The sequence below is a fragment of the Lepidochelys olivacea genome, assembly GCF_965140295.1.
Source record: "Lepidochelys olivacea isolate rLepOli2 genome assembly, chromosome: 2".
Classification (NCBI taxonomy): domain Eukaryota; kingdom Metazoa; phylum Chordata; order Testudines; family Cheloniidae; genus Lepidochelys; species Lepidochelys olivacea.
Window position 1 is genome coordinate 186,141,581 of NC_140412.1, and position 72,089 is coordinate 186,213,669.

The window sequence follows — 72,089 nt, forward strand, 5'->3', positions numbered from 1 at the left end:
GCACCTTATCCCAGTAACGACTGCAGCCCAAAACAGGGGCAACACAGACCAGAGAAGGGTATGAATAGGGTGGCATGGGGACGCTCTAATTCAGTTATACTCAGACTGAGGCGCAAGAGCACAAAGTGGCTCTTTAATGTGTCTCCTGGGGCTCTTTGCAGCACATAATAATTTAATCACACAGCGTTTTAATCAGCTGATCTAAGTTATTAGCCAATCAAGATGATTTTACTATGTTGTTAACCAATTGTAGTTAAAAATAATAATTGGTCAGTCATTTTTGTTGTGAGATTATATTGTGCATGTGTGTGTATATACACACGCACACACTAAATATTTCCCATCATACTGTTTAAATATGAATATGTATTACTATAGTAAATGAAACTATTAATTCACACTACCATGGCTCTTTTGGCTAATGATGATTGCTGATTTGGCTCCTGAACCACTGAGGTCTGAGTATTGGGGCTCCAATTCCTAGCTTTTGCTTGGGAACTTCCACCAGTGGAGCTCCTATGGAGCCTAGTATTTCCAACCCAAGCATTAATCAGGAGTCAGGCACGCCAAGGAATCATGAGGTTGGCTTAAAAATCATGACATTTTTAAAAAACCAATACATTTGGGGAAAATGTTCCCTTCAGATTTTTGAGCCTTCAGCATTCATGTTTACAAGCCTTTGTCTGAAGCCAGGAGGTTAGAAACTTAGCTTTAAAAAAAAAAGATTCTTACACAGCTCTAAGAGATGAGTCTTTAAAAATAAACTGTAAATATCGTGAAAATTTTCAAAGAATTGAGAGAGCTGGTAAAGGAACCCCTGGTGGGAATTAAATTCTGCCTGCCCTCTATCAGGGTGGATGGCCTCTGGGGTTCAAGATCAACTGGCTGAGGGAGGTATCAGTTACACCTCACTGCACCAGTATGGGTTAATCTGACTCCACACTTAGCTTTTTGAGGTTCATCCATTACTCCCCATTCTTGTGTAGATTATGTTACTGGGTAGTTCATAAACAGGGTCTGTGATACCACAAGCTGCCATTCAAGCAGAGCACTTGTGCTATCAAACTGTGTATGAAATTTGCAACATTGTTCACATTACCCTGTTCTGTTAATTGCTCTGGTTGTTTTTTTTAAAATCAACAGCTCCTGGTATTTCAACTGTTGCTGCTAGCACCAGGTGGCTGGTGATATTCAAAGGTGCAACTTATACATTTAACATTCAGATATTTTATTTTGACAATCTTACAAAATTGCAGGCATCCAAAATACCTGGTAAGAACTACTCCTGACCTACAAGAAATTGAAAATATAATGTACCCATTCCCAACAAATAAGCTACAATCGAGACAGCTGAAAAGTGCAGGACCTGTGGGAGACATGTATTGTAATTTGTCATGCAGATTTTCCTGGATTCGCTGCAGGATTTCACAGATCCTATAAATCCCTGACTAAAAGCACTGTAGGAATATTGTACCTTTAACATTTCTACAGTGTACATGCTGAAACAGTCTTGCTTTGGAATATATATCTTTGGAATATTCCACTTGATACAGTAACTTTATTTTATTAGCTATGTATGCTGCTCATGCAGCATCTAGATTTTACCAGATATTCATACCCTAGTATATCTTACATTTCATAAAACAATTACAAAATGTCTGAGTCAGACCATAGCTTAACAATAAAAATCAGTGCCTCACCATATGCCCAGGGACTCTCAGCCTTGGTTGGCAACCAACAAATAAAACAAAATACATTGGGTTATAGGCTTGAACAAACGAACCAGAAGCTTTTATGCTAATACACTGAACATCCATCACCACACTTGGACTCTGGCTACCTTTGCCAGTCCACAAGTCCCACAGACAAGGCCCTGTACTGAAGAAACCTTGGCAATGAACATGGAAAGCAGAGCTCTGAGCACCAACAATAAACCACGAGAGGACCTCTAAGGCCACAGAGGGGAGAAGCTCTCTCAAATAACTGCCTGCCAGTAGCCTGCACACATTTGGGGCACACACCCCTGAGCATCACATAGCCCTGCTCCACAACAGCTACTGATACAACCTCCCACAATGACTCCAGGCCACCACTACCTAACCTACGGTCAAGTGTTGAGGTATTCAGCCCACAGAGTTCCCCAGCATCTGGCTGAATTACTTGAGCTAGTCACTGGAAAAGAGGATTTGGGCCAAATTGCAGATAGTGGATCAACCCTAATTTTGGGCTCTGGCTACACAACGCCATCTTAAACTACCATCTATCAAACTCCTTTTAAAATATATATGCTGAAACAGAGAAGTCCATAAGGCTGGGGGAAGAGCAGCACTGCTCACGTATAGCTCCCATTCACATTAAAAAGTTATACAGATTGGGAAAAGTGAATAGCTACATATTAGATCTTTAGCCAAGGTTGTATAGCAGTAGCTCAGCATGAATCAGAGCAACCCCCACTTCCTGGCCTTTTCCCCACAGATGAGGCATGAGAAGTATTCATGGTTAACAAACACAGTACACATTTTTACACAGGCTCAGCATAAAATTGTTTGGCACAGGTGTGTTTTAACGATGATACATTTGGAAAGTTCACATTGATTAATTATTCTCACTTTCACCTGTCTAACATCAAGAGAAGCTGGATCAAGCAGTTGGAGATATTTTTTGCCCTCTATATTCAGTCCTGCTTTTTTAAAACATATGGTTTTCGGTATCTGTTTTAAAATTTAGCACCCTCTTTCCAAATGGATTTGAAACATGTTAATGATATGGTTATGAAGACAAAACAGAACATGGGAAATGGGGAACAAGTCATTATGAAACAGTCAAACGAACTAATGGAGGGCAAATTCACTCTATCTGTGGGTATTGTGTTGCCTGCCTGTAACTATAGGATATGAGCACGGTGAATGTCAAATAGATTGTCATTGTCAAAGACCCTGTGAACTTCAGTGGAATCACTACCTCTTCTCCCATACCAGGTTCTGTTCTAGGCTAGGGATTATGGGTGAAGTAGGTGGTTGATGTTGTGATGGAAAGGCTTTGTCAAACAGAAAAAAGTTTTGCAGTGTTTCTTAAAGATGGCTGTGACGGGGCAGCAACTCACCCCTGCAGCGCCTCCTGCTGGTTGTCCAGGAAATTAGCCTTCCAGCCTCCAGAGCACTCTCTGCAGGCCAGTGTCCCGCTTGCCACTGGGCCCCGAGTCCCTCCTGGACCCCGGTGCCCCCATTCATGCCAGGGTGCTGAAACCTGCAATACCCCACAGAGATCTGGGTCTCCCCTCCCCAGGGAACTCCCAACCCTCTACCCCCACCTCACCTCAGTCTATGGCCACTGCTAGTCATCACCTAGGCCCCATTCCTTGGGGCCAAGTGCAGTGTAAGCTCCATCATCATAGGCAAGGTGGGGTTTGGACCTGCTGCCTCTGCCTCCCCCTTGGGCTGCCCTCTGCAACCCCAGTACCTATTTAGCTTTCCACTAGGCCTGCAGCTGGGGGGTTTCCAGGCTGGAGCTCCCTAACTCCTCTAGCCTTCCCCCAGCCCTGCTCTACCTCAGTATGCTCGCAGCAGCCAGATCCCTCCCTCTCAACAGGCTAGAGAGAGAGTCCTTCTGCGCCTAGCTTCACTGGCTTTTATGGGGCCAGCTGCGTCTGTTTGGGGTGTGGCCACAGCTGAGGCTGTTTCCCAATCAGCCCAGCTTTTCCCCTGCCCCAACCCTCTCCTAGGGCTGTTTTAAGCCCTTCCAGGCAGGAGCAGGTGACCACACCGCTACAAGGGCCAGATTCTATATTCAGCTAATCTCCTCTGCATGTTTGTTCTTTATCCCCTGCTGACATATACTTCATCCTGACCTTAACTGCTGGTATAAATGGGCACAAATCTTTGAGATAAACAGAGTTGCTCCTGATTACACTGGCAATGATCCTACCTGGAGAAGTCTTTCCTAGGGACTGCTGAAACTCCACCTTAAATCTGAAGGATGCGGATGTGGAAGGAAGGATATAAAATCAAGAAGCTTTCCTATCCCAAGGAAAAAACAATCCTTTTCCTAAAGAGAGACAGAGATCTTGATTGAGGGATTTCAAACAAACACAGGTCAATATATTTTTATATTTCACATATTAACATTTTGAACACAATGTCACTTTAAAAGTTGAGGGCAACATTTTCAGATGTGGGTGTCTAATGTTAGCCACCATTCCACAGGAACAGCTAACCCAAAAGTTTGGTCCTAACAGCCCTGAACTTTAGGATATTCAAAGTCAAGATCTGAACTTTGCAGCTCAGGCCTATTTCTTCTACATGATGAAGCAGCAATCGCCTCATGTATGGAACTATACATGACAAGAATGGTCCCTCAATGGTTCCTCTCTCAAGTCACGGGAAACACAGAATCCACGATTGTGAGACAAACAGGACTTAAAAAAAAATACAAACCGACAGAAAATAAACTCAATTCGTCAGCATTACAGATCCCAGCTAGGTAATTCAATTTCCTTATATAAATGAATTTTCAATGTTCTTCGAATCATCTCAGAGTCAGCCAATAGCCATTAATCCACCCATAGAGGGGGACCTTGAATCTGATGGTACTTACCCTGCACATTACGCTACCAGCAGTATCAGACCTGCCGGATTGCTGTGGTGCATGAGTTTCCATTTTCAGGCAAGCTTTTCTTTTACAAAGGGGAAAAGGAGATAGACTGAAGTAAATGATTTCACAAGATTGCAGGAAGGAAATGCGTAGCGTAATTGAGAATACAAGAGATGGTGGCGGGCCAGCCTGACATTTTGTAGTCTTTACTCTAATTAGCTACAGTAGAGCAGATTGCTTTCAATAAGCTCAAGAAAATTGAGCTTTGTTCACTGGAGACAATCTGGGTTCAGTTGTTAACCTTCGGCCTTTAACAAGGAACCTTCTTAAGGACATACAACAGTAACAAGTACACTTGTCAATAGAAATCAGTGACAGTGCCAAGGGCTGAATTTGTTATTGTGTGTTTTTGTTTTGCTTTTTTTTTTTAACACCAAGACAACTCCACAGAGAAAAATAACTAACTATTGGGCACTGATTAATGAAGTCAGCGAGAATTTGCCTGAGAACACAGGGAGGAAAAACCTGAAGTCCCAGTCTATAGCTGGTGGTTAGGGCTCTCACCTGGGAGGTGGGAGACCCCAGGCTTTAGCCTCCCTGTTTCAATAACTAGTTATTTATCCAAAGTGGAACAGCTTCAATGAGAGAGATGGAGGGAGCCCCACACCAGAATATCCCATAGCTCAGTGATTAAGGCACTCTCTAGAGATGTGGTTGACCCTTGTTCAAATCCTTGCTCACATCAGACAGAGGAGAGAACTGAACCTGGGTGTCCCACATCTGGGGTGAGTGCGCTAACCACTGGACTAAAAGTTATAAGGGAGACAACACCAGCACCAACACCTCTGGCATTTCTTGGAAAAAACAAAAACAGCTTAGGTGCCTAGCTCCAGGAGAGGATTCATGGCTGTGGACCCCAACCAGAGGAAGGCACCTTCTTCCAGCCCAGGCTTAGATAGCCAAGTCCCAGAGAGGGGCAGGGCTTAGGTAACCCTCTTGTCAGCATCTGCTATTGGCTAGCATGCCGGCTTTTGTGCATCCCATTCCTAGTTGCCTCTCTCTCCCCATGCATTGTACAGGGAGCCTGAACACCTAACTCAGACTTTGAGGATTCCAGTGATTTTTTAGGCACCTAACAATTAGGTATTGCAAAGCTGAGCACTTCAACGCCTCATGTCCCGTTGTGGATCCAGGTCTTTGTCATTGATCTCCATGGGTGCCTTGAGCAAAGATTTCTGGATTTGGCCCACGAAAACTTCTACATAGTAACTACACAACGTGTAGAGTATCATTCCCTTTTACTTTTTCTAAATCTGCTTCTAGTATCCATAGTCAATATGTGCCAAAGGTTGCAGCCGTCAGCTGCTATAGCTCGGAAACTGCAGATGCTCAGCAACTCTCAAGATTTGGCCCATAAATAGAGCTGACTGGAGAAACTTTGACAGAGCATATTTTGTCAGAATATACAGTTCCATTGAAATGCTTCATGCAACTGAGTTGATTTTACCAGAATTTTGTTCTGAAAGAAAACCACGGAAAAATGCTGTCAAAGCATACTGGTTTGACTTTTTCAGAACATTTTGATTTTTTTTATTTTGAAATGACTTAATTTTGATTTTCTTAAAATTTGCATTATAATAGAATGCAGCAAAGTCAAATTTTAAAGGAAACATTTTGGCAGACTCCAAAATGATTTTTTTTTTTAATTTTTCCTTTGCTGAGAATTTTGAAAGTTTCAGTATTCATTCCTGTTTGTAACAAAGACAACTTTCAACAGCCCTCGCAAAATGAAACTTCCATCCTCTGCACAGCTCTATCCGTAGGGGTTTTTATTTTTATTGCATCTTACCAGAAAGGCGAAAGGTAGCAACTGTTCAGTTTCATTCTATTCTTTATAGCATTTAAGAGCTTCAATTAAATCCTCTCAACATTTCTCCTTTCTAGACTAAATAATCTTAGCCTTTGCATTCTCCAGGGGTCCACTTCAAATATAATGGACGATTAAAAATCAGTGCTGTGGTCATTTACTAGTCAGATAAGAATAAGCCCAGACAGTTAATTGCCAAAGGTGAGAGACAGAGCACCTAACAATCAGTTCTTATCTGACTCAAAGGACCATGATGGAGTTCCTGGCTGCACTTGACTATATGGTATGAAGCTGAAGAAAATATGATTTTATAGAACTCTCTCTCCTACATATATCCATGTTCAGCTGCTGCGAAAAGAGTTTTGTTAGAAAAAGCAACTGTACTGCTAATTGGCATTGTCTCCTGGGATAGCAGCCAGTAGTCCCACTACTTCTTGGGTGACCAGACGTCCCAATATTCGGGGGCGGCAGGTTTGTATAATTTTTGGTGGTGCCCAGAACAGGTCCAAGTCCCGCCCCACCCCCCCACGCACATCTGCCTTGTAAGCCAATATATATATATTTTTAAATAATGTAAAAATGTGAGGGCTCCAGAGTGGGGCTGGTGATGAGGGGTTTGGGGTGTGGTAGAGGCTCAAGTAGAGGGTTGGGGTGTAGGGGTGAGGGCTGTGGGGTGGAGGCAGGGATGAGGGGTTCAAGATGCAGGAGGGGGCTCAGGGCTGGGGCAGAGGGTTCGGGTGCATGGAGATGAGCGCTCTGGCTGGGGGTGCAGGATCTGGGGTGGGGCGCGGCTGGAGATGAGGAGTTTGGGGTGCAGGCAGGCTGCCCCAGGGCTGGAGCAGGACTCCGCCCCAGCTCTCTCCCCGCTGGCAGCAGTGAGCTCCAGGGGGAGGGCCCCCCCGGGGGAGGGCCCCCCCCTCCCAGCAGTACACTCACCTCGCACCACTGTCACTGCACGTGCTCCTACGGCCCCTCTCAGATCCAGGAAGCCCCATCACCTCCACTGTGGTAGGTGCTGGAGGGGGCTGCCATCACATGTGCGCCTCCTCCCCTGCTGCTCCTGCCTCTCATTATAGCCTCACTGGGAGTGGGGCTGCCCCTTGCTCAGAGTGGGGCAGAAGTGGTGACTGCGGACAGGGGCGCCCTCTGTGTTGGTGGAGGGTGCTGCTGGAAAAGTGAAGGGTCCGAGGCAGAAGGGCAGGGGCAGGCTCAGCCTGCCCTGGCACTAGTGGAGGGAGGCGGGTGGGGGAGGTGGGTGGGGCCGGGGGAGAGACCCGGCCCCAAACATTGGGGGAGCTGGGCCCCCAGACCCTGAATACAGCTGGAATCCGGGCACCATAAGCCCATATAAAACTCGCCACCCCTGCCGATATTAGGGGCTTTGTCTTATATACACAACTATCCCTCTCCCCCGGCAAAAGTGTCCCAATTTTTCACACTTGCTTTCTGGTCACCCTAACTACTTGACCCTTTACAGACAAAGGGTAGAGCTGAGCAAAATTCAAAATTTTCCTATTGTAGAGTATTTACTGCCTCAAGAGAGCTGTAGTTCAAGAGCCTGATGCTCTCATTATCCCCTTTGGGCCAAGCTCCCTAACCAGACTCATCATCATTGGCGATCCCTCGATTTGAGGATGATCTCTACCATGGATTTACACATGGGTCCTGACATGACTTAGGAGTCCAATCCTGGAACCACAGATCCTCCCGCAGTAGGTAGAGACATTTCCTCGTGGGTCAGCTGCCTGCTGGGAGAAAGTTCTTTATTTTTCCTTCCTTCTCTCTCTCTTCACAGCTTCAGTGGCAAGGTACTTCTCCTCAAAGTGGGCCACTGCCTGATGGAGAACGTGGTGCCATTGGGGTTGGTTGGTGGCTTGCTCATCCCAGCTTGTGATGTCCACATCAATTTTCTTGAGATATGCTTTCAATATGTCTATGTAGCATTTCCTTTGACCACTCTGGGACCTCTGACCATGGGCGAGCTGAGAGTAGAGGACTTGTTTTGGGAGACATGAGTCTGGCATCTGCACACAATGTCCAGCCCAGTGGAGCTGGTGCATAAGGATCATTCCTTCAATGCTGGTGACATTGGCTTCGGTGAGGATGCTGGTGGTAGTGCAGTGATCATCCCACTTGATGCGAAGACATGGGGGAGAGGGGGTATTTCACCCTTTCACAGTTAATTCAGTACACAGGTCCATATTTGGATTTACCAGAAGCTACTGCATGATTTCTATCCCGTCACCCCAAAGGCCTGCAGAAACCAAGGGGCTTTGCTGCTGAATTTAGGTCAATCTTGCTGGAGTGTACCTAGGTCCTATGGAGATTTAATTTCTCTGTTTTGGTGGGACTCCCCAGACAGCATGGCTACACAGTTGTACACATTCTTTTTCTTAGCTTGTGAGCACTTTTCAGTCTTTGAAGAAATGCTGCGCTCATTTTCTGATGTATTGTTTCTTTAATGGAAGCTGTTGCAAGCAGCTGGACAGTGTTCTCTTTGAATTAATCTCTGTAACTAGAGTCAATATGGGGGGAAAGAATTGCTCCCTAGCAACGAGACATTGGTGTCTTAGCTGAGATTTCTGGGAGAGGGGATTCCCTGCATGCTCTTTGGCCACTGGGCTCAATGACTGGGGTATATAATGTAAATTAAACAAGTTACGGCAAAGGGGCAATACCCCAACAGTCCGATGACAGCAAAATCCCATAAAGATTTTGCTCCTTGGCAGTCTTTATTTTGCTGCTCATCTCAAATCCTAAATGCAAACTAGTGAAAACACTGCAAGACTGACCTGATGGCCAAGCATCAGTGAACAGGCTGGCAGCCATACAGAAGACATAGTTTTGATCCTGGGAAGGGACTGCTGTTCCCCACACCTGCTGGCATTAGGAATATTGCATTGGTGATGCTCCCAGTTCTTTGAGAGCAATTCAGTGGTCAGCAGAGCATCACATGTCTGCACCTTTGCTGCCCAATCTTCTACGGAACCACAGAAAAAGACATTAAAGATTCCAATCCCAATTTCTGACCCTTAACGACCTAGCATGGAAGTAAGTGATTGTAGATAAGTGGCACTAAAGCAGAGGCAACAAATTGAGATGAGAGAAAAACTCAAGCCTTGCGTTAGGTTTCCTGCTAGGGCACTGAAGAATGTAATCTCAAGGCAGCATCAGAGAAGAACCAGGGGTTTGGAAAACCCTGAGTTTAAATGGATTTTAAAACAAAATAAAACAAAAAACAAAATCAACAAACCATAAAAAAATCTTAAAATACAAAAATTACAAAGTAATGTCTCCTCCTGATTACAGTGGGAACATCTTCCTTCTCCCCTTCACGGTAAATAGATACTGTCTATATTATTGTAGGCCTGGATAAAATAGGACAATATCCACTTTGGATTTGTGGAAGCTACCTCTAGTTTTGCCCTCTTAGCAATAATTGGTGGGCGATATGTTCTGTTACTTGGCAATCTAAGCCTGCTACAGACTGGTAACACCATGACATAACAATATGTTTCCATCAGTATTATTCTCCCTTACTTTTGCCTTGTAACTGTGAAATTCAAAAGAAGATACTGAAAGATGCAAAGAGGAACTAGGATTTCCTCTGATCCATGTGTGGGGTTTTCTTGCATCTATTTTTAGAAGAATTCTTCCCCCCCCCCCTCGTCCCCAATATTGATTCCCTAAAATAATTACATTCAAGCAATCATTCAAATGCAGTTAACAAGGATTAGAAAGATTTCACATACAAAGCTATACAAATCTAAATAAATCCTTTAAAGTCTAAAGACATCCCCATAAGGAGAGTGACCTCAGGAAAAATATATTGCTTAGCAAAACAAGAAATATTTATGAAAATATATTCGAGTGAGCACAGAAAGTTTACCAATTTAATCAGAGAACAAAAAATTACTGAGGCTTAAGAAGCAGAGGTGTACAATACAGACCCTTAAAAACGTGTACACTCTCTTGTATGATTTAACCATTTTAATGGATTCAGCACTGTAAAAATAAGAAATATCACTGGAAACAGTAATTTTTTTCAAAACAGTGTAACATTTTAAGTGAGCTTGTCTCTGGTTTATTGATATCTTTGTTGAAACCCATCTCAGAAAATTGACTTTTAAAAATTATTTAACCAGGACAACAAAAATTGTTTGGGCAACAGCCAATTAAATATATCTACTGTTTTTTTTTTATTAATCCAAGGTTAGCTGGGATCAATAGTGAGCATGTGGTTCAGTAACATACAGGACATTCTGACAGCGAAAGAATGCTCAAAAGGATTTAAAAAACTATTATCTTGTATCTCATTACAATCAGTAGGTCTACATTCAGAGTTGCACTGGTTGAACTAAGGATGTTATCTTAAGCTGAGTTAGTACACTAGTGGAAAAGATATTCAGTTCTTATTTCCGTTTAAATGAGGGTTGCTTTTGGTTTAGCTTAAATTGATTGGGAACAGATTTAAGCTAAATCAAAATAAGCCACCCAAACTGAAATAAGAATATCCATGAAGGAGGTTGTGTGGTTTAATTAAACCAATGCAAATGTGTGTGCAGATAATACCTGTTTATTATTGGTATTACAATAGCTGCTGGGGACCCCAATTTAAGATTAGACATCCACCATTGTTAGGCACTATGCAGACAAATAGTAAGAAACAGCCCCTGACCTGAAAAGTTTACAAATCTAAGAACCTGAATTAGGGAAGTACTTATAACACAAGCTTAACTTCAGTGCTTTTCTGAATCAAGATCTACGGGCCAGTTTATGTTACGCTTACTCATGTTGAATAGCACTTTTGACCTAACTAGTACAGAAGTCAAAGGGAATAATTCTGGAGTAAGGTACTTCTCAGAATGAATAAGGGTATCATAATCTGTTCCTAAATAGTTTAGACATACATACTGCCACAATTGCAGTCAGTAAGGATGAATGAGTTGGATCCCCCTCACTATAAAAGAGAGGGGGAAGCTGAGAGAGCATTCTCTGAGGGGTCTATGGGACTTTTCCCTGCATTGCACTTCTATTTTGCTTCCAAAAAAGGCCAAATCTGTTGCTTACAAGCATGCTGCAAAATACATCCATTTGGTAGGAAAAGGCTGATTCCCAGAATGATAAACGGGGTGGGAAGGAGTTTCTGTAGGTGTCCAGCAGGCTGAGTTCCTGTGCAGTAATTATGTTAGTGCTGCTGGGATTTCATTAACTAAATTAATAAAAGAATTTCCTAACTCAAAGTTTCAGAATAGCAGACGTGTTAGTCTGTATTCGCAAAAAGAAAAGGAGTACTTGTGGCACCTTAGAGACTAACCAATTTATTTGAGCATAAGCTTTCGTGAGCTACAGCTCACTTCAGCTGTAGTTCACGAAAGCTTATGCTCAAATAAATTGGTTAGTCTCTAAGGTGCCACAAGTACTCCTTTTCTTCTAACTCAAAGTGTTGCACCTTACACAGGGAAATTCTATATTAGACCTGATCTTGACAGATAAAGAAGAATTGATCACAGAACTAAAAATTAGTAGTTTTTTAGATTCAAATGATCGCAACTTCATTACACTTATGTGTAAGCAAAGTAAAATCCAAACAAATAATATATATACTTGGTGCTTTAAAAGACTCTGTTTCACAAAGCAGAAAACAATTATGAACCAAATCAGCTATAAGAAAGAATTTAAACAGAAAAATATGAATGATAATTGGGAACGGTTTAGGAAGATTTATACCCAAAAGCCAAAATCCCACAATGGAGAAAGGTCACACTGGCTTAAAAACCAACCTGCCTTAGCGGTGAAGTGAAAGCAACTATAATTAAAATTGATATAGATATATAGATACGTATAGCTATCAAATGGAAAAAAGGGGAAGTGGATAGCAATTAATATAAATTAGAATCTATAAACTGTAGAAAATTGATGGGGGAAACAAAAGGACAAAAATCTATGGCAAGCAGAGCCAGGGACAACAAGGAGATTTTAAAAAGTGTATTAGGAACAAAAGGAATCCTAACAGTGGTATTGGTACATTACTTGATGGAAATGGTAAATTGTCAAAAACAGGAAGTGCAGTGGGAAAGGGACTGATGGGAGTTTTAGTCCCCTGCTTAGGAGATCCATCAGGGGAACATGGACTAGGAGTAGAGAGGTTATATTACATCTTTATTTGGCATTGATGCAATGAATGATGGAATACTGTATCCAGGTCTGGTGTCCACAATTCAAGAAGGATGTTGAAAAATTGGAGAGGGTTCAGAAAAGAGCAACAAGAATGATTAATGGACTGGAAAACATGCCTTACCATTAAAGACTCACAGAGCTCAATCTATTAAGCTTAACAACAGAAGGTCTGTTTGATCACAGTCTGTAAGTATCTATATGGGGAACAGAAATCTGTTAAAAGGGGATTCTTCAGTCTAGCAGACAAAGAAATAATGTCCAACAGCTAGAAATTGAATCTAAACTAATTCATACTAGACATAACGTGCAAATATTCAAGGGAGGGTAATTAACCATTGGAACAATTTATCAAGACTTGTGATAGATTCTCCATCACTGGAAATTTTTAAATCTAGATTGGCTGTTTTTCTAAAGGATATGCTCTGGTTCAACTACAGCTATTGGACTGGAAGTAGTAATTCATTCAGGGAAGTCCTATGGCCTGTGTAATGCAGGAGGTCAAACTAGATAATCTGGCCTTAAACATGTATGAATTACATACATACTTCTGGCCTTAAATTTGTATGAATGACACTGCATCATTAATGAAGGTGCACCTAGAACCTTGGATAGGCTGCTTTTTATCATTTTAAATCAAAATAAATAAATACAATGAAAATAAATAATATAAGGATATCACAAACTGGCCCTGTATAGATGAGACAAAGTGCGAGTGGAGAAACAGAGGCACAGAAGGGTATAGTGACTTGCCCAAGGCCTCATACTAGATCAGCAAGAGAGCTGTGAGTAAAGTCTCCTGAATCCCAGTCCAGTGCCCGTGTCACTGGACTACCTGCCCCCTGGAGATAGCTTATTAATTTTACCAAGTCTAACATATGCACCTCAAAACCAGGAAGTCTTTAATCCCTATATAAAATTTGTGATGTTCCCTCAAATCTGGCAAGCTGATTCTCGTGGGCATTCACTTTGGAGTAAACAGGGCTCTGCACAGGCACAGGGAGTTGCCCCCACAGTTCAGATTGCAGTATTGTTTTTGTTTATGATATGTCTATACTACAAATGCTGGCAGCTATGTTGCAGCACTGTAGTGGAGACACTAGCTACAGCGACAGAAGAGGTTTCTCCATCCCTGTAGTAAATCCACCCCTTCAAGAGGCAGTAGCTAATTCTTCCGTCAATCTAGTGGTGTCTACACCAGGGCTTAGGTCGACTTAACTACATCTCGAGTCGGGGTATGCAATTTTCATACCCAAGGGTTGTTTGGCTAGGTCGATCTAAGGGTATGTCTACACTGGCAGAGTTACATCGCCGGCAGTTACAGCACCACTCAGAGAGCACTGTAGGGAAACCGCTGTTGTGTGTTCACGCTGTCAGCTGCCTGCGCAAGAGCATGTTTGCACTTGCAGTGGTATTCAGAGCAGTGCACTCTGGATAGAGAATGAGCATCTATCCCACAGAGCATCTCTTCCTCTTCTGCGGCTAAGGGTTGTGGGAAGGCAGAGGGGGTCACTGGGCATCCTGGATCCTGTCCCAATGCCCCATGGTGCCTTGCTTCGCATCCCAGCAATCCCTGTGCTTCCACATGCATTTGGCGCCATCTTTCAATGGTTTGTGTACTGTGTGCTCTGCCTCTTTGGTCTGCAGGAATGGATCCCGCACTGTTGACCAATATGCAGCTCACTAACACATCATGAGTGGAAGTGGAGTTATTCCTTAAACTACAAAAGCAAGAGGAGTGCGACATAGATCTCGCCACACATAGTAGCTATGACACGAGATTGCTTGTGGCTTTCATGGAGGTGCTGACCACAGTGGAACGCCACTTCTGGGCTCGGGAAATAAGCACTGAGTGGTGGGATCCCATCGTCATGCACATCTGGGATGGCGAGCAGTGGCTGCAGAACTTTCGGATGAGGAAAGCCACATTCATGGGACTGTGTGATGAGCTCGCCCCAGCCCTGCGGTGCAAGGACATGAGAATTAGAGCTGCCCTGTTGTTGGAGAAGTGCGTGGCGATTGTACTGTGGAAGCTGGCTACTCCAGAGTGCTACCGATAGGTCACTAACCAGTTTGAAGTGGGAAAGTTGATGGAAGTATGCAGAGCCATTAATCACATCCTGCTCCAAAAGACCGGAACTCTGGGCAACGTGCATGACATTGTGGATGGCTTTGCACAGATGGGCTTCCTTAACTGTGGAGGGGCGATAGATGGCACGCAAATTCCAGTTCTGGCACCAGACCACCTAGCCACCAACTACATTAATCTGAAGGGGTATTTCTCTATGGTTCTCCAGGTGTTTGTGGATCACCATGGGCATTTCACGGACATTAACAAAGGCTGGTCCGGAAAGACGCATGCATCTTTTGGAACACTGGCCTGTTCAGGAAGCTGCAAGCAGGGACTTTCTTCCCGGACCCAAAGATCACCACAGAGGAAGTCAAAATGCCAATTGTGATCCTGGGAGACCCTGCCTACCCCTTAATGCCGTGGCTTATGAAGCCATACATGGAGCAACTTGACAGCAGCAAGGAGCGGTTCAACAACAGGCTAAGCAAGTGCAGAATGACTCTTGAGTTTGCTTTTGGCTGTTTAAAGGCCCGCTGGTGCTGCCTATATGGGAGGCTGGACCTGGCCAATGACAACATTCCTATGCTTATAGCTGTGTGCTGTACGCTCCATAATATTTGTGAAGGGAAGGGTGAAAGTTTCACTCAGAGCTGTACTGCTGAGGATCAGTGCCTGGAGGCTGAATTTGAACAGCCAGAGACCAGGGCTATTAGAGGGGGCGCAGTGTGAGGCCATAAGGATCAGGGATGCTTTGAGGCAGCAATTTGAAGCTGAAAGCCACTAATATTTGTTGCTATGGAATAAAGATTGCTTTCAAACCAAAACAATTCTTTTATTAAAAAAACAACAACCAGAGGGGAGAGAGAAACAAAAACACACATCAGCACTGTGGGGGATGGAGGAATGGAGGGTCCCAGGATGGTTAAATATTTGTGTATGTCCAGGTATCATATGCAACCTTGTCCTTTGGAGTATAGTGCAATGGGTACTGTACTTCAGCAGGCCTAAACTGCAGAGGGACGGGTGCTGAGTGCAGTGGGTACTGGGAGTCTGCAGGGCTGGACTGTGACAGGGCAGGAGTGGAATTTACGGGTACAGATTGGAACCAAGAGGTTGATAAGAGTGTGTTGGCGGTGTCTGAGGGGTGCATGGGAAAGAGTTTTGCGACAGAGGCTGGAGAGGAGGGCGGGCGTGGAGCTGCTCGGTTTGCAGTGCTGGTAGCACCTGGAGCATGTCCGCTTGGCGCCCCATAACATTTAAGAGCCGCTCTGTGGCTTCATTCTGGTGCATCATGTTCTCCTTTTAGTCCCTCTTCTTGCTGTCCCGCCACTCCTTCAAATCTTGTTTTTCGGCCGTGGAGTGCATCATGACTTCACACACAAACGTCCTCTTTAGTTCTTCGTGGCCACTTTCTAATTCTGTGCAGCCATTCAGCCAGCAATAACAAAGGGGAGTCTGGGCTCCCAAGGTCATATCTGTGAAGCCAAAATGCAACATTTTCAGAAGCAGTATTGTTTGCAACCCACAGACCACTGATTCAGTGATTTAAAACGCAGCCACTATTCACATACCTGTCACTAACTGGCTGACCCGAGGCAAGCACACATGAGCCACAAGACCCCCAAATGGTGAGTAGCTGCATGGACAGGGGAAATCAGTGTTCCAGGACCATACTGTACACTGGGCACGTGGCTCTTTGGGAGAGCCAGCATGGCGGTGCAGGCCTTCTCATTGTTCCTGTCCCCACATTTTCCACAGGCTGTGTTCGTTATGGAAGATATCTCGCTGCTGAGGGTGAACAGGGAAGGGTCATCTCCAAGACCGCAGCTTCCGCCCTGGCCCTTATGCAGCTCGTCTGTGTTCAGCAATGGTCCTCCCCTCCCCCAGTGACAGCAGAGTGGCACGGGAAAGTTATCCTTAATGGGGCAAGAAAGAAAGCAGCTCTGCCAAAGAACTTGTGGCAGTGGATTGCCCAATATCTCCATGAGAGTTTAGTGGAGATCTCTGAGGCAGATTCCCATGAAGTGACAGTCAATCAACACCCAATTCCACTGCTCAGACTAGACATGTGGTGGTACGCGCATCATACAGACACAAGCCTGTTTTCTGCAACCATCCTGCTCCCAACAACTCGCTTCAGCAATTCCCAAAATCAAAGCCACTTACCGGGGGCCTCCTCTCTTGTTTGCGCTTCGCCAAGCTCCGACAGCTGAGACTGGCTAGGCTCCTCCGGGGTAGAGAAGAGCTCCTGGCTGCATGCATCTCTGACCTCTGAGTTGTCCTGTGCCTCTGGGACCCCTCCCACTCCACCTCCTCATACAAGATTCCCTTCTCCTGGCTCGGTCCACTCTTGACTGGCACGTGAGCCACCAAAGTATCCACTGGGGCCTTCACAGTGGAGGTGGGGTCACCACAGAGTATAGTGTCCAACTCTTTGTAGAACCAGCAGCTTGTGGGTGCAGCACCAGAGTGGTGGTTTGCCTCTCCTGCCTTGTGGTAGGCATTCTGCAGCTCCTTCACTTTGACCCTGCACTGCAGTGTGTCCCGGTCATGCCCCTTTCTGTCACGCATTGTGAAATCTGTCTGTAGGTATCATAATTCCTATGGCTAGAGCGCAGCTGGGACTGGACAGCCTCCTCTCCCCAAATGCTTGCCATTGCTCCAAGCGGGGGATCACCTGGTGCATGGAGCAGGCCTGGTCACCTGGAAAGATGCGTTGAGACCACTGTATGCGTCACCAAGCAAACAGGAAGGGGACTTTCAAAATTCCCAAGGAATTTAAGGGTTGGGGCTCATGGTTGGTTATCTGAGGGCAGAGCAATAGAGTTCAAACTGATGACCAGAGAGGTGAGAACAGGCATTGTGGGACACCTCCTGGAGGCCAATCGCAGCGCTGTAATCAACCAGGGTGTTTACACTGGCACCGTGGCACTGTACCCCTGGCGCAGAAAGCCGTACGCCTCTCATCGGGGTGGTTTTTTTTACAGTGCTGCAACTGCACAGTTTCTGTGCACTAAGTGGCTTGGCAGTGTGTGCACCTCAGGAGTTACACCACCGATAGCTGCTTCACTGCGCAGAAACTTGCCAGTATAGACAACAGTGTAGCCTAAGTTATAAGTGTAGACTCGGCTTACATGTGAACATTGATTGTAAACCATTTTCCTCATGCTTCTGTTTTATTTTAAATATTCATGTTTCTTAAGACTCGTCTCTGTTTGCTACCCTCCCCCACTCATTTTTTTTTAATGTTAGGAAAATAGAAATTCTTAAACTGAGAAACTGCAAAATTCTCATCTTCCAAATGACCTTCATTCCATTTTCTCTGTCACATTGTGATGCCAAAGGAACTAGAGCAGTTCTGGTAAATACAGAAGTTAAGGACTTTTTCCACAGCTGCTCTTTTTTGTTGTTCTTGTTGTTTAAATTTTCACCTCAAGCAGTGCACTGACATTTGCATTTAGCATCCAGCTCTGGCAATTAACCTGAATGAAAATATCTTCCCTCTGGTAGCAGTCAGAAAAGGCAGAAATCACTTCATGTCAAAGGAACTAAACATTTGGAGAACAGCTTTTAATCAAGATTGATGTCTGTAATGAGAAAAGAGCTTAAAAACCAGCAAAGCAATAATGCACATATTAGCTTTTTGATTGAACATGCTGATAACCTCAGAAAAAAACAATTACACCAGTCAACCTGTAACAAACAGAATGGGTCTGCCATGGTCACAAGGGGTTTGATTCAATCAGTCCCAAACCTTCATGCAGGCAGATACCAAACACTCACTCATCCCCAACTCCCTCATTGCTCTTTTATCCTGACACATTTCAATAAGGGCTAAATCTCAGAGCCCTTACTACAATTTTGCCCATTCACTTTTTTATTTTAAGCCTAATTGACTTCTCCAAACAATATATTATCAGGCTGATGATTTGTTCTTGGAGTCTGGAGAGTCAACTACTGTGTTCTTTTTTAAAATGTATAAATGTAGTCCAATAATCCTACTGGGAAGATTTTTAATAAGACGTGACATTTCAGATGAAACTAAAGCAATTCAGAGGGTGTGTAATTCCTGCTACTCGTAAAGTGTGGCATTCTTGGGGCTGAAGGTAGGAGATATCGAATGCCTGCTGCTGATTTCTTCCTGCAATATTTTATTTTTATAGTAGGTTTTTAATATGGGTCAGGGAACGTTAATAGGGTCTGGCTGGATATGGTACTCTAGAACAGTTTTAAAAGTGAGGTCTGAGAGAAAACTTGCTTCACCTAAATGTGAACTTATTAAAAGAGTGGGTTCAAGAACTATGCTCCCATCAGAAGCTTTCCCAGGTCCTAGCTCTTGTTATGCAGTGGAACACAAGATGCTTTTTAAGTGGTAACTTGGTGAAATGTACTAAGAATTGTGTTTGAGCAGTATCTTTTACGGCCTAGCCCAGAAAGGATAAAAGGACCTGTTATTACTAGGAGATGAAGGAGTCCTCCTTTATTACTTAGCTCGAGTGATAAAGGTATGGCGTTCCTTTACATTACAGCAGTATCTACAGGCCCCAAATAGGTCAAGCTCCATTGTACAAACATGTAGAGCAATAGCGTCCAGTTTTTGCAGTCTGAGGACCAAAAACTGAGGACTAAAAAGATAAAGATGGCAAGATCTAAACTTTGATACATATTCTCTGCCTTATTCTGCTCCCTTTGCATCACTCCTGGAGATTTCCCCAGTATGGGTAAGTTGAAAGGGAGCATAGAATTGGCACAGCCAGCTCCTATACATCCCTCCCCACAGCTCCTGGTGCACGGCTGTGTTGGGATAGAGAGGGGTGGGGTGGAAGAGTTGCTGAAACATACTGGAAATAACTCACCTGAGGCATCCTAGGATTACATTATCCTTTTTCATGGTTGCCTCACATTGGCGGCTCATAATCATCCTGTGATCAGCTAATACACCCAGGTCTTTCTCCTCCTCTGTTGCCTCCAATTGATATGTCCTCAGTTTATAGCAAAAATTCTTGTTGTTAGTCCAAAAGTGCATGACCTTGCACTTTGCACTATTAATTTCATCCAATTTCTATTACTCCAGTTTTCAAGGTCATCCAAATCTTGTATGATATTCTGATCCTCCTTCATATTGGCAATACCTCCCAATTTTGTGTCAACCACAAATTTTATTAACACACAGTCACTTTTTGTGCCAAGGTCATTAATAAAAATGTTAAATAAGATTCGTCCGAAGAACAGTCCCTGAGGAACTCCACTAGTAACCTCCCTCCAGTCTGACAGTTCACTTTTCAGTATGACCCATTGTAGTCTCCCCTTTAACCAGTTCCTTATCCACCTTTCAGTTCTCATATTAATCCCCATCATCTCCAGTTTCACTAATAATTTCCCCATGCGGAACTGTATCAAAATGCTTTACTGAAATCCAGGTAGATTAGATCTGCTGCATTTCCGTTGTCTAAAAAAATCAGTTATCTTCTCAAAGAAAGAGATCAGGTTGGTCTGATACAATCTATCTTTTGTAAAACCATGTTTATTTTATCCCAATTACCGCTTACATCTACATTCTTAACTACTTCCTCTTTCAAAATTTGTTCCAAGACCTTGCATACAGTTGAGGTCAAACTAGCAGGCCTGTAGTTTCCCAAACCACTGAATTGACTCAGCAGCTACACAGGATCCTTCCCCTTTCTGAGGTTGCTACAAGGCCCATCTGTTGGATCAGTCAGATTAAGTCAAGTCAAAATCCTCATAAGGCATCTGAAACATGAAATCCTTCTTACAAAAAGAGACATTCTGATGAGTTAAATGTGCATAACCAGCTATAGTGGTGATAGACTCGTGATCTGGCTCAGAAAATGACTGACTGGTTGCTGAATGATGAGTGGCTACAAGAAATGCTCAAACTGACAGGTTATTTTCTTGACACTCTCATGACTCCTAGGCTCCACACCTTGCACAGGACCCACAGACAGTGTCTTCTGCTGGAAGTACAGTTGGGAAGTTTAGGGATGCAGAAAGAACAAAAGATCGACTCCCAGGGAAGATCAACTCAGATTAAGTACAGGCACAGGCAGCTAAATCTAGAGAGGGCTCCGCCCCCAGTTATCTGAGCTGCACCATGACCCACAGCACCAGGGCCAGCTTGGAGCTGAGCCACCCGGCCGCCCAGCCACAGGATGAGCCCTGGGAGTCCCTGGAGCCCAGCTGTGTCGTGGTGAGTCCACAGGGTGCTGCAGGCAGAGTCCATCCCGAGCACAGCCACAATTCCAGAATGGATGTGCTCTACCTTGATTAGCAAGCAACCTGTCCATTAAAATACAGTAAAGAAAAAAATATCCTTGTTTGCTTTCGCCAGTTCATCTCACAAATTTCCAAATTGCCGCCAAACAACTGGAGATTATCACAGCTGTAAGTGTCACAACAGATCAGGGATCCGGACAGATATAGAAAATGCAGAGGGTCTAGCATTTTGAAGGTGAAGCTGTCATGATTTAACAGTAGACACGTCTGCTGGAGACACTCCATCCCTGTCTAATGAACTGCTCAATGTCTGAAATACACCACATTGTGTTAGCTCTGTGGTCAGCTAATTCACCCTCCATCTTTGTCCCATGTAATGCCTGGGCACACATGCCACTCTGCCAGCACTTTGGGGTGGATTGCTTAGTTCACTGATTCAATGTCCTCTCACCACTACAACAGGTTCTATAAGAAACTTGTCTTCAGAGCCATAATTGATGATCATTTTACTATACCCCATTTGAACATAGTTCAACAAATTCTCCAATATTAAAAGGATAGAAGAGTCCTAATTAATGTATGGGATAGGACCTCCCTTAAAAGGAAAATGGGCCTTTTCACATGTGGAATCACACACTGTAAAGGAACCTTGGATCAAGTAAAGAAGCATTACATTGGCCTAGCACATCCTGTCAGGGCCATAGAAGGTATTAAGTGCTGCTTCCTCTACTTGGAGATAATCATTCCAGAAGTTATTGCTAGCTACGCAAGTTTACATCTCCTGGTATGAAAATTCAAACATGTCAAACACACACCTCTCTCAAATGAATGAATCTCCCAAGGGAATCTTCAAGAAGGCTCCTTGAACTTGGCTTTATCCAGGACCCTTTTGCTCTGGGCTCCAAAGTCCCACTGTCCCTATTTCTCCTCCTCTGCTTTCAAGACTCCATTCTACTTTCTTTGTGGACCCCACGCACTATTATCTCTATCCCCATTGCCCCTTCATTTTGTCCTAAGTCATTCTATCTTTTACACAGGCTCCTAGGTCTTCTTTTCCACTACTAGATACCTTCTCCAAGGTTTTACTGTTTCTTGTTTTCACTGCTTACCCACCTCAAATGCATAACTCTTTTTTTCTTTTTAAAGCATAGTTATCTGGTCCATTGTGGCACCTCTTATACACCTGTATACCGATTTGGAACAGGATATCAAGTCACAGCAAGAGGACTGAAAGAGCTTATCAGCCTTATTATCATTAATACTTAGCATTTCAACAGCAACTTTCCTTTCCCCCCCACCCCCAAAGCTTGGTACAAACTTCACTGAAATAGAGAACAAAATGGCAGAGGTATGACTATAAAGATGACATTGGATTGCATTGAGCTTTCAATATTTATTGAATGAAAAAGCAAATATGAACAGAGATTAAGTAAGATTAAAGAGAGTTGAACAGGTCAATATTTACCATGAAGGAAAATAAAGCTTGATATTTATTAATGGGCTAAATCATCAACATAGTGGAGGAAAGGGAGGAGATGCACTGCCCTGCTGATAAAGTCAGGAGGCACGGGGACATCATAAGGTATCATGCTTCTTGCACACAGGGCAAGCTAAGGGGAGACAGCTGATAAGTAGTGGCTTATGAGCCAACCTTAAGATGGTATACGTGCCTCTTACTCTCTCCCTGTAACACCTCAATTGCCTCCTACCAGTGTTTTCCAGTGTAGAGTGGAATTCAGATTTTCAGCCTACAAGGCCTATTCAGTGTCTGTAACCTCCTGCATGGATGAGCTGAGGGAATGATGGAGAAGGGCTCTTAAAAGGTCCTGATCGGGATCAGAACCCAACAGTCCAGCTGCAGTACAGAATGGAAGATGGTCCCTGGCACAAAGAGCTGTATTTCCCAGGCGTCTACATTTTATTCACAAATGCCTGACTTGGGTAAACAAATTTGTTATTTATGAACGCACCTGGCGCATTTGGAGCTGACCAGGCAGTAGTGCCAGTACACTGTTTTTTTCCTCACATCAGATCTCTGTGGATGTTACTTAGGCACGCAACATGGGTACACATGAAACAGCGCACACTTCCCTGTGAAAATCAGTTGTACTTCCAAAAGACCAGGTCAGTCCTCATTGTGGTGGGAACTATCCAGACGCCGAGAAATTTCAATCAATAAAAATGTGAGTACTCAGTGCTCTCAAGTTGCATCCGAGAGTGCTGAAGGAATTGGCGGCTGTGATTGCAGAGCCATTGGCCATTATCTTTGAAAACTCGTGGCGAACCGGGGAAGTCCCGGATGACTGGAAAAAGGCTAATGTAGTGCCAATCTTTAAAAAAGGGAAGAAGGAGGATCCTGGGAACTACAGGCCAGTCAGCCTCACCTCAGTCCCTGGAAAAATCATGGAGCAGGTCCTCAAAGAATCAATCCTGAAGCACTTGCATGAGAGGAAAGTGATCAGGAACAGCCAGCATGGATTCACCAAGGGAAGGTCATGCCTGACTAATCTAATCGCCTTTTATGATGAGATTACTGGTTCTGTGGATGAAGGGAAAGCAGTGGATGTATTGTTTCTAGACTTTAGCAAAGCTTTTGACACGATCTCCCACAGTATTCTTGTCAGCAAGTTAAGGAAGTATGGGCTGGATGAATGCACTATAAGGTGGGTAGAAAGCTGGCTAGATTGTCGGGCTCAACGGGTAGTGATCAATGGCTCCATGTCTAGTTGGCAGCCGGTGTCAAGTGGAGTGCCCCAGGGGTCGGTCCTGGGGCCGGTTTTGTTCAATATCTTCATAAATGATCTGGAGGATGGTGTGGATTGCACTCTCAGCAAATTTGCGGATGATACTAAACTGGGAGGAGTGGTGGATACGCTGGAGGGGACGGATAGGATACAGAAGGACCTAGACAAATTGGAGGATTGGGCCAAAAGAAATCTGATGAGGTTCAATAAGGATAAGTGCAGGGTCCTGCACTTAGGACGAAAGAACCCAATGCACAGCTACAGACTAGGGACCGAATGGCTAGGCAGCAGTTCTGCGGAAAAGGACCTAGGGGTGACAGTGGACGAGAAGCTGGATATGAGTCAGCAGTGTGCCCTTGTTGCCAAGAAGGCCAATGGCATTTTGGGATGTATAAGTAGGGGCATAGCGAGCAGATCGAGGGACGTGATCGTTCCCCTCTATTCGACATTGGTGAGGCCTCATCTGGAGTACTGTGTCCAGTTTTGGGCCCCACACTTCAAGAAGGATGTGGATAAATTGGAGAGAGTCCAGCGAAGGGCAACAAAAATGATTAGGGGACTGGAACACATGAGTTATGAGGAGAGGCTGAGGGAGCTGGGATTGTTTAGCCTGCAGAAGAGAAGAATGAGGGGGGATTTGATAGCTGCTTTCAACTACCTGAAAGGGGGTTCCAAAGAGGATGGCTCTAGACTGTTCTCAATGGTAGCAGATGACAGAACGAGGAGTAATGGTCTCAAGTTGCAGTGGGGGAGGTTTAGATTGGATATTAGGGAAAACTTTTTCACTAAGAGGGTGGTGAAACACTGGAATGCGTTACCTAGGGAGGTGGTAGAATCTCCTTCCTTAGAGGTTTTTAAGGTCAGGCTTGACAAAGCCCTGGCTGGGATCATTTAACTGGGAATTGGTCCTGCTTCGAGCAGGGGGTTGGACTAGATGAGCTTCTGGGGTCCCTTCCAACCCTGATATTCTATGATTCTATGATTCATTGTGCTGACTGTATCTAACAAAAACAACAACTTACAGCGCAATGACAATTACTGCCCTTTATTGAATAGGTATTTGGGTAGGTATACTGTACGTAGAGCTATGCAACAACAAATGTTTTGGTTTGCTAGTTCAACTGAAAAACTGGAGGAGGGGAAATCGTTTCATATCAACCTGAAATGCCAAAATGAATTTTAGGGAGACAAGGTGGGTGAGGTAATATATTTTATTGAACCAATTTGTGTTGGTGAGAGAGACAAGCTTTTGACAAGTTGGTCCAATAAAAGATATTTCCTCACCCACTATGTCTCTCTAATATCCTGGGACCAACACAGCAAAACCACCGCATACCAAACTGAATTTTGTTTGTTTGCTTATTTGTTTTCTCAGAGAGACAAAGAACTGAAAAAAATTCATTTCAGGTCAAACAAAAAACTTTCAAGTTCATTTCAATTTGGGGCATTTTTACCTTCTTTTGTTAACATCAAAGGAAATGTTTGGAACCACAATTTACAGAAGACATGATGCCACCTTATAGCCCTGTGGCCAGAGCACTAGTCTAGGATGTAAGAGACCCAGCTTCAATTTCCACTCTGCCTGATTTGGGGAAGAGATTTGAAGGTGGGTCTCCCACATGGCAGGTATATGCTCAAGCCATAGAATCATAGAATATCAGGGTTGGAAGGGACCTCAGGTCATCTAGTCCAACCCCCTGCTCAAAGCAGGACCAATCCCCAACTAAATCATCCGAGCCAGGGCTTTGTCAAGCCTGACCTTAAAAATCTCTAAGGAAGGAGATTCCACACCTCCCTAGGTAACCCATTCCAGTGCCACTCACAGGCCCTCCTGTTAAAGATGTTCCACTTCGTATAAATAATAAAATGTTAATTGAAGCAGGGAGCGGAATGTTTGTGTGCTCTAACCACCAGGCTATAGAGTCATTATCTCTCTGGCCCACCTCCTTCTCCTGTTTAATAAATGGTGCCATGACCCCTTGTGAAGCTAGCCCAAAAAATAATTTTCACTGATACTATTTGGTGAATTTGTGTCAAATGTGCAAATAGTTTCAGTGGACACAAAACTGCATTTTTCAGACAATAAATTATTCATTCCAAAAATATTGCCCATGTCTAACTAAATATCTTCTTGAGGGCTGAGTTCATTGTCTTTTCCTATAGTCCCTCAGGAGAGATCAACAGAGATGGTGGACTCACTGCCCTTTGTGGAAGTGATTGGCAAAATGTCAAGAAAGTTACCAATGTTACATAATTCCTGTCTCTGAAGAACAGGTATCATCACTCCAAACATCTCCAAAGGGTGGATGAATTCTTGACTGATCCAACATAATATTTTACACTAAAAGAAATGAAACTTCATCTTTATATCAAATAGAGATGAGCAAGAGTGAGGGAAATTTTGGAGAGGTAGAGGGGGTCAGGCACAACACCTCACTCAGTACCTTCATAACTTTCTTTTACTCCTACTGCTAGTTTGGGGGGGTTCAAAGAAGAAGCTTCCAGCAGCATCCACAGGGAGCAGCATAGAGACGAAGACTAATAGTCACTGAGACAGCCTGCATGCCTGTGGGCATATGTGCCGACTCTGTGGGTGTTCTGGGGCTGAAACACCCAAGGGAAAAAAATAGTGGGTGCTCCACACCCACCAGCCACCTGCTAATCAGTTGTTTAGTGGGCCCTGCCAATCAGCTTTTTCCTCTCCCCTCCCCAGCGCTTCCCACCCACCATCAATCAGCTGTTCGGCAGTGGGCAGGGGGAAAAGTGGGGGCAGGAAGAGGCAGAGCGAGGGTGGAGCACACTCAGGGAAGGGGGTGAAGTGGGAGCAGAGTCTCAAGGGAGGGGTGGAGCATCCCCAGGGAAAGCTGAAAGTCAGTGCCTGTGCAACTCTCCAAGGAGCTAGATTGGCATCTTAGGGTGACCAGTTGCAGGCCCTAAGGAGTCCATATTGGGATGGCACCTGAGAGGCTCCATCTTAGGGATCATAGAATCATAGAATATCAAGGTTAGAAGGGACCTCAGGAGGTCATCTAGTCCAACCCCCTGCTCAAAGCAGGGCCAATCCCCAATTTTTGCCCCAGATCCCTAAGTGGCCCCCTCAAGGATTGAACTCACAACCCTGGGTTTAGCAGGCCAAGGCTCAAACCACTGAGCTATCCCTCCCCCCATATGACCAGGGAGAGAGAAAGACAGAAGGGAAGAAGGCTGGTTGATACTCTCCACAAATGCAACAGGCAACCATTTTGACTCTTCCAACCAGAGGTCGTGAGGCCAACCCAGAGCCCCCTCCTCCCTCTTCCTGAGCCTCACTCCACAATGGAAAGTCCAAGCCACAAAAAGCTGCAGCTCCCTGGGAGCTACAACACTGAAGTCCACAAAATGGCTGAGCTACAGTTTTGAAAACTCAAAACCAGAGATGGTTAGCATCAGCGTGCACTATGGGAGGGTTACAATAAATGGTTTTGGTTTGGGCCTATCTTTCATACAAGCCACACCCATGTAGATAGGATTCTGGGATGAGTTGGTGAGATACACAAGCAATAAATTAAAGATTTTATATTTTGAAAGAATGCAGAAATAACCACAATAAATAAAGATTTTGATTGGCTGGTTACTGTTTCCTTATTAGTATCTCAATTATGTGCTAGACATATGGATATTACAAAATCTGGGACCACAGACCAGACCAGCCAATGCACCCTAACCACCTTCTCACCACACATACACAATTACACCCAGAAATACAGCCTTCAAAAGCCTATTGCTCCAGGAATAGTGCTTGAGTACAAACACGAAAAACCACCCACGCATCTGTACAGCACTCTGATCTCATTCCTGAAATTCCTTTTTCCTCCTCCCCCAAGATATAAATCTTTAGTGGATGACATCTGAAAACAAGCATTTAAACATTCAGGTGTCAAAATAAATGCTTTAGCTGCAGATGGACAGTTGTCCTGGTTCAGAACTACAGTAGCTGAGTTTTCACAAGTGGTATCTGTGATATTTTCAGAACTTGTACTAGATACAGGGTGAGATTATGGAAGCAGGGTCTGAATGAATTCGCCCCTGACAGTTAGCTGGGAGGGGGAGAGACTTCAGGAGCAAACTATACTTAACTAAATACACCTTCTCTGCTAAGATATCCAGCAGATAGAAGTGTGTTGCTCAAAGTGATCAACTTTGGCTGCTGCTGGGTTACAAATCACTTTAGTACAGAATGCAGGGGTAGTAAAATGCTGTTATCAATGTTGTTGTCTTCATTTTGTGAATAAAGGGGAGCAGAAATGTGCTTAACCAGATCCAAACAAGGGGGTCACCCTCAGCTAAAAGGACCTCGTTAAGCCAGGGGCTCAAATGCCAGATCCCTGTGAAAGTGAGAGGGGTGGGGACAGGTGTCCCAGCCAGGAGGTGTGGTGTCTCCCTAAGGGATGGCTCATTTAACCTGTTCCTCCCCACTCTTCAAAGATAGAGCTAAATAGGCTCCATTAGTAGCCTTTGTTATTTTAAGTGCTTAAATGACAGCTGAAATCACTTGTGGTGGGATGGGATTTCTGCCCAGCCTGCGAAAAACTGAAAATCCCTAAGAGCTGACAATCACTAAGAGACTGACCTGCAGAGGTCACAGCAGAAGGTAACTGATGGTTGGCCAGCAGGAGCAGCCGGAGGGAGTGGCGAGCAGGCAGCTGGTGGAAACAGAACAAACAGCTGACAGGGTGGCTAGCAGAGAGGAACCATGGCTGGCGGGGCTGCCAGCGGAGAGGAACGAGTGGCTGGAGGTTTGGCCAGCCAGAGCAAGTGCTCAGATCGCAGAGCAAGCAAGGTGCTTTCTTCCCTAGGTGGGAGGTGAACTGACACAGATGCTGACCAAGGACAACCTCACTGACTCCTCACTGACCAAGGACAACCACTGTGAGTGGGGTATAGTGAGGGGCACAGAGAGGGGCCCAGAAAAGGAACTTTTGGTGTAGAACCCAAGAACATGAGCCAGAAGGCACTGCCCCCCGCACTCTGGGGTGGGTGTCCTGCTCACAGTTTTATGATTATGAATCCTGCTTGTGGCATTTTCCCTAATTAATGTCAGGTGACTTCCCTCCTTTCATTAAAAGTTTTTTTTCTACTCTCAGACTCTGTGCTTGTGAGAGGGGAAGTATTGCCTCTCAGAGGCACCCAGGGAAGGTGTGTAATTTTCCCAGATTACTGGGTGGAGGCTCAAGCCGCTTCTGTGTTGTATTGTTGAAAAGGAACCCCTAGATATTAAACCCAGCCCTGGTTGCTGCTGGCTCCACCTGGCAGAAGGGTTACAGTTAGTAATGGGAAAATAACTGTTGTTATGCACCCAAGGTACCTGTCATTCTGATGATTAGCTAGCCACTTTGTATCCATTTGTAATGTTTCTTTTAACCTGTATTAAATCATAATAAGAGTGTCACATTGAATCAAGTTACATCAGGTTACACTGTATTATGTTATTTGATATGCTGTAATCCAGTGGTTCTCAAACTTTTGTACTGGTGACCCCTTTCACATACCAAGCCTCTGAGCGTGACCCACCCTTACAAATGAAAAACACTTTTAATGTATTTAACACCATTATAAATGCTGGAGGCAAAGCGGGGCTTGGGGTGGAGGCTGACGGCTCACGACCCCCCACGTAATAACCTTGCGACCCTCTCTGGGGTCCCAACCCTCAGTTTGAGAACCTTTGTGGTAATCCAAGGGACCCCAACCTATGGCCCATAGGTCATACATGGCCCACCAGAGCATTTCATAAGGCCCATGGGAAGCCAAACTTCAACAAACTGCTTGCTGAGAAACAACCTCAGATTTCTCACTAACTCAGAAAGTACTCTTTTTATCTGTGATTAAGGAGAGGGTTGTGTGTTCTTTACCGGGGGGGGGGGGCGCGAGTTCCCGGTTTTTTATTATTCTAATACACATTTTATGGAGTGGTTTCTTTATTTGTTTTTAACTAGAAAATACTGTACATAAAAACAATCTACCTAAATACATATGAAGCAAGCTGAACTTAAAATATAAATCAAAACAGGTGACTTTAAATCTTATTAAAAAACGTAGAATCTATTTGGCCTACACAAGGTTGTGCTTAGGTTTATGTGGCCCTCCTGTGTAATAAAGTTGGTCACCAAAGCTATAATCGAATGTTACTCAACACATCACTTTCCATGACAGGTTTAAGGACATTTTATTTATTTGTTTTTGTTAATAGACAATCCCCGTAATAAGAGGAAATTTTTACTCCAGATTGCCAAGCTTATGATTGTCCTCTACAAGTTGTACAAAACATTTTGCTGTAGCGGGATAGAGATTTCATGAGGAAATGTCCCAACTGACAGATCAGACTATCAGGATATCTTCCATACTTGTTGAGCTGGGTAAATACTTCTTTAAAAAGGTATTCAGAAACAGATATTCATACTGTTAAATCAATTTGCTTTGACTGTGCTCACATCTCTTTCCTTTGTTTTCTACCACTGTTTTTAACAGATCAACATACAGAAAGGAATATTCGCTATAACTGCAAATGTTGGGCCAGATCTTCAACTGGTGTAAATCCTTATAGCTCCACTGAAGTAAATGGAGCTGTACCGATTGTATCTAACCTATTTACCTTCCTGATAATGGCCTGCACCTCCACTTTCCCAATATTCTTTGCTAACCTATTTTACACTTACTGGTTGCAGACCCCAGACTATCCTCCATAAAATAACAGAGTCTTAACTTATGCTCCTTTCCCCATATATACAGGACCAGTTTGGCAGCCTTCTTGCAGCTCAGGCAACACATGACAGCCAGCTTCCACCTTCCCTATTCTCAGGTCAGCCAGCCAAACAGCAAGGGCTGAGGTGCTCCCAGTGCACTCCCTCTTCCTCTGTGCACTCGGTCTGGGTTCTGCATATTGAAAAGGCATCTAACGGTGAACCATCAGCAATCAACTGTGCACCACCTACTCATTTATTTGCCTCAAATCTTCTGGTCATTCTCCAAACACTGGGAGAGATGCATCCGTAACCAAACAGGACAGAAAGTTGGGTATCACATAGCCACAAAAATATAGTATCAGAATTAATATATTCAGCAGGGGGCAGATTTAGGATTCCTAGGATGAAGGGTTCATGTTTAGCTATTCCACCTGGAAGCAGGCAGGGCACACCCTGACTGTTTTGTAGAAGCAATGCACACATTGCTCTATCCAAGGACAAGGGCTAGATATGAACCATGAGAACTTGATTGTTGGGACAGCGACTGTGGGAAGCTTTCTTAGCCTGGGCTCAAGGCCTGAGAACCAGGATTGTAGTAGATAAAAGATGGTAAATAAGTATATTAATCAACGTCATACATTCCTTTGTGTATCTTTTTGCGGTAGCAGTGTGTAATGCTTAGGGGGGAGAAATATAATAAAAGGAGAAGGTGGAAGGCGGGGGGCAGAACAGCCCATCTCAGCTGACCAGCCTGCTTGCTTGCATAAAGCTGTGTTCTGTCTCATCATTGAACTGCCACACCTAGGACATGTGGTAATACCCTCCCCATACAACTACCTGTTCCTTGGAATCCTTGCCTGGATCTTTAGGTGAAACGTGGGTGAGGATAAGAAGTGGCGGCCCTGCAGTTGGCATTAGAACCTGAACTTCACATAAGAACTGAGATCTCTCAGCTGAGTATACAGTGTTCTAAAATAGAATGCAGCCTTATTTGGTAACTGAGTTTAATTCAGTGAAGTAATTATTTAATCTCTGGTCTAAGGTTTTAATTCTGCTTGATTTAGAGCCTTATAAAGCAAAATCATTACTGATGCCTTGTGGGTGAACTTTTACATTCACTTCATGAATGGCAGCTATAAATCCATCAGTATCTATGTGCCAGCGCCTTTCCTGCCCTGCCTTCTTCTCTTGTCAAGTTTCCTTTTTTGTTCTAAGTCAAAGATTTACTTTTTCCAATAATTAAATTCAATTAGAGAAATTAGAGCCTAACAAACTAATTTGCAGGATATCCTAATTCATTTGTGTAAGGCTTCTAAAAATCTCCAAGCTATTTCTCTAGGCAGTGAGGTAGCTAATTATCTACCTCTCCAAGCAGCCTTCAAAGTATCACAGATCACATGTTTAGAAGAAAAAACAATTTCATTCCATTGCAAAAAAAGGCTATTACATTCCTAATGTATCATGAAAATTCCATGTTTCCACAGAGTGGGATTAAATCATTCATAATCTATGCAATACATTTGATTATATAATAGTCCAATAAAATCACTATGCCCCAAATATCACCATTTAGGAAATGCAATCCTGTACTTTTGGGATATGCAAATCCAATTGGTTTTTTTTAACATTAGGGTTCTGAAAGTGAGCTGTAATCTCTATTGTCTGGGTCACCTTTGGTCTCACCCCCGACAGGACACCCCATAGGGTCAGACAGTTCTATCAGATCATCTCGTCTTGACCTCCTCTATATCACAGGTCACCAACACTCCCCAGCACCAGCACACCAAACCCAACAACCAAAACCAGACCAGAGCACCACAGCTACAGGAGACTAGACTATTATGTGCCACAGGCAAGGTGCACCAGAGCAATGGAAGGGAAATGATTAAGTGAGATAAACCCAGATAATCCTGGCAACTGACCTGCACCCACACGCTGCAGAGGAAGGCAAAAAACCCCTCAATATCCCTGCCCATCTGACCTGGGAGAAAATTCCTTCCGGACCCCATGTATGGAGAACATGGGAGCAAGAACCAGAAAGCCAAGAGCTTGAAGCGAGAATATGAGAGTGCACTCAGTGCAACCTCTGAGCCTGGCTCACCCCATCCAATGTCCCATCTCTAGCTGGGGCCATCCCGATGCTTCAGAAGAAGGAGATTTAAAAAAAAACAGAATAGTCGGGATGGGGAAACCCTTCCTGACCTCTGCAAGTGGCTGGCTGGAACACTGAAGCATGAGCTTTTAGGAACATAAGACATAAACCAGAAGTGAGCCCCTACCATTCCAACCAGCCCGTCACACAATCACACTCAGAAATTGGTCCATCTCTCCTAACACTAAGTAAGTTGTTTGCCCTCACAACTCCTATTGGGAGGCTGTTCCAGAACCTCACCCCTCTGATGGTTAAAAACCTTCTTCTAATTTCCAGCCTGAATTTGTTCATGGCCAGTTTATAACCATTTATTCTTGTGCCAACATTGTTCTTTAGTTTAAATAGCTTTTCACCCTCCTTGATGTATTTATAGAGAGGCCCTCTCAGCCTTCTTTTTGTCAGACTAACCAAACCAAGTTCTTCCAGTCTCCTCCCATTAAATAGGCCCTCTATTCCCCTGAGATTCCTAGTAGCTCTTCTCTGCACCTGTTCCAGTCCGAATTCATCTTTCTTGAACATGGGTTGACCAGAATTGTATTGACCAGAATTGTACACAGTATTCCAAATGAGGCCTTACCAATGCTTTGTACAATGGCATTAATACTTCTTTATCCCTACTGGAAATGCCTTGCCTAATAAACCCTAGGATCGCGTTTGCCTTTTTCACAGCCACATCACATTGGTGGCTCATAGTCATCCTGTGATTGACCACACACCCAGGTCTATCATCTTTTCTGTGACTTCCAACTGATGAGCCCCCAGCTTCTAGCAGACATTCTTATTATTAGACCCCCTAAGTGCATGACCTTGCACTTTGTACTGTTGAATTTCATCCCATTCTTGTCATTCCTGTCTTCAAAGTCATTTAGATCTTCCTGTATAATATTCCACTCTTCCTCTGTGTTGACGATGCCTCTCAACTTTGTATCATCAGCAAATTTCATTAGCACACTTGTGAACACATTAGATCAACTTGTGGACTGGGCCTCACGAAATGACCTTGCCCTCGTTCAGGATCCAAAGCAGCTTGGGATATTCTATTCTTCTAGATGGAACCACGCTATTCACCTGATATATCTTGAGTCTGCTCAGTACACGGCAACATCCAGCATCATGTCAAGTCTTGCACAACTTTCCACACTGACAACACAGACGGGCGCTGATCCATATTGGCCTTCAGCTACCAACTGTCACAAGCACAAAGAAGAAATAGTGGAACCTGCGCAAAGCCAGCTGGGATTAAATACAGCAAGGCACTGGAACATTGTAATGATACTCCCCACCACATCCTGATAGGCAGACTTATAGGCATTTCTGTAGAGCCACCTACAAAGCAGCCACCAGAGCCATTCCACATGGATATCACCCTGTGTACATTCCTGCCTGGAAGAGGAGTGCACCTCTCTACTCGAGCAGTATGAGCCAACCGGTGACCCAGACTTGGCCAACCACTTAATCAAAGCTTTGAGCTGTGCTTCCCAAGTCAGATGGGAGGAAAAGACCAAGAATCGTTCCAGCTGGAAATGCTGGAGTTTACTTTGTTGCCTTGGAGTAGCCCAGCAACCACAGACACCAAGCCGATCATCTGTGAATGCTAACCAAGTAGACAGCCACCTGCTTTGTATGGGAAAGACACCTCTGGAAAAGAAGAGAAGAGTCAAGTCCAGAGTGAGTGGAGGGTCTTCCACAGGCAGTACAAATCCAGAACTTGCCCTGAACCTCTTACAGTTCCAGAGCTGGACAGAGAGATATGTAACATCACGCCTGGCACTGCTGCCAGCTATGACAACATTTTTCCAGTTTCTGAAATATCTTGGCCCATGTTTCCACTCTTGGTTGACTCCATTCTTCACAAGGGTCATGTCAAAAGTCATTGGTGTCCCAAAACCTGGTAAAGACCCAAACCAGGCATCAAGCTACTACCCAATATCACTGCTTTCTGTATGTCTCAAGGTTCTAGAACACGTAACTTTACAGCAAACACCACCAGAGGTGGAGTACATATTGAATGTCAAGCAAGCATGCTTTCGACAAGGTTGAAGCACATGTGACCAAGTACTTGCGCTAACCACATTAATTGAAAGCAGTTTTCAAAGAAACCTGAAAATAGGTGCTATTTCCTTTGAACTCACTGCAGCGTATGATTTGGTGTGGCACACAGGTCTACTTGTTAGAATATCAAGAGTCCACTCACCATGGGCTACTTATGCCATCGAATTGCTGCTTCAAGACAGATGGTTCAGGGTGCATATGGGTGAGAAAACAAGTGCTTGGAAAAAAACAGATGAACAGGTTACCCAGGGGTCTGTTCTAGCCCCAACCTTGTTCAATCTATACATCAATGACCTGCCACCAACCCAGTCATGGAAGTTCATCGATGCAGATGACTTCTCATGAGGGCTACAGGTTCTGATTTTCTTTGGGCTGGAGAAGACCCTGTGTGATGATGATGCAAAGCTGGCTGACTACTGCAAGATATGGTGCCTTCAGCCTAGCACCAGCAAAACAGTCTCTAGAACATTCCAACTCCACCATGCCAATGCTAAGAGGGAACTAAACATCATAACAAATGGCCAGAGGCTGAAGCATACCCAGTTTACTTAGGCGTGACCCTCGATCAACCACTGACATACAAAAGTCACCTGATCAAGACAGTTTCGAAGGTCAAGACATGCAACAACCTTCTCAGCACACTGGCAGGTTCTTTATGGGGAGTGGATGCTCCAACCCTAACGAACTCAGCTCTCACCACCTCATACTGAATAGCAGAGTACTGTGCGCTAGTATAGAGTCAGTCAGCACACACCAAACTTTTTGATGTGCAACTCAACTCAACAATGTTTATCACAGGAACTCTCCAACCGACTCATCTTCCATGGCTTCCAGTTCTGAGCCACATTGCTCCCCCTTACATCGGGTGGGAGATTTCAGCTGGCAAGCTGCTTGAGAAGATACATGCCAACCCACGCTTGCCCTTGTTCAACAACTTTTTTAGCCCATCAGCTACATGTCTTTCATGATGATATCCACTGTAGTCAAGGCTGCCACACCAGGATGTGACAGCAGAGTTCCTATGGTGGGAAGCCTGGTGCTTAACCTCAACCACCAATCAGTTCCTTGTCACTGACTCTACTGCTCACCTACCCAGCTTTGACCTGCCACGTCGTCAGGCCCTTCCTAACTGATTCTGAACTGGGCAAGTGTTCTGTGCAGCCAACAAGCACCACTGGGGTTTTCAAGACAGTCCATGTGCAGCCGCAGTGCAGGTTGAACAATGATACAATGTTGAGGAGTGCCTGCTAAGCAAATTCAGTGGTGGGCTCCAAGAGCTCCACTTGGCCACTTAGAATGCTATTGCTTGGCTCGGTTAATGCACAAACACTAAATAATTTGGCACACACTTACTTTTTGCACCAAGGTCATTAATAAAAATATTGAAGAAAATTGGTCCCAAGACTGATCCTTGAGGAACTCTATTGGTAACCTCTCTCCAGCCTGATAATTCATCTTTCAGCACAACCCATTGCCTTCTCCCCTTGAGCCAACTTCTTATCCAACTTACAATGCTGGTACAGAGCCCCATCTTCTCTATTTAACTAATAATTTCCCATGCCGTACTGTGTCAAATGCTTTAGTGAAGTCCAAATATATTAGATCTACTGCACTTCCCTTATCTGAAAAAAAATCAGTTATTTTCTCAAAGAAGGAAATCAGGTTAGTCTGGCATGATATTCCTTTGGTAAACCCATGTTGCATGACATCTCCTTTACAATTTTCCTCTATGAATTTAATTATTCTTTCCTTCACAATTTGTTCTAAAACCTTACATGCAACTAAGGTTAGACTAATATCTGTAATTGCCCTGATCACTTTTTTCCCTTCTTAAATATAGGTACAATGTTAGCTATTCAAACTGCATAACAGCCCAACCTCATCCTTCCTTATTCCCTTTTTATTTATGTAACTAAAAATCCTCTGATTATTTATTTTCATTTCCTTGGCAAGAGCTAGTTCAATGTCACTTTTAGCAATTCTTACTTTTTTCCTACATTTTCTAACCTCCAGATGTAGGTTTCTTTGCTTCTTCTTTGCTACTTCCCTACAAATATTTTTCCCCCTGCTTGGGATGCAAATTTCAGATCGTTTTTGTAGAGTTGATAGGAAGAAATTCCAAGCCTTCTCCAAATTTAAGTCATAAAGCTAATTCAGTCCAGTTGACTTTGATAACTAATGTCCTGTATTTCCCCAAGTCTGCCCTTTTGAAATCAAAAACCATAGTTGGTGTCCAGGTTTTGATTATCTTTCCATTTAATTAATCTGAATCAATTTGTGATCACTTGGTCCAAGGTTATTGCCTACAACCAACTCTCTGTGATGTCATCCCTACCTACCAAAACCAAGTTAAATTTGCATCACCTCTTATTGGTTCAATGACAATTTGATGAAGAAAACTCTCATATATCATACCCAGAAATAACTGGGCTCTACCAAGTACTAGCAGCATTTATTCTCCAATCAATACCTGGGAAGTTAAAGTCTCCCATTATGACACAATTTCTGAAAGTACTTATTTTTCTAATAATATTAAAAAGATATCTGTACATATGCAAGTCTGACCAGCTGGGTCCCCCAGGGATCTGTACTGGGATGTTGTGACATACCCATAGTACTGTGTAGATCAGGGGTCGGCAACCTTCGGCATGTGGCATGTCATAAATATAAAGGGAAGGGTAACCACCTTTCTGTATACAGAACTATAAAATCCGTCCTGGCCAGAGGCAAAACCCTTTCACCTGTAAAGGGTTAAGAAGCTAAGATAACCTCACTCGCACTGACCAAAATGACCAATGAGGAGACAAGATATTTCAAAGCTGGGGGGTGGGGAACAAAGGGTCTGTCTGTTTGTGTGATGCTTTTGCCGGGAACATATCAGGAATGCTATTCATAACTCCTTAAGTTAGTAAGTAATCAAGCAAGACATTTTTTAGATTTTCTTTTGTTTAATGGCTGGTAAAATAGCTGTGCTGAATGGAACGGATATTCCTGGTTTTGTGTTTTTTTGTAACTTAAGGTTTTGCCTAGAGGGATTCTCTATGTTTTGAATCTGATTATCCTGTAAGGTATTTACCATCCTGATTTTACAGAGGTGATTCTTTTATTTTTTTCTTTAATTAAAATTCTTCTTTTAAGAACCTGATTGCTTTTTCATTGTTCTTAAGATCCAAGGGTTTGGGTCTGTGTTCACCTATGCAAATTGGTGAGGATTTTTATCAAGCCTTCCCCAGGAAAGGGGGTGTAGGGCTTGGGGGGATATTTTGGGGGGGAAGACATCTCCAAGTGGGCTCTTTCCCTGTTCTTTGTTTAACACACTTGGTGGTGGCAGCATGGGGTTTGAGGACAAGGCAAAGTTTGTACCTTGAGGAAGTTTTTAACCTAAGCTGGTAAGAAATGTTAGGGTTCCTTCCCCACTCTGAACTCTCGGGTACAGATGTGGGGACCTGTATGAAAGACCCCCTAAGCTTATTCCTGATCTGTTCCCAGCAAAAGCATCACACAGACAGACAGACCCTTTGTTCCCCTCCCCCCGCCTCCAGCTTTGAAAGTATCTTGAATATGAAATCTCAAATACCCTGATTAAACAATAAATTGGGTGATAAATAATCAGTAAAACAATAAAACCCTAGCAAAAATCTAAGACAAAGGATCAGATTGGTGGGGAGGGAGGATGACTGTACTATTACACATCTGTCTTGACACAGGCATAATGAAAACAATATGCTAAATTACAAGTTTGAGTGACAGATGAAAATTAGAATAAGAAAGTGATCACAAATCATATACCTTACATCAGGGGATAGGGAAACATTCATAATATCACATTCAGGTACTAAACTGCCAAATGGAAAACTTATTTAGAAACAGTACAATAAAGATGATAATTAAAGACAATAATGTTTGCAAGTATATTTTCTGAACTGTTGTAACAAAAAAAGTATAATGTACTTGCACTGATTTTTTTTTTTGCAATGCAGATGTCAGATTCATGCCACACTGAATGTATTCACTACCCTTTTTAAGAACAGATTTATACTTTTTCCATGAAGCCAATTTATTTAAACACTACCCAAAGATGTAAAGTTTGCTTTGCAACTGCAAAGCTTCTTGAAAAAGTGTGAAATAATGCATTAACATATGTATGAGGGAGAAAAATAACTCCAAATTTCCAATGAAACACCAGGATAAATATCACAATAGCTAAGTTCCCACAAAAGGTTGCTAAATCCTCAGAATGTGATCATTACAGCATCACCGGGACTCCTGTCAAGAAAGAGCCCACTCTGATACCACTCAGCCCTATGCTGAGGAAAGGAAACCATCTCTTCAACAAAAATTTTGGCCTGAAGAGGACCAAAAAGTCAAAGGAGAAATAAAGAGCAAAAAGCAGGAAAGGAAGAAGCTAGAAAAATTGGCCTCTTCTCGGTAAAGGCACTCAGGGCCGGTCTACACTACAGCCTAAGTCGATATAACTTACATCGCTCGGGGAAGTGAAAAAGCCCCCCCCCCATCCTCAAGCGATGCAATTTTCACACTGTCCACACTCTCCCGATGACATAGCTGCTGCTTCTTGCCAAAGTGTTGTAACTATGCTGCCAGGAGAGCGCTCTCCCATTGGCATAGCGCATCTTAACCAGATGCACTACAGCAGCACAGCTGCATCGGTGCAGCTGTGCCAATGTATCGCTGAAGTGTAGACTTGCCCTCAGAGTCAGAGAAAGAGAGATACCACTTGTAGCGATATGATTCCTTGCAGAATATTATTCAGTCAAAAGATGACTATTTGCTATAAACTAAAAGAGTTCTAGACAGGGAATAAAGTCCCTGGTAAATGAGAGAGAGAGAGGGTGTGCTGGAACTTGAGCTGTGTAGAAAACTGTTTGTAAGTTGTTTCTTTTAATAAATGCCTCCTGTTTAATGGACTGTGATTGCATACATCATGAGAATCACTTAATTTTCTTCTGAACAGCAAACCTAGGTGCTAGCTGATAGGTAGCAGATTACCTGGCTTTCCCCACAAGAGAGACTTGCTAACCAGGTTAAGACTGAGGAGGAGAATGGTGGGAGCAATGACTATCTTGTGACCTACCTAATTTTGTCTCTTGACTAGATTGTTGTTGTTTTTTATTTTAAGATGACTATTCCCCCCTTCTTACACCAAACAAACTCCCCTCCCCTTTAAGCACTCTTGCTTGCCGTGTTGACACATTCTATTTTTACTCATGATTGTATATGTGCCTTGACTGTCTACATGTTCTCAGATTGGCTACTATTTAAGGTTCTATTTTTAAGTCCTATTAAAAAGTTGTAAAAATTAATTTTAAAACTTTTCACTGACATAATGAAGCAGCAGTGACATTATAACAACTTTATATAAAATATCTTCATTAAAAATGTAACAACCTTTTTAAGCTAATTGGATCTGGGTCACAGATCTTTGGAAGCCAATAGGATATCAACACATGTGTAAGAGACTTCCACTGACATCATCTTAGGTCACTAGAAGAGTGTCAATGGAACAACTATCTCATTTTGATGTGTCATGTTTTCCCTCTCAACAATGTATCTTTCCTATGAATGAAGTAGCAACTGTGCACTTACTTCAGGCATCTTTTCCTCTGAGGGTACGTACTTTGTTTTAGATTTAAACTTACCTCTGCCCCAGACAAACTAGTGTTCACATTTTTCTAATCAGGAACCCTGTTTTCAAACCCCCACGGCAGAGTTTACAAAAGAGGATATGCATTCCAATTCCTGAATGTCCAAAATGAACTAATTTTCTACTATTTTATATTGATTTACATGTCACCCTTTGTCAAGGTTCCTTTCCCACTCTGAACGCTAGGGTACAGATGTGGGGACCTGCATGAAAACCTCCTACGCTTACTTTTACCAGCTTAGGTTAAAACTTCCCCAAGGTACAAACTATTTTACCTTGCCCCTTGGACTTTATCGCTGCCACCACCAAACGTCTAACAGGTATATAATTGGGAAAGAGCCCATTTGGAAATGTCTTTCCCCCAAAAATCTTCCCAAACCTTACACCCTTTCCTGGAGAAGGTTTGATAAAAATCCTCACCAATTTGCATAGGTGAACACAGACCCAAACCCTTAGATCTTACAAACAATGAAAAAGCATTCAGATTCTTAAAAGAAGAATTTTAATAGAAGTAAAAAGAATCACCTCTGTAAAATCAGGATGGTAAATACCTTACAGGATAATCGGATTCAAAACATAGAGAATCCCTCTAGGCAAAACCTTAAGTTACAAAAAGACACAAAGACAGGAATACCCATTCCATTCAGCACAGCTTATTTTCTCAGCCATTTGAAGAATTCAGAATCTAACGCATATCTAGCTAGATTACTTACTAAGTTCTAAGACTCCATTCCTGTTCTGTCCCCAGCAAAAGCATCACACAGACAGAGAGAGACCTTTGTTTCTCCCTCCCCGCAGCTTTTGAAAGTATCTTAGAATCATAGAATCATAGAATATCAGGGTTGGAAGGGACCCCAGAAGGTCATCTAGTCCAACCCCCTGCTTGAAGCAGGACCAATTCCCAGTTAAATCATCCCAGCCAGGGCTTTGTCAAGCCTGACCTTAAAAACCTCTAAGGAAGGAGATTCTACCACCTCCCTAGGTAACGCATTCCAGTGTTTCACCACCCTCATAGTGAAAAAGTTTTTCCTAATATCCAATCTAAACCTCCCCCACTGCAACTTGAGACCATTACTCCTCGTTCTGTCATCTGCTACCATTGAGAACAGTCTAGAGCCATCCTCTTTGGAACCCCCTTTCAGGTAGTTGAAAGCAGCTATCAAATCCCCCCTCATTCTTCTCTTCTGCAGACTAAACAATCCCAGCTCCCTCAGCCTCTCCTCATAACTCATGTGTTCCAGACCCCTAATCATTTTTGTTGCCTTTCGCTGGACTCTCTCCAATTTATCCACATCCTTCTTGTAGTGTGGGGCCCAAAACTGGACACAGTACTCCAGATGAGGCCTCACCAAAGTCGAATAGAGGGGAACGATCACGTCCCTCGATCTGCTCGCTATGCCCCTACTTATACATCCCAAAATGCCATTGGCCTTCTTGGCAACAAGGGCACACTGCTGACTCATATCCAGCTTCTCGTCCACTGTCACCCCTAGGTCCTTTTCCGCAGAACTGCTGCCTAGCCATTCGGTCCCTAGTCTGTAGCGGTGCATTGGATTCTTCTGTCCTAAGTGCAGGACCCTGCACTTATCCTTATTGAACCTCATCAGATTTCTTTTGGCCCAATCCTCCAATTTGTCTAGGTCCATCTGTATCCTATCCCTCCCCTCCAGCGTATCTACCACTCCTCCCAGTTTAGTATCATCCGCAAATTTGCTGAGAGTGCAATCTACACCATCCTCCAGATCATTTATGAAGGTCCAAGGTAGAGATGAACTGGGCCCGTCCCAGTTTCTCTAATAGTTCATCTGTGCGTGGCATTGGATAGTTGTCTGGGCGAGTTACAGCATTTAGCTTATGGTAGTCCATGCAAAAACGTTATCTCCTCATCTGGTTTGGGAACTAGAACCACTGGAGATGCCCATGCACTGCCAGAGGGGCGGATTACACCCATCTGTAACATATCCTGGATCTCCCGTTCTATAGCATCTTGTCTCCTCAATGGTCATTTTGGTCAGGTGCCAGCGAGGTTATCCTAGCTTCTTAACCCTTTACAGGTGAAAGGGTTTTTCCTCTGGCCAGGAGGGATTTTAAAGGTGTTTACCCTTCCCTTTATATTTATAAAATGCCCCCCAAATCACAGATAGGGTGAAACGCTGGCTGTGATTTCTTCCTGGAGCTCTAGGAGAAAACAGAGTTAATAAGATACATGCACCTCTAAATATACTACCCAGTATATAAAGACTAACAATATTTTCCACATCTCAAGGATGATTTTAATCAGTTGATTCTGGGAAACTTTCAAGGGAGAGTGCATCAGCCACTTTGTTAGAAGCTCCTGAGATGTGTTGGATGTCGAAATCAAAATCTTGGAGAGCTAAACTCCACCAAATAAGTTTTTTGTTATTTCCTGTGGTGGTATGAAGCCACTGTAGCGCAGCATGGTCGGTTTGCAGGTGGAAACACCGTCCCCAAACATATGGGCGTAGCTTTTCCAGAGCATAGACAATGGCATAACATTCTTTTTCACTGACTGACCAGTTGCTTTCCCTCTCAGACAGCTTCTTCCTGAGAAACACTACAGGGTGGAATTCTTGATCCGGTTCTTCCTGCATTAAAATTGTTCCCACACCATGCTTGGACGCATCTGTGGTTACTAGGAATGGTTTGTCAAAGTCTGGGGCCCTTAGTACAGGGTCAGACATGAGTGTCGCTTTAAGCTGGTTAAAGGCCTTCTGACACTCTTTGGTCCACTGAATGGCATTTGGCTGTTTCTTTTTGGTAAGGTCTGTCAGGGGGGTGGCGATTTAGCTGTATTGCGGTACAAATCATCTGTAATAACCGGCAAAGCCTAAGAAGGATTGAACCTGTTTCTTTGACTTGGAGACAGGCCACTTTTGGATAGCATCCACTTTGACCTGTACGGGGTTGATAGCTCCTTGACCCACCTGGTGTCCAAGGTAAGTCACTCTGTTCAGGCCTATTTGACACTTCTTAGCCTTAACAGTTAGTCCTGCCTCCCTTATGCGCTCGGAGACTTTTGTAGACGTTCCAGGTGTTCTGCCCAGGAATCCGAAAATATAACCACATCATCAAGGTAGGTGACTGCATATTCTCCTAATCCCGCTAGGAGACCATCTACAAGTCTTTGGAAGGTGGCGGGTGCATTCGCAGCCCGAAAGGGAGTACATTAAATTCATACAGCCCGACATGGGTGGTGAAGGCTGACCTTTCCTTGGTGGATTCATCTAGCGGTACCTGCCAGTACCCCTTGGTTAAGTCCAAGGTAGAGATGAACTGGGCCCGTCCCAGTTTCTCTAATAGTTCATCTGTGCATGGCATTGGATAGTTGTCTGGGCGAGTTACAGCATTTAGCTAATGGTAGTCCATGCAAAAACGTTATCTCCTCATCTGGTTTGGGAACTAGAACCACTGGAGATGCCCATGCACTGCCAGAGGGGCGGATTACACCCATCTGTAACATATCCTGGATCTCCCGTTCTATAGCAGTTTTAGCTTGAGGAGACCCCCTGTAAGGTTGGACCCTAATTGGATGAGCATTACCTGTGTCAATGGAGTGGTATGCCTGTTCAGTCAGTCCTGGTGGCTGAGAACGTCAGTGCGTAGCTAGTGCACAGCTCCTGGATCTGCTGTTGCTGCATACGCCCAAGGGTCATGGAGAGGTTCACCTCTTCCACACCACCAGCACTTTTCCCTTCGTAGTAGACACCTTCAGGCCACTCAGCGTCATCTCCTCCCTGGACTGTAAACTGACAAACTTTTAATTCTCTGGAATAAAAGGGCTTTAGAGAATTAATATGGTATATCTTAGGCTTTCGGTTGGAGGTGGGGAATGCTATGAGATAATTAACAGCTCCCAGGTGCTCCTGGACCGTGAATGGCCCTTCCCACGATGCTTCCATTTTATGCATCTGGAGCGCCTTTAAGACCATGATCTGGTCTCCTACTTCGAAGGAACACTCTCTGGCATGTTTATCGTACCAGGCTTTTTGCTCTTTTTGAGCATCCTGTAGGTTTTCTTTAGCAAGGGCTAGAGAGGTTCGGAGGGTGTTTTGTAGGTTGGTTACAAAGTCCAGAATGTTAGTTCCTGGAGAAGGTGTAAATCCCTCCCATTGCTGCTTCACCAACTGTAATGGCCCCTTAACCTCGTGGCCACATACAAGTTCAAATGGTGAAAACCCTAAACTAGGATGTGGTACGGCTCTGTAGGCAAAGAGCAAACTGCAAAACTCGGTCCCAATCATTGGAGTGCTCATTTACAAATTTAATCATGACCCCCAAAGTCCCATTAAATTTCTCCACCAGGCCATTTGTTTGATGATGGTAAGGGGTGGCAACCAAGTGATTCACCCCATGAGCTTCCCAAAGGCTTTCTGTAGTTCCTGCCAGGAAATTAGTTCCTGCATCTGTGAGGATGTCGGAGGGCCAACCTACCCTGGCAAAAATGTCTGCTAGTGCCTGGCACACACTTTTAGCCATGGTGTTGCTTAGAGCTACTGCTTCCAGCCATCGGGTGGCAAAATCCATGAAAATCAGTATGTACTGCTTTCCTCTGGGTATCTTTTTTTGGAAAAGGACCCACAATATCCACAGCGACTCGCTAAAATGGAACTTCAATGATGGGGAGTGGCTGGAGAGGGGCTTTGACCTGATCTTGGGGCTTTCCCACTTTTTGGCATACCTCACAAGACCGGACATAGGTAGAAACATCCTTGCCCATTTCCTCCCAATGGAATGACCTCCCCAAACAGTCTTTGGTCCTGTTCACCCCAGCATGGCCACTAGGATGATCATGGGCTTGGCCCGGTACTTAGTTGGAACTACCAACTGTCTCTGAGGATGCCAGTCTTCCTGGTGTCCACCAGAAAGAGTTTCCTTGTATAAAAGTCCTCTTTCTGCAATAAACCTGGATCGATTAGAAGAGCTGAGAGGCGGTGGGTTGCTCCATGCCACCATCCAAGCTCTCTGGAGCTTTCATCTGCTTCCTGTTCAGTCTGGAACTGTTCCCTTGATGCTGGAGACATCAGTTCCTCATTGGATTGTGGACCTCGGCTTGGTCCCTCTGGAAGCGATGAAGGGGATGGGGCTGTTTCTGTTGATGGTGAACCGCTCTCCGCTGGTGCACTATGTTGGGGTTCAGGCTCCGGCTGAACCTCTTGGGTAGGGTTATCGGCTGCTGCCGGTTCAGGTTCAGTGGGGCCCTCTGTTGTTGGGGTTGCAAATACTGGATTCAGTGCTGGCAATGGGTCTGGTGCTAGTTGTTTTGCCGGTTCCGGTTCTGGGACTGGCTCTGTCTGGGTCTCTGGGACTGGATCCACTGCTGCTGTTGCAGACATTGGCCTGGGGTCCGGGTCCATCACCTCTGACCAGGTCCTGGTAGAAGTTTCTTGAACAGAGCTAGGCGTGACAGCTGATTTAGCCTGGCTGCGGGTGACCATTCCCCCCCTCTTGGCTAGCTTCACATGATTGGCCAAGTCTTCCCCCAACAGCATGGGGATGGGATAATCATCATAGACTGCAAAAGTCCACGTACCTGACCAGCCCTTGTACTGGACAGGCAACTTGGCTGTAGGCAAATTTAAATTTTAAATTTAAAGTTTGACTTGAAGGGTTGAATCGTCACTTGGATCTCTGGGTTGATTAAACTGGGGTCCACTAAGGAAGCATGGATAGCCGACACTTGTGCTCCGGTGCCCCTCCAAGCGGTGACCTTCTTCCCGCCCACACTCACAGTTTCCCTCTGCTCCGAGGGTATCTGGGAGGTATCTGGGCCTGAGGACCTCTGGTGTGATTCCGGTGCAATGAACTGTAATCTGTTGGGGTTCTTGGGGCAGTTGGCCTTTATATGCCCCGGCTCATTACATTTAAAACATCATCCAGCTGACGGGTCACTGGGGCGAGGTGGGTTGCTGGAGAATGGTGTGGCGGGACGATAAGGGGTCTGGAGGGTTCCTTGGGGGGTAGTTGGGGCCTTGGGCTGCCTCAGGTAGTAGGGTGTGGTCTGAGGTTGTCCCTTCTGGTATCCACTCCAACTGCGACCAGTTTTTTTCTTTTCTGCCAGCTCCACCCATTTGGCTCCAAACTCCCCCACCTCGATTACAGTTTTGGGCTTCCCATGTAGGATGTATCTTTCTATTTCCTCAGGAACACCCTCTAAGAACTGCTCCATTTGCATTAGGAAGGGCAAATCTTCTGGAGATTTAACACATGCTCCTGATAGCCAGGCATCCCAATGTTTCACAATGTGGTATGCATGTTGGGTATATGACACGTCTGGTTTCCACCTTAGGGATCTGAACCGCCAACGGGAATCTTCGGATGTTAGCCCCATTCTGACTCTCGCCTTGGTTTCAAACAGTTCATACCGGTTCGTTTGTTCCTTAGGCATTTCAGCCACCACCTCAGCTAAGGGTCCACTGAGCTGCGGCCTCAGCTCTACCATGTATTGGTCTGCAGAGATGCTGTACCCAAGGCAGGCCCTTTCGAAGATTTCTAAGAAGGCCTCGGTATCATCACCTGCCTTGTAGGAGGGGAACTTTCTGGGATGGGAAGTGGTACCTGGAGAAGGATTGCTAGGGTTTGTTGGTATATTCTGCTGAGCCTTTGCCTTCTCCATCTCCAGTGCATGCTTCCTCTCTTTTTCCTCCTCATAGAATCATAGAATATCAGGGTCGGAAGGGACCTCAGGAGGTCATCTAGTCCAACCCCCTGCTCAAAGCAGGACCAATCCCCAATTAAATCATCCCAGCCAGGGCTTTGTCAAGCCTGACCTTAAAAACTTCTAAGGAAGGAGATTCTACCACCTCCCTAGGTAACGCATTCCAGTGTTTCACCACCCTCCTAGTGAAAAAGTTTTTCCTAATAACCAACCTAAACCACCCTCACTGCAACTTGAGACCATTACTCCTCGTTCTGTCATCTGCTACCATTGAGAACAGTCTAGAGCCATCCTCTTTGGAACCCCCTTTCAGGTAGTTGAAAGCAGCTATCAAATCCCCCCTCATTCTTCTCTTCTGCAGACTAAACAATCCCAGCTCCCTCAGCCTCTCCTCATAACTCATGTGTTCCAGACCCCTAATCATTTTTGTTGCCCTTCGCTGGACTCTCTCCAATTTATCCACATCCTTCTTGTAGTGTGGGGCCCAAAACTGGACACAGTACTCCAGATGAGGCGCACAAATGTCGAATAGAGGGGAATGATCACGTCCCTCGATCTGCTCGCTATGCCCCTACTTATACATCCCAAAATGCCATTGGCCTTCTTGGCAACAAGGGCACACTGCTGACTCATATCCAGCTTCTCGTCCACTGTCACCCCTAAGTCCTTTTCTGCAGAACTGCTGCCTAGCCATTCAGTCCCTAGTCTGTAGCGGTGCATTGGGTTCTTCCGTCCTAAGTGCAGGACCCTGCACTTATCCTTATTGAACCTCATCAGATTTCTTTTGGCCCAATCCTCCAATTTGTCTAGGTCCCTCTGTATCCTATCCCTGCCCTCCAGCATATCTACCACTCCTCCTAGTTTAGTATCATCCGCAAATTTGCTGAGACTGCAATCCACACCATCCTCCAGATCATTTATGAAGATATTGAACAAAACTGGCCCCAGGACCGACCCCTGGGGCACTCCACTTGACACCGGCTGCCAACTAGACATGGAGCCATTGATCACTACCTGTTGAGCCCGACAATCTAGCCAACTTTCTACCCATCTTATAGTGCATTCATCCAGCCCATACCTCTTTAACTTGCTGACAAGAATACTGTGGGAGACCGTGTCAAAAGCTTTGCTAAAGTCAAGAAACAATACATCCACTGCTTTCCCTTCATCCACAGAACCAGTAATCTCATCATAGAAGGCGATTAGATTAGTCAGGCATGACCTTCCCTTGGTGAATCCATGCTGACTGTTCCTGATCACTTTCCTCTCATGCAAGTGCTTTAGGATTGATTCTTTGAGGACCTGCTCCATGATTTTTCCGGCGACTGAGGTGAGGCTGACTGGCCTGTAGTTCCCAGGATCCTCCTTATTCCCTTTTTTAAAGATTGGCACTACATTAGCCTTTTTCCAGTCATCTGGGACTTCCCCCATTTGCCACGAGTTTTCAAAGATAATGGCCAATGGCTCTGCAATCACAGCCGCCAATTCCTTTAGCACTCTCGGATGCAACTCGTCCGGCCCCATGGACTTGTGCACGACCAGCTTTTCTAAATAGTCCCTAACCACCTCTTTCTCCACAGAGGGCTGGCCATCTACTCCCCATGCTGTGATGCCCACCGCAGCAGTCTGGGAGCTGACCTTGTTCATGAAGACAGAGGCAAAAAAAGCATTGAGTACATTAGCTTTTTCCACATCCTCTGTCACTAGGTTGCCTCCCTCATTCAGTAAGGGGCCCACACTTTCCTTGACTTTCTTCTTGTTGCCAACATACCTGAAGAAACCCTTCTTGTTACTCTTGACATCTCTTGCTAGCTGCAGCTCCAGGTGCGATTTGGCATTCCTGATTTCATTCCTACATGCCTGAGCAATATTTTTATACTCTTCCCTGGTCATATGTCCAACCTTCCACTTCTTGTAAGCTTCTTTTTTATGTTTAAGATCCGCTAGGATTTCACCGTTAAGCCAAGCTGGTCTCCTGCCATATTTACTATTCTTTTGACTCATCGGGATGGTTTGTCCCTGTAACCTCAACAGGGATTCCTTGAAATACAGCCAGCTCTCCTGGACTCCTTTCCCCTTCATGTTAGTCCCCCAGGGGATCCTACCCATCCGTTCCCTAAGGGAGTCAAAGTCTGCTTTCCTGAAGTGCAGGGTCCGTATCCTGCTGCTTCCCTTTCTTCCCTGTGTCAGGATCCTGAACTCAACCAACTCATGGTCACTGCCTCCCAGATTCCCATCCACTTTTGCTTCCCCCACTAATTCTTCCCGGTTTGTGAGCAGCAGGTCAAGAAAAGCTCCCCCCCCCTAGTTGGCTCCTCTAGCACTTGCACCAGGAAATTGTCCCCTACACTTTCCAAAAACTTCCTGGATTGTCTATGCACCGTTGTATTGCTCTCCCAGCAGATATCAGGAAAATTAAAGTCACCCATGAGAACCACGGCATGCAATCTAGTAGCTTCTGCGAGTTGCTGGAAGAAAGCCTCATCCACCTCATCCCCCTGGTCCGGTGGTCTATAGCAGACTCCCACCACTACATCACTCTTGTTGCTCACACTTCTAAACTTAATCCAGAGACACTCAGGTTTTTCTGCAGTTTTGTACCGGAGCTCTGAACAGTCATACTGCTCCCTTACATACATTGCTACTCCCCCACCTTTTATGCCCTGCCTGTCCTTCCTGAACAGTTTATAACCATCCATGACAATACTCCAGTCATGTGAGTTATCCCACCAAGTCTCTGTTATTCCAATCATGTCATAATTCCTTGACATCACCAGGACCTCCAGTTCTCCCTGCTTGTTTCCAAGGCTTTGTGCATTCGTATATAAGCACTTGAGATAACCTGCTGATCGCCCCTCATTCTCAGTATGAGGCAGGAGCCCTCCCCTCACAGACGTTCCTGCCTGTGCTTCCTCCCAGTATCCCGCTTGCCCACTTACCTCAGGGCTTTGGTCTCCTTCCCCCGGTGAACCTAGTTTAAAGCCCTCCTCACTAGGTTAGCCAGCCTGCTTGCAAAGATGCTCTTCCCTCTCTTCGTAAGGTGGAGCCCGTCTCTGCCCAGCACTCCTCCTTCATGGAACACCATCCCATGGTCAAAGAATCCAAAGCCTTCTCTCCAACACCTGCATAGCCATACTTTGACTTCCACAATTCGATGGTCTCTACCCAGGCCTTTTCCTTCCACAGGGAGGATGGAGGAGAACACCACTTGCGCCTCAAACTCCTTTATCTTTCTTCCCAGAGCCACGTAGTCCACAGTGATCCACTCAAGGTCATTCTTGGCAGTATCATTGGTGCCCACGTGGAGAAGCAGGAAGGGGTAGCGATCCGAGGGCTTGATGAGTCTCGGCAGTCTCTCTGTCACATCGTGAATCTTAGCCCCTGGCAAGCAGCAGACTTCTCGGTTTTCCCGGTCAGGGCAGCAGATAGATGACTCAGTCCCCCGGAGGAGAGAGTCCCCGACCACCACCACCCGCCTCCTTCTCTTGGGAGTGGTGGTCGTGGAACCCCCAATCTCAGGACAGTGCATCTCATGCCTTCCAACCAGAGGAGTCTCCTTCTGCTTTCTCCCCCCAGACATATCATCTGGTCCACTCTCCGCAATGGTACCTGTGGAGAGAACATGAAAGTGGTTAGTTACCTGTGCCTGTGTTGCTGGAACCTGGACATTCCCCCTTCTTCTTCTGGAGGTCACATGTTGCCAAGCTTCTTCACTGGCCTCTTGGCTCCGCTGTGCAACTTGCTCTAAATCTTTAGAGCTTTGTGCCCGTAGAAGCATATCCTGACTTTTGTCCAGAAAACCCTCAGATTCTCGTATGCAATGCAGGGTCGTTATCTGTTGCTCCAGACCTTCAATCTTCTCTTCCAATATGGAGACCAGTTTGCACTTTGTACAGACAAAGTTGCTTCTGTCCTGTGGAAGAAAGACAAACATAGCACATCCAGTGCAGGTCACAACAGTTGAACCCCTCCCTTCCATATCACCTTCCTACTATGAGCTTCCTCAGAGAAGTTGGCAAGATGTAAGCCTCAGTGGGCTCACTCCAGGCGAACTCCCAGGCAAACTCCTGCTGTGTGCTGCTTTGCTGGTTCGCTGCCGCTCAGCTGGTTCGCGAAGCTCTGGCTATTTTTAAACAGCCAGGCTTCCCTGAAACAAACAAACAGACAGCCCCAATGCCTCCTCCTCCTCCTCCCACATGCTTCCTCTCTTTTTCCTTCTTCTCCAGTTCTTTGGCCCTTGCCTCCATAGCTCTCCTGTGGGCAGCCTCTTGGTTTTTTTCTGCCTCTTTCGCTGCCTCCATTTCTCACCTGTGGGCAGCTTCTAGGGCTTTTTCTGCCTCTTTCTCTGCCTCCAGTCTGGCTAACTCCAATTTGTTTTGTGTCTTGGTTTCTGTCATCTTTGCCTCTCTGTTTTTAACTAACTTTACACCCGAGAGTTAGAAAAAAGACAAACAAACAAACAAAAAACTTGGCTTGTAAAATTTGGCTGTGCTGTAATATGATACCTATATTCTCTGATAGTGATTGTCAGCCTACAGAAAAATCCTAAAAAAACCAACAAAACAACACAAAAAAAAACCCCAAAAACCCCTAACACCTTTGTCTCCAGGCAAATAGGCAGAAAACCCCTCTAGTTGCTCTTAGGTAAAAAAACTTCTTCAGGTCTGTGAAGACTGGTGAATTTCCCTGCAGGAGGTTAACTACTGTGCCTTTAGGTAGAGAAAACTCCAGCTCACAAAAGACAGTTTCCTTTTGTCTCTTCTCTGGCCCCCAAGCAGAGAAAAAAAAAAAACCTCTAACTGCTTTCAGCTTAAAACCTACTTTCCAGCAGCTCAAAGGAAAAAAAATTCCTTTTCAAATCTATGTTTCTGGTTCAAAAAATCTCAAATTGATCTCAAAATTATTTCAAGTTAATCCCATCACTCTGCCACCATGTCAAGGTTCCTTCCCCACTCTGAATGCTAGGGTACAGATGTGGGGACCTGCATGAGAACCTCCTAAGCTTACTTTTACCAGCTTAGGTTAAAACTTCCCCAAGGTACAAACTATTTTACTTTTTGCCCTTGGACTTTATCGCTGCCACCACCAAACGTCTAACAGGTATATAACTGGGAAAGAGCCCATTTGGAAACATCTTTCCCCCCAAAATCCTCCCAAACCTTACATCCCCTTTCCTGGAGAAGGTTTGATAAAAATCCTCACCAATTTGCATAGGTGAACATAGACCCAAACCCTTGGATCTTAAGAATAATGAAAAAGCATTCAGATTCTTAAAAGAAGAATTTTAATAGAAGAAAAAGTAAAAAGAATCACCTCTGTAAAATCAGGATGGTAAATACCTGACAGAGTAATCAGATTCAAAACATAGAGAATCCCTCTAGGCAAAACCTTAAGTTACAAAAAGACACAAAAACAGGAATCTACATTCCATTCAGCACAGCTTATTTTCTCAGCCATTTAAAGAAATCAGAATCTAACGCATATCTAGCTAGATTACTTACTAAGTTCTAAGACTCCATTCCTGTTCTGTCCCCGGCAAAAGCATCACACAGACAGAGAGAGACCTTTGTTTCTCCCTCCCCCCAGCTTTTGAAAGTATCTTGTCTCCTCAATGGTCCTTTTGGTCAGGTGCCAGTGAGGTTATCGTAGCTTCTTAACCCTTTACAGGTGAAAGAGTTTTTCCTCTGGCCAGGAGGGATTTTAAAGGTGTTTACCCTTCTCTTTATATTTATGACACCCTTAATTCTGTATTTACATTTTGTTAATAATTTCGGCCCTGCTCCCATTCTCACTGGCCAATGGCAAAACTCCCATGGCCTTCAGTGGAAGCAGGATCTGCCCCTTGCATCTTAAAGAGTTACAAGATTAAAAAAACCAACAACAAAAAACTACCACCTTATCATTTCACCCGAAACATCTGTTTGTCAAAAGTGCTCAGTGTTGATTTAACTTTGCTCCCACTGAAGTCAGTGGGAGTTTTACTATTTACTTCAATGGCAACAGAGATAGACTCCTACTGAGCACTTTGGAAAATACCATGCTCAAGCTATGATGTACTAAGCAACTCAATTCCCACTGACACCAACAGGAGTTAAAGATACTCAGCATCTCACAGGATGACTGGTATAAAAATCCCCTATTTATCATTCCCCTAACCTCAGTCTACTTGTCTATGTCCTTAGATTGTGAGCACCTTAGATGAGGGGCAGTCCTTTCTTAAATGCCTGGGAAGCTCTTAGCACATGGTCGGTGCTATCATAAAAGATGATGATAATAATAGGCTCTTATTGATTAGAAACTCAAAAAGATCCTGGCATGGTGGCTTTCAAAGCTGCTTTCTTATTTTTTATTATATTGTCTTCACAAAGCACTCGACATGTGTTTTAGCCCCACAGAAGATTAGAAGACCTGTGGTTGTTATTTTGCAGCAGACAGGACTGCTAAGCTTTTTTTCTTCCTCTTTCTTTTTTGGAAGAGATATTTTTGGACGCAGAAGTTGGACTGTCAGTGTGAATCAATGCCATTACTTAAAGCTAAGAGATATCTCTCAGGCACTGTGGAAGAATCAGCTGGGTTTTAAATTGATAAGTTACCTCTGACATTTATAAACACCCTTTAGAATCAGAACATTATTTTAAAACATTTAGTATCATTTTGTGAGGACGGTTCATCCTTTAAAATCTCTCTTTGCTCCTCCTGAGAACTAATTCAATGTAATAGACTGCAGTTTCAGCTAGATCATTCAAGAGGAAAAAAAACTTTTAAAAAATGATTGACTTAACCTCACTGTAAATATTCTATTGTTATTGGTTCTATTAACCTTTTTGCCCCTTCTCTCTTTCCCACAATGGCTCATAAAAGGCTCCTTTTTCAATGCAGAAAGTGCTTTGCTAATGAGAGCAACCCCTCAAGGCTAAAAATAGACCTAGAGAAAGAAGAGAGGAGGTCCGCAGATTTTAAGGCCAGAAGGGACCATTGTGATCCCTTGCATAAGACAGGCCAAGAAACCTCACCCAGTAATTCCCGCATCAAGGTGTAGGTATTGCTTCCAGCACAGTGAGTGTGGACAGCTCAGGAGAAGAAAAGTCGAACATATCAGCAAAGGCTATCTGCACACACAGAAAGCTGTGGAGACCCATCAGCCCCATCTTACCGAGAGGTGGCATTTAGTGGATACAGAGTGACAACTATTGACCTATATACCAGTTAGAAAGATCAGCCATAGAACTGAGAAAAACTTGTAAAACTTGGCACTAGCTTATTGCTTTAAGAGTAATAGGGGCCTATTGTCTTTCCTCAGATTAGAACAATACTCCAACCTTTTGGAGACTGCAGATATATACTGCACAGGAATCCTCCTAAATGTTTGTTTGTCTTCGACTCTGGCCAGCGAGGAAGGATGGTCCAGTGGTTAGGATACTAGCCTGGGATTTTGGAGAGTATCCAATACTAATAAGGGTATGTATCTCTGCACACTGCAATCAAAGGTGTGATTTGTAGCTCAGGTGGGCATTCCAAGATGAAGTTGCAGCAGCACAGGGTTCAGCATGGCCTGTACAAGGCCACAGGTCCCCCTGAGGATGTATGTGCCTTGCTAGCCCACAATGAAGCCTGTTCCACCACATCTTCACCGCTATTTGTAGCTGTGCTAGCTAAATTAAAGCTAACACAGGTGTACCGACCCAGGCTGCAATCATACCTCCAGTTGCAGTGTAGACATACTTTAAGTCTAAAAAGTCTACCATGGACTGCAAGGGAGATGCCATCTATAATTAATCCTTGGCTATAGTAGTATTACAATAAAGTAGAATTTGAAAGGTATAAGACGTAGTCTATACACCTCTCCCACGCTATCAGCACTTTTTAGACAGCGAGGGCCTTAAGTTTTCTGGATTTGTCATGCAGAGCTAGCTATCCAGTGCAATCAAACTTTTCTTAAGAATCCCAATAAAACTACATTTATCAGAGTCCATTTGATGCCTTCGTGGACAGCACTGTGTGCTGTTGCCATGCAAAAGACTAGGGTTTGAGATTCTCACTGCTCTGGGAGTACTATAGTGGTGATGCCTTCTGTCTGTGCTGGAGGGTGAGCCAGTACCCTGCAAAGATCTTCTTTGCATTACACCAGGAGGCACAGACTCACTGACACTATTAAGCAAGCACTCCTAACACGTGGAATGAAAATGTTTGCTTTTTGCGGAGAATCCCAAACCAATCTCTTATTTTCTGTGATAATAAATCTGGCCATCATCTGCTCGAGAAGATCCAAGATGAAAAAGGTATCCAGTGATGTGAACTTTGTAATAGATCCAGCTGTATGAATGTGTAAACTTGCTTTTCTGAAACACAGGCTGACAAAGCCAAGTGACTCACTTCTTCTGGCAAGATGGAATCGGATGTTAAATTTCCTTGCTCCATCTGTGGTGTAATACGGCAAGTAAAATATTTCCATTGCTTCTGATATTAGAATGCTATGTGGATATTCTAGGATGGCTGTGAAGGCCCGTAATTTGTTAACAAGGATGTTTTGGGGAGAACCAAGTACCCGCTTGTTATACAAAAGCCAAATAGTTCAAGGACTGTTGCTGTCAAATCTTTGTATATTTGATAGCGTAATAGTTTCATCCTTCCCATTTTGGGTTCTTCTCTATGAAGGGTTATAATATTACAACTGTTTATACTCTAAAATCAAGTAAATGAGCACTTCTTTTCTTCCTCCTCCATCTTCATAGAGGATGGAATAGATTCATAAATTGCAAGGCCAGAAGGGACCATTTTGATCATCTAATCTGACTTCCTCTATAACAGAACATAGAACTTCCCCAAAATCATTCCTAAAAGAGCAGCTCTCGTAGAAAAACATCCAATCTTGATTTTTAAATGGCAAGTGATGGAGACTCTACCAAGATTCTTGGTAAATTGTTCCAGTGGTTAATAACCCTCACTGTTAAAAAAATTATACCTTATTTCCAGTCGGAATTTGTCTAGTTTCAATTTCCAGCCACTGGATTGTGTTATACCTTCTCTGCTAGATTGAAGAGCTCATTATCAAATATTTGTTCCCCATGTAGTTACTTGTAGACTGTGATCAAGTCACCTCTTTACCTTCTCTTGTCAAGCTAACTAGATGGAACTCCTGGAATCAATAATATTTTCTAATCCTTTAATCATTCTCGTGGTTATTTTCTGAACCATCTCCAATTTATCAACACATTTTCTTGAACTGTGGGCATCAGAACATAAGACTGGCCATACTGGGTCAGATCAAATATCCATCTAGCCCAGTATCCTGTCTTCTGACAGTGGCCAATTCCAGGTGCCCCAGAGGGAATGAAAAGAACAGCTAATAATCAAGTGATCCATCCCCTGTCAAACAAAGGCTAGAGACACCACCCCTGCCCATCCTAGCTAATACCCATTGATGGACCTATCCTCCATGAATTTATCTAGTTCTTTTTTTGACCCCTATTAGAGACTTGGCCTTCACAACATCCTCTGGCAAAGAGTTGTACAAGTTGACTGTGCATTGTGTGAAGAAATACTTCCTTTTGTTTGTTTTAAACCTGCTGTCTATTAATTTCATTTGATGATCCCTAGTTCTGGTGTTATGAGGAGGAGTAAATAACACTTCCTTATTTGCTTTCTCCACACCAGTCATGATTTTATAGACCTCTATCATATCCCCCCTTAGTCATCTCTTTTCCAAGCTGAAAAGTCTAGTCTTATTAATCTCTCTTCATATGGAAGCTGTTCCATACCCCTAATAATTTTTGGTGCCCTTTTCTGAACCTTTTCCAATTCCAATATACAATTTCATTACAGAACACAGTATTCCAGCAGTCGTCACACCAGTGTCAAATTCAGAAGTTGTGACGTTATCTGATTAAAATATGACCATGTAGATCATTGTTGCTACCACTGTTATATAATTGCAACAAATCTTGTAGAAAGGCTGTCAAGTAAGATGTCTATGGTAAGGTTATGAATTGCTGAATACGATTATGCTATTTGTATGCATGTATCATTTTTGTATTTGAAGTTATGAGTATTGGCTCTATACCTGGATTTCAAATGTTTGCTCCTATGGTAATGCCCACAAGGTATTTAGCCTGCACATCTTGAAGGGACTATTCAAATTTAGTGGCTCATCATGGAACATTTAACTCACAATGGAAGACCCCCATTTACACTGAACGGACTTTCCTGTGAACATTCTGTCTGGTGTATAGGTAATGGCTTCTCATGTGACTTGCCCGTGTAACTCCAAACTCCATCTTTACCTGTAATTTTCAATGACCTGTGCTGAGAGCTTGAAACAATAGATTTCGCTCCACATGGTAGAAGCTATAAAAGGCACTGGAAACATCTCCATTTTGCCTCTTTCTTGCTCCAGCCTCTGCACTATGGACTTATACTAATGGGAGCATTCTAACCAAGGGATTGAGGACCTTCCAATGATTTAGAAACAACCAGAGACTTGACTTAAGCCAGCAGTTTATTCCATCACTGCTTCAAGCCGGATCCAAGAACTTTGCAATTATTGTAGATATTTGATTTCTTTAACCAATTGTAACTCTCATCTTTCTTTTTGTAAATAAACCTTTAGATTTTAGATACTAAAGGATTGGCAACAGCATAATTATTGGGTAAGAGCTGAGTTATACATTGACCTGGGTGTATGGCTGATCCTTTGAGATCAGAAGAATCTTTCATTGGATGAAATTGGTTGCAAAGAACCACTCATCTTAAAGTCTAGTGGTTTTTGTGGCAATACAAGGATTGGAATGCCTAAGGAAACTGCTGTTCTGACTTCTTGTTAGCCAGTGAGGTGAAATAGAAGTTTACTTTTGTTGGTGGTTTAGTAAATCTCATGGGAGAATAACCATCAGTCTTGGGCTTTGTCTGCCCTATTTCTCAGCAGTTTGTCCTAAATTTGGTATTCTCAGTTGTGACCCACTCAGACACAGTTACAGAAGTAAAATAAGCTCTCTACTCCTACTTCAGAATCTCCTGTTTATGCGTCCAAGGATTGAATTAGCCCTTTTGGTCACAGCATCACACTGGGAGCTCATGTTCAGCTGATTATCCACCACTAGCCAAATCGTTTTCAGAGTCAATAATTGTGTCTAGGAGGGGTAAAAGACAGAAATATTTCTGTAATTATTTAGGTACTAATTACTTACGAAATTCTATTAAAAATGTCATTGTACTGTCGCTATTTGCTAATATATATTCATAATATATTAATATGCAATATATTTAGGCTTGGACTTTTATCAGTAAATGTCAATTTCAGCATACACACACAAACCAGTAAAGAAATATTTCCATTGATAATAGATAAGCAAAGAAAGAAAAATGCTGCTTGAGAACTTATTCGTTTGATTTCAAGAAGTTTACTTTGTATATTTTGACATGTGAGGTTGTGGTTGTGGCACAATTTGTGGTTTAGTGGTTACCAAGCTTTAACACAAAGAATATCAACATCTGTTATTAAATAATTATTGTCTGGCATCTCTCCCCATAATTTACCACAACAGTGAAAAAGTGATTGGAAAAAATGCTTAAAACATTATTTTTGCAACTGTGAAAATTTAAAATTTCTAAAAAAAAATGTTTAAAAACATATCCATTAAAAACATAAAAAAATCTGCCAAGTCTAAATACGTTCAAAGTCCTGAGCAAGGCTTAGGGAGGAAAGCAATAAAAACCAATTAGCAATAACCAGGAGAGACAAACACACAGACAAGGCCAACAACTATTTACTGCAATGTTCATTCAATATCAGGCTCCACAAAGAGAGTGCTAAAGCACTGAAATGGGTAGTTTAAGAGGGAGGAAGTTAATGTCTGAGAGAGGCCTGCTACAAGTGTGTAGACTGGCTGTTAGAACAGAAGACTATGAAGCAGGAGATTCTGAGCCAAGCTCTGACAATGTGGCCTTAACAAGTCACTTAAGAATTCAATTTGTTAGAACTTGGGACGGATTCAGATGAGCACGGCTTGCTGTATTGGGTCCTGAGTCCCGCCGTTTCAGATTCCAACAGATTATAAAATAAGGATAATTAAGCTTACGTACCTCCCAGGGATGTTGTGAATATTAATAAGCTAATGTGTTTAAAGCATTTTGAAGATGAGAAGTTTTCAGTGTTACTGCTTACCACTGTCTTTATACATACCGAAAAAAATGAGAAAGATTAATTTTTAAAGCTATAGGAGGAAAAGATGAGAAATCCCAAGGAAATAAACTTTCTCCTAATGCAGATTTTCAGAATGATATCAAGAAGTTGGGGGTGCAACAACTGTGTATTATTGATGCATTCATTATGAAGAACTGCAATGCTGTAAATCTGAAATGATGTATAGGTAGGGTTGCCAAGCATCCAGTTTTCAACCGGAACACCCCATTGAAAAGGGACCCTGGCAGCTCCAATTGGCACTGTCGGCTGGGCCCTTAAAAGTCCAGTTGGTGGTGCAGCAGGGGCCCAGGGCTAAGGCAGGTTCCCTTCCTGCCCTGGCTCCACATGGCTCCCGGAAGCGGCCGCCACCTCCTAGCAACCCCTAGGTGTATGGTGGGCCAGGGAGGTTCCACGCACTTTCCCCGCCCTAAGTGTTGGCTCCGCAGCTCCCATTGGCCAGGAACTGTGACCAATGGGAGCTGCAGGGGCGGCACCTGTGGGTACGAGGGCAGTGTGTGGAGCCTCCCTGGCTGCCCATGCGCCTAAGGGCTGCCCATGCGCCTAAGGGCTGCCAGGACCTGACAGCTGCTTTCTGGGAGCTGTGGTAAGGACTGCCAGGACCCCACACCCTGAGCCCCCTCCTGCACCCCAACCCCATGCCTCAGCCCAAATTCCCTCCTGGAGCCCGCACCCCAACAACACCCCAACCCTCTGCCCCAGTATGGAGCCCCCTCCTTCACCCCAAACCTCTCATCCCTGGCCCCACCCCAGAGCCCTTAGCCCCAGCCAGAGCCCGCACTGCCTCCTGCACTCCGAACCCCTCGGCCCTAGTCCAGAGCTCCCTTCTGCATCCCAAACCCCTCATTCCCAGCCCCATCCCAGAGCCTGCACCCCCAGCCAGAGTCCTAAGTGCCCACACACCATTCTCTTGCCCCAGCCTGGAGAAAGTGAGTTGGGGGGGGAAGAGTGTGCAATGAAGGGAGGGAGGATGGAGCAAGCGGGGGCGGGGCCTCATGGCAGGGGCAGGGCCTCAGGGCTGGGGTGTTTGGTTTTGTGCAATTAAAAAACTGGCAACCCTATATACAGGAGTTGGTAAAAATAGCAACACAAGTCAAATGAAACTTCAGAGTGATAATCAGCTACAGTTTTTATTCCAGCACAGAAAACCTTCCTTCTCACTTTTCTACCTAGTGTAGTACATGTGATGCTAAAGAAATATCTTTCAAAATATTCAGCTCTAGAGCTGAGCAAATAAGTCACAACAAATATGTATCCAATGATTTAAGTTTATTCTTCTGTGCAAGGAATAGCTACAAGCAGATCATGGTTTCTTTTATTTCATTATTTAAATTATTGTTCAAGAACTCATTAACATTCATAGAGCGTGAACCCAAAAAACCTGGGTTCCTATGCTCCTGAAGTACTCATTTTAAAATGAAAGGAATTGAAGGAAATATTCATGGAATACCTTTGCATTTACTAATTTTGCAGTATTGATTCAGTTCTGCATAGCACTTATATAAGACTTCACAAAGAGTTATTCCATAAAACGTTCATGTGAAGGTGGTGAGTATATTATACATGTATAGGGAAACAGAGTTTAACAACCCATGGTAACATTTTCAAAAGCACCTCAGTGATTTAGTAGGCTAAATCCTATTTCAAAAGTGACTTTGGCCCAGATTTTTAAAGGTATTTGGGTATTGTTGCGCTCAGCGTCACAACACCTAGCTGATTCAGGAGCCTAAATCTCATTTTCAAAAGGAATTTAGCACTTAGGAATCTACATTCCATTGACTCTTGATAGAATTTAGACTCCTAAGTGCATAAATCCCTTTTGAAGATGAGATTTAAGCTCCTAAATCAGTTAGGCATTGCAATGTTGAGCGTAGCAATGCCCAAGAATCTTTAAAAAATCTGGGCTTTAAGCATGGACTTTCAAGGAGACTTAGGCTCTCAAGTGCCTAAATCACTTTTGAAAATGGGACTTAGCCACTTTTTGAAAATTTAACCTGAAATCCTGCAAAATGCTGAGTATCTTATCTGAGTTGCTCAGCATCATCAACTCCCTCTGAAGTCATATGAACTGAAAGCACCTAGCACATTATGGAGCATTCAGCTGCTGGCAGGATTGGCCCTAAAATAATTTGGCCAAAGCCATATTGTGAACCAATAGCCAAGCCAGAATTACAGTTCAGGAGTTCCTGATTCTCAATTCAATATGAAAACGCACCCAATCACACGGCCTTCCTTCAAAGGTCTCTACTGCCTCTTGGCCCTGAAACAGTATCGCACTGCCAGAAAGCATTACTTGAGCTGACCTGCATAAGACAGAACAAAGAACCTCACACAGTAATTTCTGCATCAAGCCCATAATTTCTGTTTGAGCTACAGTATATCTTGTATAGAGACATCTAACCTTGATTTAAAGACTTAAGTGATTGAGACTCCACCATGTCCTAGGTAAGCTGGTCCAATGGTTAATTACTCTCATATTCTAAATTATTCTCTATAACATGTCAATAACATTAGAATTTGTATGCATCTGAACACCTCATTCAGGGCACCAAATGACTACCGCTCTTAGGGAATTCAAGGAGCACTGAGGGGGCTCAGCATTTTGTAGAATTGGACCCAGGGGCCCCTCTACTTGACTTGAAGCACAACCTGAAGCAGTTGAAAAATAAATTTATTTCAGTAAGACCAACGGTAATCCATCACAATAGGCCATTCCTGTACAAAACAGCCAGAAACCTATAAATGCCTGATTGAAACAGGTCATTCTGAAAGGGTTTGATGATTCACAGCATCAAAGGCCTTATTAAGGTCCATAAATAGCCCAAGCAGAGTTTAAAAAAAAAATCTTTATCTAATGGAGCAAGAAAAATATGTCATTATGAGTGTTAATGTCACCAGCAGCACTGTGCACTTAGTAGGAGCCTGATTGGAGAAGGCTCCAAGAAGAAAGCCAGGTTGATTTAATCCTTGTATGCCAGCGCAATATATCCTGTGGGTAACTGCCACAAGGACACTGCCAGCCTCACAGAATTCAATACATTTCAAGTTGTTTTTGTGTCAAAAGACTGCATTTAGACATGCTGTGTTGACTCAAAATTGGGAAGCTTGGATTGTGTTTTGAGACACTTGAAATTTCTAAATGGATTTTTTTTAAAGCAATGACCCCCTCCTTGAAATAGGATATTCATGAAGCTTCATTAAACTCTTTGCGTGTGGGGGGTGCAGGTGGATGTGGATGTGGGTGGGTGTCAGTTGTGGTGTCTTTATATTAACCTTTCATGATATAAACAATGTTCTAAAATGTTTAACTGTCTTTAGAACTGATCAGGTTGGACTTCTTGCCCAGAAATCATTTTTTTTTAATTTTATGGTAGCATTTAGAGATCCCAACAGAGATTGGGGCCCCATTGTGCGAGGCACCGTACAAATACATTATGAGAGACCGTCGGCACTCCGAAGAGCTTACAGTCTAAACAGACAATAATGCCAACAGGTGGGATGAGAAACAGAGGCGCAGGCAAGTGAATAGACTTGCCCATGGTCACACAGCAGGTCAGAGGCAAATCCAGGAATAGAATCCAAAACTCCGGACTCCCACAACAAGGCCCCATCCCAATTTTAACTCCCATATCCTGGGTGCTAGAACATGAGGCATTACCACATAGCCTTACCCTTATCTCCTATCTTAAGAGATGAAAATGCAATAAGCTCAATTAAGCCATTATTAATGTGGACTTCATACCAACAGATGGTTTCCAGTACTTTGCAAATTGCCTGATTTGTCTTGTGTCTTAGTGTGAAATTTACACTGTCTCTGGCATCAGCTAGTATGGTGGGAACAATAGAGGTGACGACTGCATAGAATAAAGCTATATATTCTGGCTATGTCCCTGGTCAGTTATTTGTCTAGCAGGACCAAGCCCATAGTAGACCAACAGAGCTGCTTTGCCTAACAGTTGCACAATAGCCAGTTTTAATTTACTTTTATAGAATGAAGTTTCCTCTGAAAATTATGCTCAAAATATAGTTCTGCAGATCATAGACTAGAATCATAGAATATCAGGGTTGGAAGAGACCTCAGCAAGTCATTTAGTCCAACCTCCTGCTCCAAGCAGGACCAATCCCCAATTAAATCATCCCAGCCAGGGTTTTGTCAAGCCGGGGCTTAAAAATCTCTAAGGATGGGAGATAACTCATCGCCAGCGAGGATATAGTCTCAGGGAATGTCGGAGATTAATATTGTAACTGTTGCCACCACTTTATAACCTGTTTTTCTCATCTTCGGCTTGTCTTGCAATACACATGTATCCTTTGTTTATAAAAAGGTGAAATATGCATAAAGAATGTGTACCTTAAATTCTGACTTAAACTTTAATTCTTTGGAAGGGATGAAAGTTATTAACATTCCTGATCTGGAGTGGTACTGAGCCATGTCCAGTTTCTCCTGGGTGACACACATATATAGTTCCAACAGTTCCAACCAACTCTCCATTCCGTGCAGCCAAATCATAGCATCGCTAGTCCCCAGCGTTCACATACCATGAGTCAGTCCTCTAAAAATTGAGATTGACTTAAAAATCATGAGTTTTTAAAATGTTTAATTTTTTTTTGAGGCGTTAGGGTTGTGTTTTCAAACTTTTCTTCACAACTATGAGGACTAGAAACTTCCATTTTTTAAATAAAACCTGGGAGTCTCAAACAATGACATGACTTCAGGGGCTGGAGGTTTCAGAAAAAAAACCAAAAAGGTATCATAAGAATTGGTAACACAGAAATGGTGAGGGGAGGAGGGGTCAGAATTCATGTAGTTCTAATTAGCAGCTTTTTAAGAGTTTCCTCAGTTCCCTTTATAGTCTGCTCATGTCTAAATACGGAACCCTTCAATGCTGTTTTTTTACAATCACTTTTCAGGACAGGACTACAATAAGTTCTGCCAATATCTGAACAGGCACAAAGATACAGAAATAAAGCTCAAACCGTTTTAGGTTCAGAAACCTATATAAAACTGATCTGTCCCAGATTTAGGCCCTGATCCTGCAAGTTGATTCACCTGGGTACAGGGCCATCCCAGGCCTTAGAAACCTTAAACCACTCCACAAGACTGCACCTTTCACTAACACAAAGTAAAACTACTCTGCTCAGTTGGGAGGTGTATGTTAGAACCAAATTTGCAGAACCTTTACAGAAGCTCTCTTGTAATTTTATCACCAATAACTTCTTAAATGAAAACAAAATATTAGAAAAAAAATGTTAATTTCCTTAATGTTTGCATCTCTGATATGGAAGACTGGGGTGCCCAGAGGCACTGCAATGTGCTAGATTTATGAGCCGCTAAAAAGCTTTCTTAGCAGGTTTTTTTTTTTAGCCTCTTTTTCTCACCGCAAGTCTCAGTATATTTTAGAGAAAGTCTGTTACAAAGAAAGCTCTAATGGATTAGTTTGTTTCCTGCAGCGATTAGGCACTTTATTAATATTAAAAGTTGGCTGAGTCAATGAAAGTCTGTCTATAAAACTCAGATCTGTTCCCAGATAAAAAAACTTTAAGGTTATGCACATGTACCACCAAGTGTTTAAAAAGGCATAAACAAGTGTTATAAGTTCCTTTGAAATCCTACATTCTTTAAAAGGATGGAAAGTCAAAGCTAAGGTGCTACGTATAAAAAACAAAACAAAACAAAACAAAAACTGCAATCTCTGGAAATTATGAAAAAGCAAAGTTTGATCCACAATAATTTCCATGTTTCAGAGTAGCAGCCGTGTTAGTCTGTATCTGCAAAAAGAAAAGGAGGACTTGTGGCACTTGAGAGACTAACAAATTTATTTGAGCATAAGCTTTTGTGAGCTACAGCTCCATGTACACTCAATGTCACATACATACACACTTACATGCTCAATCATTTGCATACTTTAATACACAGATTCACAGTCATATACATAGCTATGGCTATTGCTTTTACATGAAAGGCACTCAGATACTACATGATGGGCAGAAGTGTAAAACGCTAATATAGATACATATTCATTGACACACACACAGGCTTATACAAAGGCACACTCACATAACTTTTAGAGATGCAAGCAGTTCGCCCCTATAGCAATTGTTGGAATGAGACATGAGTTTGGATGCTTTGAGCATTTATTTTATTGCATTTTTAGCATTTGAAATGTGGCTAGTGAAAGCTGTCCTGTTAGGAACGGGGACGGGGGGTGACCCTTTATTGTGTTAGAGACAAAGACCTGTGTGTAGAAGATTTTGCTTGTGTGTCCAGAGAGTGGAAGACTCTGCCTGTGTCAGATGCAAATGGGTCAGAATTTGGTTTAATAAACTTATCTGTCCATAAAGCAAGCCTCATTCTTGAAGATACAACATTAGCACTGCACTTTTGAGGGACTGGATGCCTCGGGGCATTGCTCATGAGCTCAGAGTTTTTCACCTGTAGATCACCAGTTTGACTCCAACCCAGCTCAGGGCTTGCCAACACAAAAAAATTGTACTGTTTAACTACAACACCACAGGTAAAGCAGTACAACTCCCTAGTGTGGACTTAGTTATACAGGTAAAGTGCTTAGACCTGTAGAGTTTATTCCTGTATAGGAAGGGGAAGAAGATACAACAACAATGGCACTTTTATACTGGTATAATTGCATCTACACTAGATGATATGCCAATATATGTATGTCAGAAAAATGTACACCCTTAACCAACATATTTATACAAGTATAAGAACTGCCTGCAGACCAGGCCCCAGTAGAGATTAAAAATTGTTTCCATCAAACGCATGTTGGGTAAGCCCTATAGTAGGTGACTTTGTCAGTCCCCATTCCAACTCCCATGTTTTATTGACATACTATACTTTGCACTAGAATGTAAGTCCTTTGGGGCAGGAAAAGTCTCTTACTGTAAGTTTGTACAGTGCATAGTCTAGCCATGATCTCAGCTGGGCCTTCTACCAAGAGCTCTGACAGCACAAAGCAAATACATAGAATCATAGAAATGTAGGGTTGGAAGGAACCTTGAGAGGTCATCTTGTCCAACTCCCAAAATGAGGCAGGACTAAGTATATCTAGACCATCCCTGAGAGGTGCTTTTGTCTAAACGGTTCTTAAAAATTTACACTGATATGGATTCCACAGCCTCCCTTGATAACCTATTCCACTACTTAATTATCTGTGTAGTTGGAAAGTTTTTTCCTAATAACTGAAATCTTCCTTGCTGCAGATTAAACTGATTACTTCGTGTCCTCCCCTCGATGATAATGGAGAACAATTGATTACGGGCCTCTTTATAACTGCCCTTAACATATCTGAAGACTTCTCAGGTTCTTCCCCCACCCCCTGGTCTTCTTTTTCTCAAGACTAAACATGTCCAGTTTTTTTAACCTTTCCACATTGGTGAGGTTCTCTCTTATATTTGGTGCTCTCCTCTGGACTGTCTTCAGTTTATCCACATCTTTCTTTAAGTGTGGCACCCAAAACTGGACACAAAACTCCAGCTGAGGCCTCACCAGTGCCAAGTAGAGCAGGACAATTATCTCCAGAGACTTACACACAACACTCCTGTTAATACACCCCAGAATATTTGCTCTTTTCGCAACTGCATCACACTGTTGACTCATTCAATTTGTGATCCATTCTAACACCCCACATCCTTTTCTGCATTACCACTGTCTAACCAGTTATTCCCCATTTTGTATTTGATTTTTCCTTCCTAAGTACAGCACTTTGCACTTGTCTTTATTGAATTTCATGTTACTGATTTCAGACTAATTCTCCAGGATATGAAGGACCTTTTGAATTCTAATCTTCTCCTCCAAATGCTTGCAAACCATAAATATGTCCTCCCAGTTTGGCAACGAGCCACTGATAATGATTGAGTATGTCGTGAACCCACCTTTTAGTAATTTTATCTAGACCACATTTTCCCAGCTTGCTTATGAGAATGTCACATGGAATTGTGTCAAAAGCCTTACTAAAATCAAGACATATTACTTCTACTTCTATTCACTAGGCCAGTAACCTAGTCAAAGAAGGACGTTGATCAAGACAGATCAAAAAAATATTTTACTCGTTTATTTTTAATCTGATATCTTGGCCACTCATAATTTTTGACCATTCACAGTTGGCAATACTGGAGATATGCATTATGTATCTGAAAGTCCTGGGTTCAAACCCAAGTAATGACCCATGAAAAAGATATAGGTTATCATGTAATTAGAGATTGTAACATGATGCATTTGTGCAAGGTGAAAGAGTTAAGGTTGCATGAATAACCTTATTTCTCGCATTTCCTAACTTTTGAATGTTTGGCTTTGCAACATTAACAGTCCTGAAAGCATATGCAGTAGAGCCTCAGAGTTATGAACACATCAGGAATGGAGATTGTTCATAACTCTGACATGTTTGTAACTCTGAACAAAAGGTTATGGTTGTTCTTTCAAAACTTTACAGCTGAACATTGACTTAATACAGCTTTGAAACTTCGCTATGCAGAAGTAAAATGCTGCTTTCCATTTTCCCCTTTATTTTTGTAGTAGTTTACCTTTAACAGTACTGTACTTGCTGTTGCTGCTTCTTTTTTTTTTTTATTTTGGTCTCTGCTGCTGCCTGATTGTATACTTCTGGTTCCAAATGAGGTGTGTGGTTGACTGGTCAGTTCGTAACTGAGGTTCTACTCTGTGTGTGTGTGTATATATATATATATATAAAATCACACACACACACACAGTTAGAAGAACATTACTGAGCTTGCAAAGTAAAGCACTCAAACTAGGCAATGCCAGGATTAGGGTTGCTTGTGCAGCCTTAATTCAGCTCCCTTCTAGATATGCATTGTGATACAGTCTTTAATTAGACAATCACGTACTATTTTCCACACAAGATCCCTGCCTCATTGATGGACAGTGCTCACTTAATGAGCTGCTATTCAATATTTTATTACCTCCTTATTGTTCAATGTGTGGCCCATGCCTTATTTACTGCACACTATTCAAACCCCGCTCTGAATACAGAATCATTAAATTTCCTCATAGGTTTCCTCTGCAACTCATCAATGTAGTAGCCAACTGCTTATCAAACCTTGATTTATTTTCACAACACCCCAGTGAAGTGAGGTGGTGGTTTAAACCCAATTTTACACCTGGGGAACTGAGGCACAGAGATTAAAGTCAAAAGTGTCTAATTTGGGATGCCCAATTTGAGATAACTAGAGCTTGAGTTTTCAGAGTATCAAGCCTTGTAAAGAACTTTATATATTCAAGCATAGCTCCCACTGATTTTGGTTACAGCTGAGTGCGCTTAGCACTTCTGCAAATCAGATCTGAGGGTCTTAAATTGGACACCCAAAAGATGAGAAATTCACAATCCATGACCACCTGTCAAAAGTTTGGTGCAAATGATTTACCTAGCATCACATAGAAACTCTGTGGAAGAAGCAGGGATAGAATCGAGTTCTCCAGGGCAGCATTCAGCCGTCACAAACATGAGCTCATCCTTTATTTTCCTGCAATCCCCTTCCTCATTCACTACACACCTTCCAACTTCTGCAACAATAAGGCAGGGGTCTCACAGACAAGAATATCCTTCATTACACAACCCTGATTCATTCCCACTGCAGGGTAGAAGTAATAATATTTGACTATGTAATTAAAGACTATCATAATTAGGCTTGGAAGGATTAGATTTGTATTGATAAATGTTGATAATCAATTTCACTGCACACACTCAAACTGACTAAAAATATTTCAATCAACAATAATAAAAAAATGTACATACAGTAAAGTAAGAAAGATGCTACTTGAGAACTTATGAAAATTTTTATTAGAGTTTGATTTAAGGGTATTTACTTTGTATATTTTGATATATGGTGTTGACAATTTATGTTTTAACAGTTAGCAAGTTTCAACTTTTTGAATCTCAACATCTATTGTCATTAAACTACTGTCTGACACTCTCCCCCCCACCCATGATTTCCCACAATTGTGACCATTTAAATAGAGAAAAGTCCAAAAAATGCTTAAAAGTAAACATTGATATTCTCTTTTGAAATGATAAAAAAAATTCTGCCAAGCCTAATCATGATGCATATGGACAAGGGGACCAACTGAGGTACTAAATCCTCACATTTATTTAAAAACGGAAGGAATGTGGTTTAGGTGAAAAAATATTTTACAAATATGCACGCTAGCTCATTCAATAATTTGCATAAAACATCCCCCGTGGAGCCGCACAAAGCTTGGCAGCTATGTAAACAAGCTGGTGGAGCTGCTGTTTCAGGCTTCAAGCTGTGGCTGAGCTGTCCGGTTGCAACACACTGCCTTCTGTGGCTCAGCCCAGCCCATCAGCCATGGCTGCAGCAGCAGCCTAGAGCCCTCAGCTCTGCACTCATGTGATCTCCATCTGTTTGGATAGCACAGAATCTCCCTTGGCTTTGTTGACAGAGACGTTCACAGATTTTTTTAATTCAGCGTAAATAGCTTAAAGATTTTACTACTGCTGCCCTCAAAAACTAGCTCTTGCAATAGCCAGAGCAAAAATCTACCCCCTGTTGTAAAACATGAAACTACCACAGAGAACTCAGAAGAAACCAAAATAAAACAATAGAAGCCACCCAAGAAGATTGGCTGGAACACACCCACAAATAATACTTACCGGGGCATCAGCACCATTATATTTGGCGGGGCCGGGGGGGTCGAATGGCATTACTTAAGCACAGGTTGCAGTGTGTCTGGGATCAGAAGGACTCACATAAGGAGTGTCTAAAATCCAGAGTGATAAAACATGGGAAATAGATTTGATACATAGGGTTCCAGGCAGGCTTACATATCCACTGTAATCAGGACTCAGTTGCTACAAATGTAATGCTTTGTCTGTTCTTATGTTTGAAGTTAATTTAGCAGTTATGAAACCCTGTGAAAATCATTCAGGTCTATTACCCCTACCCAGGGATCGCATTGGATCCCCAGCACAAACAGTCGGAGGTTGTTTTTAAAAGTTACAGAAAACAGGCTCAGGCTTAGTCATTATTTGGCTCGGAGGTTTCCAAGGAAGACTCACAAGGGCATAATTCTGCACTGCACCTCTGAAAGGCACGGGATAGAATTCACACCCCAGGGAAAAGTAGGTGAAGGCAGTGTACCACCTTTGTGCTTTTCCAATCCTGGGCTGCTCCAGGGACTGCCAAGGTCTGTTATGGCAGCCTCCTGGGGCTGCCCTACAAGCCACAGTGCTGCCCAGAATTTCTGCGAAGCTATAGGCTACCACCACCCAGGATGTTCCCTATGTTAGGGCTTGTGAGAGGCACCTCAGAAGGACTGTCTTACAACTCTCCTCCCCAGTATCTGGGGCTTGGGAAATCCTCTTCCAGACGCAACTGGGGCTTTTAGGACCCCTTTATGCCTCTCCAGCCCTTTAACTCAGCATAAAGGAGATGGCGTGGGGGTGAGGCTCTCATCCAGGACACTGACGAAAGAGATGGCAGTAATTCAGCTGGACGCGCTCTTCCCTCTGAGTCAGTGCTGCAAAGGCACAAGACAAAGTCACTGGCAATGCAGTACCTACAGCACAGAGTGGGGGACTCCCTTCTGTGGATCAGTCCTATACCCCTGAGAAGCCCCATTACCTGTGATGGAGGCCTGCTTGTGCCTACAGGATCAAATTTACAGGATCAAATCATGAATTGGGGCCTTTGTGTTGCAGAAAAGAAGTGAGCATATGGCAACACGGTGAGCAAGGGGTTAAATGAACAGAAAATACAATTAAGCTGAAACATTGTTCCAGGAGGCTAAAATACTTATTCTAAAGTCCTTCACGTTGTTCTGTAGCCGCACATCAGAGAGTCACCGTTTCTTTTCTTTTTTTAGTTAGAGATGACAGACAATTAGTTTAACAGACGCTTAAAGTGATTCCTTCAAAGCTTCATTTAATTCTCTATGACTGAACAGTTTCATTGCCCACTTTTTAATTGCTGCTTCTAATGGAGATGGGAAGGTAAATCAAAAATTCTAAGCTGTATGAGACATTAAAGACTGCACAGATAAGTAATTTCTATTGTTTTTCCATTTATTTCCATACTGTGGAAAATTCCATTATTTGTGTATCCCTTTCTGCTACCTGCATTTGGAACCATTTTCTTTAACTGTACTATTGTAATGCCACTAAGAGGACACACTTATATTTTTTAATATTTTGCTCACTGTTGCTTATGATAATAAATCTTGGAATAGTTTGAGACTGAAATCTTTCTCTACAAAATTAGGTCCCAATCCTGAAAATTGTGGACTTTTAAGCTCACAGTGAACCTCACTAAAGCCAACGGACGACCCAAACACAACTTGACCATTTTCAGGATTGGGGCCTTTTATTTCCCATTATGATATACATCTGCGGGTTTGCTCATCATTTTTGATAGCCAGCACCGGTTTTCTTGGAACTGCATGCTGGTTATGTTAACAATTTTTTTTTAAAAAAAAGAGTAATAACAAACATACATTAGGTTAGGGGAATGGCTCTAAAGAATTTTGGGGTTGACAAAAAAGACCCAGGTTTTTCACATGTGGGTGTTTAAATTAGGAATACATGGAGTGGGATTTTCCAAAAGTGCCTAGACCATCTGGGAACCACATGCCATGGAACTTTTAAAAATCCCATCCATCAATTTATGATGAGACTTGGGCTTTTAAGTCATTTAGCGTACTTGGAATTCCACACACCCATATTAGGCACCTAAATAAGTGACCAGAGTTTCCAAAGTGAGGAGTATCTGGCAGTTTCCATTGACTTCTGTATAACCAAGGATTTGACCCTGCGATAATTATGGCTCTAATGGCCCCCTAAATTGGATGATGCTTCCAAACAGCTGGGCATTGGCTTCAGGCAGGTACTAATATATAGAGCTCCACAGCCACAAATCCTTCTGTTTATTCAGCAGGATTGTCTGTTTAGTTTATTGATTG